Raw genomic sequence first — 60,948 nt, 5'->3', positions numbered from 1 at the left:
GGGGTTCGCTGGTTCGGATCCCGGGTGCGGACATGGCACTGCTTGGCAGCCATGCTGTGGGGGGCGTCCCACGTATAAACTAGAGGAAGATAGGCACGGATGTTAGCTCGGAGCCAGGCTTCCTCAGCAAAAAGAGGAGGACTGGCAGTAGTTAGCTGAGGGCTAACCTTCCTCCAAAAAAAAATAATAATAATAATATTCACCTTTCCATGGCTATTCAACGTAGCATTTCCACCATGCCCACTGAAGCATACTCTATTTTTGTAGTTCCTTTTTTGGCAGAAGGTGAGGGGAGAGTTGGTTTCCTGATACCAGTCTCTGCTTGTCTGGACAGCCCTCAGTAGCCCTGAACCAGACACTGTTTGAGCTCACTGTGGGTTATTCCAGATGCTTTCCCATTCTCCTGTTAAGTCATGACTCTCAGTTGGCACCGAGGCACTCAAGTCTACCGAGAGAAACAGAAATCAAACACAAAATTATCGCTCTGGATTTGCGTTCATGTAGACATAATAAATTAGAGCTAATTAGCAATTACGGTAAGTTCTTCTGTGGTTGTGAGGCTTAATGGAAGAATTCAAGAGAACAGAAAGGATTCTTGAGAGTGCTTATTAATTCAAACAAACATTAGGCTGAGAATTTCACATGAGAATAAAACTCAGGATGGAAATAACAAAAATACAATTAAAAACATTTTCAGAGAGTTGCAAGATAACTGAAAATGATAATGAACATTTACCTGTATATCAGAACTTTCCCTATATCATCCTCACTCATAGCCCTGTAAGGGACATTCTTTCGTGCCCGTTTTACAGATGAGGGAATTGAGCACAGAGTGGTTAAAAAATTTGCCAGAGGACACACAACCGTCAAGCAGGTAGAGCCACGTCCCTGGTATCTTCTCCAAAACGCTGTGAAGCTTTCCTTACATTACAAGTTTTGTTCTACAAAAACATATTGCTCGGGGCCAGCCCGGGGGTGTAGTGGTTAAGTTCATGCACTCTGCTTTTGTGGCCCGGGGTTCACAGGTTCAGATGCGAGGCATGGACCTAGGCACCGCTCGTCAAGCCACGCTGTGGCAGCATCCTACGTACAAAATAGAGGAAGACTGGCACAGATGTTAGCTCAGGTCCAATCTTCCTCAAGCAAAAAGAGGAAGATTGGCAACAGATGTTAGCTCAGAGCCAATCTTCTTCACCAAAAAACAAAACAAAAAACTTGACCTTTCCAGGTGAAACTAGCAATAAAAACAGTCATCTTGTACATTTAAAACAAAATATCTCTAATAAAAGAATGTGTTATCACTAGATTAAAAAAGCAAGTACCTGATTCTTTTTTTTTTTTTTGGTGGTAAAAAATACAAAACGTGAGGTTTACCCTCTTAAATTTACTGACTCCTCATGTTATGCTACGTGGTCTTCCCATAGTTTTCTAGGGCAGCATTGTCCAATGGAAACATAATGGGACTCACATACATGATTCTAAATTTTCTGCTAACCACTTGAAAAAATAAAAAGTAAAATTAATTTTAAGAGCAGATTTTATTTAATCCAATTTCCAACATATCATTTCAACATGCAGTCAGTATAAAATTTATTACTGAGATATTTTACACTGTTTGTTTCTGTAAAAGTCTTTGAGATCCAGTGTGTATTTTATATTTACTGCACATTTTCATTTGGATGTTTGATTTTCATTGGAAATATTTAATGTGTGTTTAGAGTTCATAAAACTTATAGTTAAAAAATTATTCTATACTTATTTAAAGGTTTCTCATAACTGAATATAATGTTGGTTTTTAAATTTAATGAATTTAAATTAGAGGAAATTAGAATTTCAGTTCCTTGCCCTTATCAACCGCCCCAGAAGATGTTCTAGCTAGTCAACATGTATCTGTGGATTGAGTGAGTGGAAATCAGGTGGTTTGGGAATGAATCGTCAGATTCAACAAACAGGAAAATTCACACCCAAGGAATTATAGATTAAAAAGCAAATCTATAGGGGCTGGCCCCATGGTCTAGTGGTTAAGTTCAGTGCATTCCTCTTTGGCGGCCTGGGTTGTTGGGTTCGGATCTTGGGCGTGGACCTACACTGCTCATCAGTCATGCTGTGGTGGCAACCCACATATAAAGTGGGGGAAGATTGGCACAGATGTTAGCTCAGGGCTAATCTTCCTCAGCAAAAGAAACAAAAAAGAAAAGGAAAAAGAGAAATCTATAGATAATAAAAGATATGATAGTTTATTATAGAAAATTTAGGAAATACTGATAAATGGAAAAGGACAATTAAAATTAGTGTACCCTGAGCTAACTCTGTTAATATTTTTCTGCATATGCCTTTAAAATCTCTTTTTCTTCTGCGTAGATGTATATGGATGTGGGTTTTTAATGCTAGTTCCTTTTTTTTTCTCACTATAGTTACATTTCTCATGTAACTCATATAATCTCATAATTATTTTCTTAGGACAAATTCACAGAAGAAGACTTACTGAGCCAAAGGGTTTGCAATTTCCCAGGGCTTTTGATATCTGCTACCAAATTGCCTTTCAGAAAGCTTGTACCAATTTGCTCCATAGGGATTCAGTGTCATAAATGTGGTGAAATCGGAGGTGCTCAATCCCCACCAATAATTTAGTCCCAGGAGAAATTTTGGGGGGGTAGAGGTGGGGTCGGTAAAACTTTTGTTTTCCTTCCTCCCTGCTCTATGCTGGACCCTCAGCCCACAGGGGTGGAGAGAAAATGGTTTGGAGAAATACTAAATAAAGAGATGAACTAATCTGTCTGTGGTGATTTCAGTCTAATTAGGAGGTGACAATGTACAGAAAACAGGGGAAGAAGGGGCAGCCTTCACAGATGTGCACTTACACACCTGGGAGGCACACCTCTTCTCTCTTAGGTGCCAAAGTGTAGCAAGGACCTTTCCAGGACCCTTCCAAGGCCCTTTATATCAGAGCAAGTTGGGGGTGGGAGGTCAGACAAGGGAGGGTGGGGCATGTTGGGGGGGGTCCCCATTGATGAGGGGTGGGCAGAGCATGGGAGGCTGGGGGCTGCATGCCCACCCAGGCCTTGGCTCCAGCCTGTCGTGCATCCCAGGGGCTGTTCTTTAAAGCTCTTGGCTGCATCTGAATAAATACGCTTGGGGTGGGGGGGGGGGTCCATTCACAAACTGGAACAACCACCATCCTTCCTACAAAGAACAGCAAACACATTCTCTGGGTGGCGACATAAGCCGAGTTTTTAAAAGTGAGAGAGAGACACAGAGGCAGTAGTAATGGGGCCCCTCACCTGGGCGGCACAGCTCTTCAGTCTGCAAACGGGCAGGTCACCCATCACCCGGCACCCTCCAAGCAGCGGCACATCCCGAGAATCTGGTCTTATATTCACTGTGAAGTGAGATTGTTCATTTAAACTAAGAAGAAAACAAAGCAATTTCATCTGTCAGAATCCTGCATTCGAATGCAACTCACCCCTGAGCCCCACACACAAAGTATCTCTTATTTGAGAACCAAGTTACGAAAAAGTGTGTTTCTACCATACCTTATGCACAAAATTAAATTACAGAGGAATTAAATCTAAATGATCTTTAAAGAGTGCCAGATGAAAATATAGGAGAATCATTTTATCGTCTTTGTCTGGGGAAGGATTTCCTAAATAAGGCTCAAATCCTGAAGCTATAAAGGAAATTATTAACAGAAAAGACTTCATAAAAATGAGAAAGTTCTGCATAGGGGAAGACATCAAAAACAAAGTTAAAATACAAGAGTGAGACAGGAAGAAAATGCTTAGAGCATCGTAAATCCTTCATCATCTCGGCCCCATCCTCACTCCCAGCTCATGACCTTGCTTCCTACCCACTGAGAAAACTGAAGCATCAGAGATAATCCACAGATTTCTACGAGGAGGTTCCCCTCCCCCAACACGTGCTCATACTCTCTTCCCTCTTGTTACTACAGATGAGCCGGCCAGCTCCTCCGAATCTTCCACTTGGAAGCTAGACCCCATGCCTTTTCCTCCCTCGTGACACGGCTCCAGCATCTCCCTTTGCGTATCTCCAGACAGAACTCTCTCTCAACTGAAACACCCAGCTGCCCACTTGACATTTCCATTTGGATGTTTTGGGGGCATCTCAAGTTCAGCATGTCCCAAACTGAACTCCTGATCTTCCCCCCAAAACCTATTTCCCTTATAATCCTTTCCATCTCAGTTGATGGCAACTCCATCCTTCTCATTGCTCAGGTCCCCAGTTGGAGTCTACTAAGGTCTTTCTTTTACACTGCACTCCCTATTGGTAAGGAAATCCTTTTGAGTCCTCATTTAAAATAAATGCAGGATTTGACCACTTCCTGTCACCTCCACAGCTACCACGCTGGTCTGAGCCACCACCCCTCAGTTGGATTATGGTATTAGCCTCAGAGCTGCTCTCTTGCTTTTGCTTGGGCTCTTCAGCACAGCATCCAAAGCGATCCTTTCAAAACATAAATGTCACCTTTCTAAAAATCCTTCAAAGTCACCCCTTTCACCCAGAGTAAGAACCAAAGTCCTTCAGTGGCCTATCCCCTTCCTGACTTCTCTCTCCCTTGCTTACTCTACTCCTGGCTGCACTGGCCCCGCTGCTGCTCCTTATTTGTGCCAGACACTCTCCACTCTAGGGCCTTTGCACTGGCTGTTCCCTACAGCTGGAAAACCCTTACCCCAGATATCCACGTGGCCAACTTCCTTACCTCCTTCAGGTCTTTGCTCAAGTGTCGTCTTTTCAATAAGGGCCATCCTAACTGCACTATTTAAAATTGCAACCCATTCCATTAACGGCTCTCCGGATCCTCCCTGATCTACATTTAAAGCATCTATGACATTCTAAAATACTGTATAATTCACTTATTTTTTATATTTATTATTTTTTACTGTCTTCTCCCATTAGAATTTAAATAAAATAGGTCATTATTTCTAATGGTCAAAGTCCCTGAGTCTTGAAAGTCATAAATTCGTGCTCTTAACGGTTGCATTATCCAGATATGGCTTCTTGGGACAGACTTGCCACCTTCTTTCTCTCTTCTTCAGCTTTTTTGGTGTGTCCCCGACTCCCTAACTGCGCTCACATCTCTTACTGCAGCTCCCAGCGCCCCTTGCTCCAGTCGCCAGAGTTCAAACACATTCCCATTGGTCACCCCTCTTTCCCAGGCCCTGGGGACCTCCCCATCCTTCTCCACTTGCAGAGCCCTGCTTAGGTAGGACACTGGTCAGAGGCATGGAGGGTAAGGAGAGGGCCAGCTGTTCTGCCCCAAGCTGGCATTTGATTTGGCTTTTCCATTTTGATTTTTACCTTCCAGTTGCTCATGAATATCATGGGCAAAAACATCTTCCCAAGACAAGAAGACACAGGAGTCTGAGTTCTCAACCATGGCATCCAGAGGAGAGAAATATGCCCACAGTTGGTGGGAACTAGGCAGGGTCAGAATAGGGACACTCTTTAAAGGGAGAGAAAAGCGTGGCACGTACAGCCACCTGGGATTTGTGGGCAGTCTTCTGCTTCCTCCAAACCTCTTCCCTCCCATCAGTGAAGCCCACTCTAGGGGGAGCCCACTCTCCAAGGAAGCAACCAGAGACCCCGGCATACCTGGGTTTTCTCAGAGCCCACATCAAGCGGCACTTGCTTCCAACCAGCCAAGTGGATGATGCCAGCCCAGCCCTCCGAGGACAGAAATTGTTCAACTCCAAGGCTTTCCAAGTTAAGCGCCTCTCTCTTCACAGAGCTGGGCCTTTCTTCCAGACATTCCGAGTCTTTTATCAGTTGGCTGAAACTTGCAGAGGGAAAATGGAGAAGTGATCAGTGAATGTCTCAATGGCGTGCTGCGGCCTCAGCTACTGCCAGGGTGGGGATGTGTGTGCCCTGGGGTTGGCGGTATCACTCAGGCATTGGTTTGTATTCTGGGCTCGCTCTTTGGCAAGAATAGGATGCTTGGAAAATTGCTTCAGTTCTTGAGAGCCCGGGATCCTCCAGCGCAGAAGGGAGGAAACGGCATGAAGATTTAATTGTTGAAAGCCTCTGTGTCTGAGCTTATTCACGGGTTATTCATCTACTCTCTGGCCAAATGTTACCAAGAACTCACTGTGTTGGAGAGATTCACTAGCTGCTTGAGTCTCTAAAGGTGCCTGGGAAGAGATGCAGTTCTGGACTTGAGGACAGTGTGACACTGAAGCAGGAGACTCCAGCCTGCAGAGTCTCTACTCTGCCCTGCAGGGCAACGAGCAGACTGGGCCCTGCTCTTCAGGTTCATAGAGGTCTAACAGGAGACTTGGGGGACCAGAGTTGAGCCTGGAGGGAGATCTCGGGAGAGCAGGTAGGCCCCTGTAGAGGCCCCCACATGGTCTCAAGAGAACGCTGGTCTGCTCTGCAGGAGGAACCACGTCCCATGAGACTTCTGGATGTCAGCCTTCCAGCAGGCTGTCCCCACTGCAGCGAGTCCACCTGTGTCCCCTGTCCCAGAGATGCTCTGCCCTTGGGAGAAGGTGGTCTTTATGAGCCAGCTCTGTTTGAGGGAAAACTAGCAAAGCCAGGCAGAGATTCTGAGAAGGAAGGGGATTTTGGTTAGCACGAGTCTCCGAAAGTTCAAGGAACGAACATTCAGAACTCGTTATTTTATCATACTGGGCAGCAGTTCCTACACATTTCACACTCAAAAGCAGGCTTGCTGGATTTAACTTTAGTTATCAGTAAAAGCCATAAAAGGCAGATGCAGTCACCCATTTTAAAAATTAAGGTCTACTTTATACCCAGTAAAACTCAGCCTTTTTCATGTGAGTGTAACCACCACCACAGTCAACGCATTAAATGATGCCCATCACTTCCCCAAATCCCCCAGTGCTGCTCCTTTGTAGCCAGGGCTAGCTCTAGAATTTTCAGGGTCCTATTCAAAATGTGGGGAAAAAGGCCAGTAAAGATAGTAAGGTACAATCTTTTTTATTTCTTCTGCAGTTTCTTTTGACTTGTCATGGTGATTTTTACTGGCTATTTAATGTTCTCACTAAAGAAAAGTTAAAATTTTACATTAGCATAAATTTTGTCATTCATTTTCATGCTGTATAATGCCTGTTTTAAATGCAAATAAATGTAAGAGCACACTGATATGTGGCATCAGTGAAATTATACAATTCGTATTTCGTAGCTCGTGCTGGCAGACGTATTTCGTTCTTACTATAATGATGGAAAACTGCACGAAACTAACTCGATAGTTTTTATTTTGCTTCTTGATACACACACTTTCTGCCAACACCCTACGGAGCCGGCAAGTCCTGTGACAGGCTTTCCTTGTACTTGCCTTGATTCTCACTGTGCTCTCATCACGTCGTGGATCTGAAGTTCTGTGCTCATGAGTCATCGTGAGCATTCTACATGGCTGCGGCAGCAAGGGCCGGTGTGGGGTAAGAATATTGTATGCATCCTCTCTGCACAGGGGCATACTCCATTGATCCACCAGTTCAGAGATAAAATGTTTAAAAGTTTCAAACAGCAACAACACAGGGTGAACCCGAGCTCAGGGATTCTCTGGGCATACAGCCCTCAGGCTCCTCGATCCTGAAGCTGGCCCTGTTTGCAGTCAGACCTCCCTCTGCCTCTAGCCTCTGGCCATCACTGATCTGTTTTCTGTCCCTACAGTTTTGCCATTTCAAGAATGCAACGTAAATGAATCACACAGTATATAACTTTCTAACTTTCGAGTCTGGCTCCTTTCATGTAGCATTTGCCTCTGAGGTTCATCTTTGTTGCAGCATATCAGCACTCCATTGTGTGGGTGTACACAGTTTATTTCTCCTCCCCGGTGGACGGACAGCCTTAATCTTAGCACTGAGGGGTGTGCCTGTTCTTTGAATTTTCAGGTTAATCAGAATTTTTTTTTTTTGAGGCAGATCTTGGTTGCAGCAGCCCGATCCAGTTCCTTTGACCATAAGCCCTCTCTCCTTTATGGCAATGGTAGGTGAGGAGGAAAATAACATGCAAGTGAAGCAAACAGTGAACTCCCAGCCCAGGAAGGTCTGGGAAGGAGTGGGGAAGGGTATACTACAGGAAAGATCATAAAACAAACAGGAAGAATGCGCGTTATGTATGAAAGGGTTACCTTGCTCATCATGCTCGAAGGAATGCCGACTTCTTACTTTTCCAGTTGAATTTGTTCTTAGAATAAATCCATAGATCTGAATCTACATTGGAGAGATTGGTCTACTCTAGCCCTATGCTTTAAAGAAAATTCTGGAAATCAGGAATGCAGACCCATCACTGCCCTGGCACCCTGAGCAGGCAGCGTTCAGAGCACTCCAGTTAGTTCTTGCTGGGCTGGCTCTCTGGGTCGTGTCTTACCTGGAGGGTTGGACCCACCCAGAACAGGAAGTAGCACAGAGAGTCATGCACCACGTCTAGAGCATTAAACAGGACTCAGTTGGCTGATGCATTAAGCTAAACCTGTTTAGGTGGCCTCGAGGGTTTAAAGATGTTGCTGAGGCTGTCAGCGGCTGTCGGCAGCCCCTCAGCTCTCGCGTTACTTTGCTCCACGGGCTTCCTCTTGCAAACCCCGTGGCTCTGCCTACTAGAGCATGCTTGGCATGTGTGCAGGGCTGGTCACACGTGGTGGCGGTTAGTCCTCAGTGAAATGATGGACAACTGTGGTGTGGTTTGTGCAGTCTCTCGGAGGCCCCCAGCGGGGCTGAGCTCCAGTTGCCCACAGCGGACATCTTCACACTCCCTGTGCTGCCTCTTTTCCCTGCTTTGTCTCACTTCCCCACTCCCTGGGATGACCTCCTAAAAGAACTATTTGCACTGGAATCTTTGTCTCCCGGACAGCTGAAGAGGTTAAGCTCCTACATAGGAGGCCAGTGTATTGTGACATCAGAGCCTTCTTTGTCTACCAGCCAGGTCTCTGCTCAGATGGCATCGTGGACACTCTTTATGAGAACCTACCTTGCAGTGCTGTAGCTGCCGTCTGCTTGTGCTTTGGCTCCTAAGCGCATGGTTAAGGAAATACTCAGCTTTCAGGGTTTTTGTTTGTTTTATCACGAGTGAAATTCCTGGCACAGAGCAGGGATCCAATGTCATTGCTGTTACTGTTGATGAAGATGAAATGGTGATCAAGACTAAAGAAGGTGAAGAAGACTAACGGTGATGAAGATAAAGATGACACTGGGAATGTATGATCCTAACCAGAGCTGGCGGAAGAAGCCACACTGAGCTCTTAGTCATCTCAGCATGTGCCTTGGAAGTTTTGTTTATTGGTATTTTCCCCCCTCGTGGGTTTTTTCTGAGCTGGCTGGGGAAGGGGTAGAGTTGTCAGCGTGGGTGTCCGCCTAAACACTCTTTAGGTCGTTTAGTCTATTTGTCTTTTGTCTCAGTTTACCAAAAGTCATCTCGCGGAAAGGAGGGGCTAGGGTCTGGTAAGTCGAAGGCTCCAGTGTGGGGGTTCCAGTCACGTGACATCTCCTGCTGCCCTCCCTGGGGGCCACTCCTGGCTAATGTATTACCCGCTTCGCGGTGAGCTATCACATGTCTACCTGCAGTCCCCTCCCGCCCGTCGGCTGGCTCCCTGCACTGCCTGAATTCCTCGTGGGGTCCTCCTCATCCTTTCAGGCACACTTCACTTGGTGGCAGCTTCACTTGGGCCAAGTCAGTGCTGTTTCCTGGGTTCGTGGATTGAAACTTATTTCTTCAGAGAGCAAGCCATCAACAATGAGCAGGCTGGTGACCAAAGGAGGCCTTCTTTACTGTGGGGTGTCTTCTGATGCAGCAGTGAGGGAGGGCAGGTAATTCTCTTCCTTCTCTCCCAGCCACAGCCCTCCCCCAGAACACCATACACCAAGGGGCAGCATGAGGCCTGGGTAAGAGCCTGGGGTCCAGCATCACACCTTCTGGGGGTACCATTTTCAGCTATGTGACCATAAGCAAGCTCCAAGTCTTGGTCTTCTCATTTATAAAAAGGGTAAAAACAATAGCCTCTGTTACACTGGAGTTTTTGTTTTAATTCTTTTGAAGAATAACATGCATAAGCATATACACTATAAGCATACTATTGTAAGCATGGGCCCTCTAGGACCAGTTTAACTGACCCCATCTTATCAACTGAGTAGTTAAGAGTGGTTTTTCGTGAACTGAGAAATGAGCCCTTGTCCAATTCAGGTCGGTTGAGATCACCAACCCATCAACCGGCCCTGTGCAAATGCCCAATAAGTGACCCTTTTGATGTCAAGGGGCTGAAACTTCCACCCTCAGATCGTACCAACACCACCATTTGTGAACATGCGTCCTATGAGGAGCCATGAAGCTTGACGATGCTTGTGCAGATCATTGATTACCTCACTTCTCCTCTCCAGTCATCTGTCTCCACACTTCAGACCGCCCTGCCCTTCATCCTATACATTTTACCCCAAGCCCTGGATCGGGGAGACAGATCCGAGAGCTTATACCTCCTGTCTCCTTGCAGATCGATCTCGCAATAAATCTGTATTCTTTTCTCAAAAGCTGATGCTGTAATAATTGGCTTTTTTATGTGCACCAGGTAGGAGCACTGCATGTTTGTGTGGTAACACAGTTGACATATTTTTACAAACTGAGCACACCCAGGTAACCAGCAATCAGATCAAGAACCAGAACATTCCTAAGACTTCTCATTCCCTCCCCCCCCGCTGTATAGGGTTGTTTTGAGGATAAATTAGCTAATGTTTGTAAAGTCCCTAGAACAGTATCTGGCATACAGTAATCACATTATCACTATTTGTTAAAAAATAAATTAATTAGAAGGGAACTTTGGCTTCCTGAAGCTTCAGCCACTTATTTCATTTTAGTGCAAGCACAGCTATCATGCAAATTTCGGCCCCTCTCTCTCTTCATATACTGCAGAGACAGGATGAGTTAAGAGTCTTCAAAATAATCAATTATTTCCTTATCACAGAGGACCAGATGGTGCATTATACAGCAAACAGCTCCTGTGGAATGCCAACAATTTTGCTTCGATGAGAAAAGAAATATGCAATTAGGCTTCTGTCAGCCTTAACAAAGAGCCAGATGCAAGGCAGCCAGGCCTTAGGAGCCAGCGCAGCCTGGGCCCAGGTTAGGGGTCTAGAGGGGAGGTGAAGGGGTCTGGAATGCAGCTTCCTTTGTCAGCACATCCCATGAGACACACAAGGAAAACTAGCATGAGGAACATTCCTGTAGAAGTGGCCGAAGTGAACTGAAGCAGGGTTGAAGAGTTAGTATACACACAGCTAACTTCACGCAGTGTTTTAACACTTACAAACAGAGGAAATGGTTAGACCATTTATGGTGGCTTATTGATTATACTTTTATTTAACTTCGGAATACATCTATGTTCCTTGTCTTGTCTTTGTGACACAAAGACCAAAAGAAAGGACAAAAACATCAAGCAACCAAAGCAAACCATTTAGAAGGTGAAAAATGAGATGGTTAACAACACATTTTCTGGAAATAGCAGGTATTCTGTTCTACCATTGCTTGGGGCCACCTGTGGAGATAGAAGGACACGGGGAAGAAGGTAGAAAAGGATCTGAAGACCTTTCCTGATGGGGTGGACGGGGGCAGGGGCAGCTCCTGGAGTTGCGGGTGCGTCACTTTTTGTGGAAGGCACTCTCGTAGTTTGGAGGGAGAAAGCCTGCACAGTAACAGCACTAAGGAAAAGAGCCAAGCAACAGTTTCAGAAAACTTGCAGCATTCTCTGGGTTGCAAAGACACCTTTTTAATTTCTAGGTCTTACTGATTTCTCTAGACAAGGGTAGATATGATTTTAAAAAATTAATAACTAATTTTGCTTCTGGAGTTGTAGGTCGGCATTCCATCCTCTGAATATCAAGACAATTTTTATCCGACTTAGAATCTTCTTTGGTCATGTCTCAGAGGCCAGAGCTGCTTCCATGGTGCGGACTGCCACCGCCATCCCTGGATAGGGCCTCTGTGTGTCTCTGTTGGAGGAACTCAGTGTACGGAAAGGCCCAAATGGGGAACCAATTGGGAGGGTCATGGCTGCTCCAGCTCTAAGAACTTGAATGCAGTTCCCTTTATCTCACTTTGGGGGTTTTTAATCAAGAGAAATGTATGGTGCATTTGGAGTGTGTGTGTGTGTGTGTGTGCATGTATGTGTGTAAGGGAGAGAAGGAGCTGCAGAGAGAATGCTTCATTAAATCTCTGTGCATGTGTAAATTTTAATAACTTAGGATTGCAGCTTCCACAGAAACAATCCATATTTAATGTCCCAAAATAATTCTGTTAAAATTAGTGCATTACGCTGCACGTGAGGCATTCTGATTTCAGATCCTATGCAAATGGACAGTGGCTGCTGTGGGCAGGAGGGAAGTTTATGTGATATAGCTAGTGGAACTGAAGTCCTTATTGGCTGAATGGATACAATTCCCAGACTATTTCTATTGTAGCTACAGTCCAAGAAAAAATATTAAACCATCAGGTTATTAAACTTGTAAAATTCTGCAAAGATTTTATGAACTCTTTGCATGAGTCCAGTGATTTGTCCAAGTTTCTGACATGATATATATTCAGTTTAGTACAGAGTGCTTCTTTTACCTCTTAGGCAATAGATCCCTAAAAGGTAAGTAGGTGAAGGCCTTGTTTATAAGAATTTGTAAGGGTATGAGGATAGTGGATAGACGCAGCTCAAATGAGGAATTGGTGAACACGGGTTTCAAAGTCTATCTACGTTCATATCATCATCTAGTGTTCTCTCCTAACAGAGTGAGCATGGTGTTCTATTGAGGAAGCACAAGAACACACAACTTAAACGCACCTGGAGGCTTCCCCTAGGATGAGCTATCCAGCCAGATGCAGCTCACCACCAGTGGCAGATTAGAGATGGCAGTAAATTCTCTGACACTCCTCCCATTGGGAGGTGGCTGCTAATTGCCCTCCTCTTGATTCTGAGCTGGACCTAATGGCCAGCTTGTACAAAAGAATGTGGTGAATTGATGTTCTGGGACTCCTGAGCCTAGGTAATGGAAAGCTTTTGGCTTCTGCCCAGGCTTCCTGGAACACTCACTCTTAGACCCAGTTGCCATGTTGTGAGGAAGCTCAAGAAGTCTTGCAGAGAAGCCAACGTGGAAAGGCACTGAAGCCCCAGGATGCTAACTCTGGCCAAGCTCCTACTGACAGCTAGTGCTAACTTGCCAGCCTAGTGAGTGAGCCATCTTGAAAGTGGATACTCAGGCCCAGTGAGTTGCTCTAGCTGATACCACATTAAGCAGAGATGAGCTCCACCCTCCAAGCCAAATTGCAGATTCCTGAGCAAAATGATTGCTGTTGCTTTAAATTATATATATATATATATAAAACACTAGATAAGTGGAACACTGCCTAATAAGTTCTGGTCTACAGTGTGTTGGAATTTGTTCGCCAGATTGGTCTTTGGGGGCAAAGAGGTGATTGGGATTTAGGCTTCATCTCCTTGGGACTCACCAGCTTCTTAGTTTGCTTAACTCCACAGAAAGCTGGTCCAACCTTGTCAAGCAGCTGGGACATGATGGAGGTGAATGAGCTAAGAATCATCTTCATCTTTTGGATCAGGAGGTAGATGTTGAGATTTCTCTCTGGGGCAACCAAGCTCCTCCCACAGTCTTGCTTCTGTGGCTTACTCGGCCTTCTTGGGGAGTAAATGGCTGTTGAGCAGTCCCTCCGCAGGAATCGGGGGTGTCTTCTTCTCTGTGATCTTGTGTGAGATGCCACTCAGGGGCTTCTCGTGGGAGCCATTGTTGAAGAGCTCCTCCTCTGTTGTTCTCCATTCTCTGGGTAGGACGAGCTGCTCGTACAGACCTCCATGCCTTCTGCGTCCTTCAGAATCAGACATCTGTTTCCACACTGGGTAAAGTATCTGGCTGGCCATCACTGCTGTCTGCTAGAGTCCGTGAAGAAATGGAACACATAGTCTAAAAGGTATATCTTGGAAATTCTGGCATCACTGAATTGTTAGGGCAGAATCTGTATCCTATGTATCTACCTTCACAGGATTATTTTTTAGGATTTCATCACCATCAGTGAATTGAGTTGTGACTTATTCTGTTCCACCTGGGCCTGAGTTCTGTTCTCTGCAGAGTGGGACCTTACTGAATTTGGGCCATGTGTACAGGGAGGTGCAGGTCTGGGGGTGATATCCTCCTGTGCAGGGCCCTGGCTAGGGCGGCCTGGGGAGTTACTGGGGCTGGAAGGTGCCACATTTCCCCCTTATCTGTGTGTCCACTCACTGTACTTCTGCATGATGTGATAGGACTTTGGAAGTCATTTCTGCAGAAAATCACAGGAACTCCTGACATGATGGGGACAACCCCTCTGTCTCCCACTCAGTGGTGGTGGTGGGGTAAACCACTATAGTTAACATTAAAAATATTCACCCTAGAAATTCCACTCCTAGGATATTTTTACAGGCTATCTACTTTAACTATTTTAGTGGAAAAATACTTGAAACATCATGAATCCACAATAATAGGTGATTGATTTAATAAATTGTAATTCATTCTTTCTAGGGAGTGTTATGTTGCCTTTAAACATATGTATTAGAAATGTATCAGTTGATAGAACAAATGTAAATGCTTAGAAGAGTGCCTGGCACATAGTATGTGTACAATGGTCAATGTTTTTTTTGCTAGAGAGTGATAAAAATAAAGACAAAGGTATATAGCGATATAATACACATATTATAAATGTATACATATGTATCGATACATGTATATATATGTATATGCTACGTCTGTAAAATACAAAAAACCTTTATATATGCAAACACATACATGTGTATGATTTTTTTTCTTTTGAGGAAGATTAGCCCTGAGCTAGTATCTGCTGCCAATCCTCCTCTTTTTGCTGAGGAAGACCCTGAGCTAACATCCGTGCCCATCTTACTCTACTTTATATGTGGGATGCCTGCCACAGCATGGCTTGCCAAGTGGTGCCATGTCCACACCTGGGATCCAAACCAGTGAATCATGGGCCGCCGAAGCAGAACGTGTGAACCTAACCTCTGCGCCACCGGGCCAGCCACACATGTGTATGATTTGATGAGCATAGTGAAAATTGTGGAAGGTTGAAAAAGAGGGAGCAGGCACAAAGGGGAAAAAAGACTAAAAACAAAGAAAAGTTTCTGTGATGAAATAGCTTGTATAATATAATCCCACCTTTGAAAGTTTACATGTGTGTATATGCTGAGAGATGAAAAGCTAGTTATCAAAATATAAATGCGATCACCTTCAGATAGTGAGAGTCTCAGAATTTTTCTTTTTGTAAATTCTTCTTTACTCTTTTCTCCACATTTTGAATTTTTAAAACAGTAAACATGTTATTTATATAACTGGCAAATAAAGGCTATTTTTAATTTTGAGAAAACAAACAATATGACTGGTAAAACTCTCTTTTTATTCTTCAGCGATTAAGAAGGAACATATGAAAATGATGATGATGATGATGAATGGCTAACATTTATTGGACCCTTACCATACATCTGACACTGTTTTTAATCTGGATATATGAACTCGTTCAGTTCTGACAATCCCGTACGAGGAAAATGCTATTTTGTCCCTATTTTACAGATGAAGAATCCGAGACACAGAGTAGTTTCGTAAGTTTCCCAAGATTGCACAGCAAGTGGTGCCAAACCTAAGATTTCATCTGTGAGACCTCATTCCATGTACTCTTGTTCTCAAACGTAAGAAATACTGTTGGGCTTTTAGAAGTGGTACCCTTTTTTTATTCCTGTAAGTGTTTATAAATGCTTCAGATTCTAAAGTTGGAAAAATCATCTCTCAGAGAAAAATGAGCTTTTTGACCCCAAATGCTCATTTCACATGAGAGTCCTAAGCTAGGAGAAATGAGCTAGGAGATTTCTTTACTGATGTTTCTATTCAGAAGAGCCAGACTTCTGACTAGTTAGATGCACGTTCTGCTACTTGCAAATGGTAACTCTTCTCTATTGGACCCTTTGAAAACGACAATTTCATCCCCGGGAGGTGGGAGCTCTTTACTGTGGTCGTTATTTTTATGGACCTATTTCTTTCTTTCTTTTCCAGCTTTATTGAGATATAATTGACATGTCACATTGTGTAAGTTTAAGGTGTACAACGTCATAATTTGTTACACATATATATTGTAAAATGATTACCACAATAAGGTTAGTGAACACATCTATTACCTCACATAATTATCATCTTTTTTGATGTGGTGAGAACATTTATGATCTACTCTTTTAGCAACTTTCAAGTATTTAGTCATCACACTGAATATTAGATCCTCAGAATTTATTCATCTTATAACTGGAAGTTTCAACCCTTTGACCAACATCTCCCCATTTTCCCCAACCCCTACTCCCTGGCAACCACCATTCTACTCTCTGTTTCTATGAGTTTGGCTTTTTTTAGATTCACATATAAGTGAGATAATACAATATTTGTCTTTCTCTGTCTGACTTATTTCAGTTACCATAATACCTTCAGGTCCATCCCTGTTGTTGCAAATGGCAGGATTTCCTAGACACACACACACACACACACACGGCTATTGTGAACGATACTGCAATGAACATGAGGATGCAGATATCTCTTCAAGATAGTGATTTCATTTCCTTCTGCTAGATACCCCAAAATAGGATTGCTGGATCGTATGCTAATTCTATTTTAAATTTTTTGAGGAACCTCCACACTGTTTTCCATATAGTGGCTGCACCAATTTACATTTGTACCAACTGTGCACAAAGGTTCCCTTTTCTCCACATCCTCGCCAACACCTATCTCTTGTCTTTTTGATAACAGCCATTCTAAAGGCGTGAGGTGATAGCTCATTGTGGTTTCGGTTTGCATTTCCCTCATGATTACCGATGTGGAGCATCTTTCGTGTACCTGTTGGTGAACTGTATGTCTTCTTCGGGAAAAATGCCTATTCAGGTCTTCCATCCATTTTTTAAAGGAATTATTATTATTTTTTCCTTTGAGTTGGTGGACCTATTTCTTTCTAATGCCAAACCACAAAGAGAAAGTGCTGGACTCTTAAAAGAGAAACAATTGACTGGAAAGGGCAGAAGGATGCTTTCTGAGATGATAGAAATGTTCTAAGTCTTGATCTGGGTGGTAGTTATACAGGTGCAAGTTGTAGGTACAACTTCACCGAGCTGTATGCTTAAGATGTATACACTTTACTGTATATTAATTATACCCCAATAAAATACAGTTAACAACAGGTAAATGAGATACAGTAGTTGGGGAGACTGTTATGTAGACAAACATTTTCAAAACAAGATATGAACAGAATCATGGAGGTAGTATCTAGAGTCAGACTCGTGAGGGGTCCAGCTTGTTCCGGTGAGATTGTGACCATCAGGGGCATTTCTCAGCCAAGCATCCCAATAACCTCAAACCATTTTGCTTCATCTTAGCTGGTTGGTGGGTAGACGGACCTTCCTTTGCCAAGTCCTCCAGCCCCAAGAGCAGTGATACTTTGTAGATAAAAGCACATAAACAAAAGGCTTTGGAATAGTGCCTGGATGCTGGGAGGAAACAAAAGAAACAGAAGTACGCCCTGCTGGGTAACGCACGCTTGGAACAAATACAGAACCGGTTAAGTCATATTATGTATAATCAGAGCCTAGAATGAGTAGGTTAGGTTAATACATAGCAATTTGGATTTGGCTTTGAGGGTTTAACATTCTGAACAGGTGTCAAGCCATCAAGACTGCATCACCTGGGAAGACTCTAATATTTTTAAATAGTGATTAATATTATTAATAACTCCCTTCTCGTGGCCACGCGGCCGCTCAGTGCCTTGGCTCTGGGAGCCGTTCCTCACCATAACTAGCCTTGTTTTAGAGCGGCCGCAGCACATGACTTCTTGGTTTGAAAGCATTGTTAGCCTTCTGACACTAGCTTGTTGGACTTTCCAATTTGGTACTTTGTACGTGGCGTTAATCCTCCTCTGTTTACATGAAAGTGGGGTAATTTTCTCCCCATGTCATCAATCTCCAATATTTTTTATTTTGGGAAGTTATTTTCACTGTCAGTCTTCACTAAGTGCCAATAACATAACAAAAGCAGCAAGGTTGAGAAAAAAATCTAATAGTAAGAAATCAGTCAGACTCTTTTCACTGAACTGTGGGCTTTTCATGTGTAGATATAGCTTTAGTTTATTCTTTTTAAAGCTTATTATAGCAGTAAAGAATAAGCATTAGGATTTGGCCCTCCATGATGGCTGCTCTTTGCCCTGCGTGATGGAGGGGAGGAAGGCTTTGAGCCACTCTCACTCAGGGAGTGGGAGACGGAAAGCAGTGGAACCACACCTGCAGGTTGGTCATTTTTTGTGGCTTTGGCAAAACAACTTTGAAGTTTACCCAACATTCTTCCTTATTTCTCTTTTTAGAGCATTTTGTAATTTACTGGTTTTAGCCCAGTTAGTTGAGTGGTTAACTACGGATGCTGGTGAGGTCAAGTCGTATGGTTATTATCCAATATTGACCAATACTGACCCACTGAGAGACAGATTTATGTATTGGCAGAAACATGGGTTCTGGAACCAGACAGATCTAGGTTTGATTGGTTCATTAACCTCTCTGAGCCAGTTATGAAAGACAAAATATGAATAACATTATGTAGTTTCCAGGGTTGTTGAGGGGGATTAAATGATATGATGTATATACATGCTTGTCATAGGTTAGTTACTCACTAAACAGATATGCTTTTATTAGCTTTGCTCAAAAAAAAAAATTGTTTCCAAAACTGCAAACAGCATCTCACGTCTTTCTGGCCAATTGTCTTAACAGAGACTGAATCGCTAGCACCTAGGCAGTGCTTGGCACGCAGTATGACTTCAATACACATTTAAATAAGTGAAATGTGCCCACTGCCTTTAAGGGCATTTCCATTGGTGGCATCTTCTGAGTGCAGCTGGGTGCCCCCTCACCCACCTCCTCTTCTCTGAGCAGTGGCACATGTGAGTAAGCACAGCGTTGGGCTCTGGAGCGGAGAAGGGAGGGCTGTGCTCTCATGAGAGGAGAAGGTGGGGACTAGGCCCACCGGGAGACCCCAGTCACCCAAACATGTCAAGACTTTCTGTCCTGTCTGCCCCGGGCCTCTGGAAAGGGCATGGCACTCTCCCGGGCTGCCTGGCCTCCCTACCTTCAGTCTCCAGACACGGGATGTGAGCCTTTCCTCCTCTCCCCAGATGTACTGCGGGGCTCTTCCCAGCTTGATGCTTGCCTTGCCCCAATTTTCACTTCTCTGCAAGACTGATCCTTAGGATTAGATGCTTTCTTCAGACTGTCTCTGTCAGGAATAGTCTGTGCTGAGAAGAAATATTGGACATAAAATCCAAATTGAACAGGATAGGGATAATAGGGGCAAAGGAAAGAGAAGATCTAGATAAAAGTGGGGGAGGGGAGAGGCAGAGGCACCCCTCAGGGAGACCACTTCTGTGATCACTTCCCAAAACAATCGAGGAGGGAGCTTGAGAGTTATGAAGCCATAAAAGCCATCCTGGCCCATCTTTCCTCTTAAGAGTAGAGAAAACTTAATCACTCTTGAAAATGAGCCACCGAAAAGTTTGACTCCTCTGCAAAATTACTATAAAGGAAGAAGAGAATATGGAGCAGAATAACCCTTTTTCAAGCAACAAAGGCATGCAAGAAAGACGTGCTCACGAAGAAGATAAAGACTGTAAATTCATACTTTAAAACAAGATAAAAGAAATTAATGAAATGATAAAAGCAATAAAAACATAAATAAAAGTTAGAAAAACTCAGAAAATGTGACATAACAAAAGAAAGTTTTGAAAAGAATGGGAAAAAAACAGTACAAATTAGAAATAGAAAAAATTATTTCAGAAACCTGAAGACTAAACTAGAAGAAAATCAAGAGTAAAAATTACCATAGATAATGGTTTAAGAGAAAATTTGCAAAGGAGCAAAATCTTTAAAATAAATAAATACAAAAAAAGGTAAAAAGGATTCAAGAGAAAGTGATAGATATAAAAGACAAACAAAAATGATCTGACATATGTACACTAGGAAGCCCCAACGTAGAAAGCCAACACAATGGAGTAAATACTAAAACTATAACTCAAGAAAATTTTTATGAAATAAAACAGATATGAAACTGTATGTTGAGTGGGTACTTCGTGTATGTAGGCAAATCAACCCAGAATGGCCAGAACTGAGAAACAAAATCTTTTGGGTATCCAGGGAAAAAAAAAGATCAAGTCATTTATCAGGGAAAGAAAACCAGACTGTCATCAGATTTTTGATGTAATGCTTTATGCCTGAAACAATGAAATAATATAGTTAAGACATTCAAGGAAAGAAAATATGAGTGAAAATTTTATATTCAGCCAAATGTACCTTTCAGTTCAAAGGCCACAAACAACTTTTATGAACATGTATGAACTCCGTACATATAATTCCTTTTAGCCCTTTCTGAGGAATCTATTATAGAATGGGCTTATACAACCAAAACGATTAAAGGGACAAGGACATAAGGACCAGTGATGAGCATTAAGCATATATTCACCTGTGGAAGTAAGATTAAGCAACGGTTACAAGGGAGATAGAGTAGTATGAAATGGCTATATTCTCTAACAGTTCAACTATAAAAATAAGGTGTCTAGGGAGAATATATAGAGTGGAATAAACATACTGATTGCCTTATAGGTATTAACCGGGAGTAAAAAAAAATTTCAAATCAAATACTAGGAGGGAGAAAGCAGATGGAAAGGTGACATTATTTAAAAATTTTAGTATTGCTCATAATAGAAAACCAATAGTCAAAAGGGGGAGATTACGAGAATTATATAAAGATAATAGTATAAAGGTAAACATTAGAACAGTAATACAAACTTTTCTAAATCGTAAAATTTATACCTCCCCAAAGAGACAGCAGATAAAATAAACCATGTATTAAAGACTATATATAAAGACACAAATATTTAAACATCTACAATAAAACAATATGTAAGAATGGAGATAAAATATATTGATTATATCAATAAATGTAATCAAAAAAGTTTTTCAGATGGAGTAGCAAAGCAAATTAACAATATGTTGTGTACGAGATAAACCAAAAAAAAAAAAAGATTGAAAAGATTGAAAATAAAAGGATGGATAAAGATATATCAGGCACACACAAATTGAAAGAAGGCAGAGGTCTCGATCTTGATATCTGACAAGGTAGAATTATGACCAAAAGGCATTAAAAAAAGACAGGAAAAGACACTCTATATGGCAAAAGTCTTTACTTTACAGACATAACTGTTATTAATATTTATGTACCCAATAACACTTTAACAACTTTCATAAAGGAAAAATTAGAAGAAATGAAAGGAGAAAGAAAAAATACACTAATAGTAGAAAATTCTAATACGGCTTGCTCAATTCCAAACAGATCATATGGAAGAAAATAAGGAAGACTACAGAGGACTTATGCAACACAACATTCAAGTAGATCTTATAAATATCTGACTCTTAACCCCAATAATGAAGAATACATCTTTTCCACTGTACACAGAACATTCATAAAGATCAACCATGTCTTAGGCCACAAAGAAAACTTCAATAAACTCTAAAGAATTGGCTTCTGATCAAAATGCATTAAATTAATTACAAAATCCTAAAATTTATGTGGAACAACCGAAAATCCCGAATAGCAACCAAAGCAATCCTGAGAAAAACGAATAAAGCTGAAGGTATCACACGCCTTGATTTCAAAATATACTACAAAGCTGTAGTAATCAAAACCGCATGGTACTGGCAGAAACACAGACACATGGGTCAATGGAACAGAATTGAGAGCCCAGAAATAAATGCACACGTCTATGGACAGCTAATTTTCCACAAAGGAGCCAAGAACATACAATGGAGAAAGAAAAGTCTCTTCAAGAAAGGGTGTTGGGAAAACTGGACAGCAACATGCAAAGAAAAGAAAGTAGACCATTATCTTACACCATACACAAAAATTAACTCAAAATGAATTGAAGACTTGAATGTAAGACCTGAAACCATAAAACTCCTAGAAGAAAACATAGGCAGTACACTCTTTGACATCAGTCTTAGGAGTATCTTTTTGAAGGTCATATCTTCTCAGGCAAGGGAAACAAAAGAAAAAATAAATAAATGGGACTATATCAAACTAAAAAGCTTCTGCACAGCAAAGGAAACCATCAACAAAGTGAAAGACAACCTAACAACTGGGAGAAGATATTTGCAAATCAAATATCTGCTAAGGGGTTAATATCCAAAATATATAAAGAACTCATGCAACTCGACAACAAAAAAACCAAGCAATCCAATTAAAAAATGGGCAGAGGATCTGAACAGACATTTCTCCAAAGAAGATATACAGATGGCCAACAGGCATACAAAAAAATGTTCAACATCACTAATTATTAGGGAAATGCAAATCAAAACCACAATGAGACATCACCTCATGCCCATAGGAATGTCTATTATTAACAAGACAAGAAATAACAAGTGCTCAACTAGAAGGACCTACAAGTGGAATATACAACTATGTAATGGAGGACTTTGGGGAGAAGAAGAAGAAGAAAAAAAGAAAAGATTGGCAACAAATGTTAGCTCAGGTGCCAATCTTAAAAAAGAAAAGAAATAACAAGTGTTGGAAAGGATGTGGAGAAAAGGGAACCCTCATACCCTGCTGGTGGGAATGTAAACTGGTGCAGCCCTATGGAAAACAGTACGGAGATTTCTCAAAAAATTAACAATAGAACTACCGTATGATCCAGCTATTCTACCTCTGGATATTTATCCAAAGAACACAAAAATACTACTTCAAAAAGATATGTGCACCTCTATGTTCATTGCACCATTATTCACAATAGCCAAGACTTGGAAACAACCTAAGTGGCTGTCAGTGGATGAAGGGATAAAGAAGACATGGTATATATATATATATATATACAGTGGAATACTACTCAGTTGTAAAAAAGATAAAATCTTGCTATTTGCGACAACATGCGTGGACTTTGAGGGTATTATGCTAAACGAAATAAGTCAGAGAGAGAAAGCCAAATACTGTATGATTTTCATTCATATGTGGAAAATAAAAACAACAACAACGAACAAACACATAGACACAGAGAATAGATTGATGGTTACCAGAGGAGAAGGTGGGAGGGGGGATGGCAAAAGTGGTAAGAGGGTGCATGTGTACCATGATGGACGACAATCAGACTTTTGGTGGTGGACACCATGTAGTCTACACAGAAGTCAAAATATAATGATGGGCGCCGGCCCTCTGGCCGAGTGGTTCCGTTTGTGCACTCTACTTTGGTGGCCCAGGGTTTCACCAGTTCAGATGCAGGGCACAGACATGGCACTGCTCATCAAGCCATGCTGAGGTGGCGTCCCACATAGCACAACAAGAAGGACCTACAACTACAATATACAGCTACGTACTGGGGGGCTTCGGGGAGAAGAAGGAAAAAAAATAGCAACAGATGTTAGCTCAGATGCCAATCTTTAAAAAAAAAAAGAAATATAATGATGTATATAACATTATATAACATGTATATACATATACAGTACATAACATGTATACAACGTAATTTATATAATGTTATAAACCAATGTTACTTCAACAAAAAATTAAATAAAAAAAACCTAATTTCGTTTTCAAATGCTATAAATTAATTACAAAATCAGATCACCTACTTGGAAATTGAAAAACCCACTATTAAACAAACTTTTGGATCAAAGAAGGAATACTAAATGAAATTGTAGAATTTCTTGAAAAGAATGATAAACAGTAAACAGAATTAAAAACTACATCAAAAATGAAAAATAAAATGTATTAAATAACCAAGTTTAAAAACCAGAAAAAAAACAAAAAACAAGCCAGAAAAAGGAGAAGGAAGAAATTAATATGGATAAAAGCAAAAATTAATAAGAAAAATTGGTTCTTTAAAAAAAATCAACAAAACAAACTGTTAACCTAATTAGTAAAAAACAAAGGGAGCAAATATAAACATACAAAATTGGAAATGTCAAGGAGAAAAATCTTCAAAACTGAGGAAATTTTTAAAAAATCATGAGACTACTTTGCACGACTCTATGCAAGTATATTTGAAAATCTTGATGAAACTAATACATTTCTAGAAAAATACAATTCACCAAATTGACCCAATGGAGAGGCATAAAAAAACCTATCATCCAATCTTCTATTACAGAGAGCTACATAGAGAAAGTGATGGAAGTAAATTGCAGTGATGTCCCTGGACACCCTGAGAAAATGCTTCCCCTAAAACGTTATCCATCAGAACTATTATAGCAAATTAATAAAGAAAAGCTGATGGTGTTGCATTTATAATTCAAGAAACAACTTTGTTTTGGTGGATGAACTCAGCCTGGAATGAGCATGAGCCAGAACAAGAACAAATCCACACTCTGAAAAGCAGCAAAGCCCACAATGACCTCAGAAGGTGAAAAACAGCTCAGATGTCAACTGGCCTCTGCTTTCTTAAACACTCCCTATAAACTCCCAGCACAAGCCTGAATGCTTTAAGAGGCTCCGCCCAGGGCCCCCACCGAGGGGCCCCTTGCTTCCTCTGAGTGTGTCCTCCTTTGCTGCTGCAAGCTCGACAAACCTAACTTCGTCTTTGACTACAGGAGTGTGCTTGGCTGTCTTTGACTGGTGGGCATTGACAGATGCCATTGGACAAACGCCTTAAACCTTGGCACTCTTGTAGTCAAATCTCTGCGTATTGTCTCATTCCAGGAATGAGTCTAGTAACAAAAAAGTAATTTAAAAAAGAAATCCAATCTGTGTGAAAGAGATCTAAATATTCCACACCTCCAGCAGTCTTTCTTCTACCCACTTTCTTTACGTGTCCCTTGTTCTGGAGCATGGCCTTATTATCCCAGTCTCAAGACCATTGCACCAACCCCTCTAGTTTCCTCTCTTTCCATTCCTTTATTATGTAGATCAGTTTAGTTCTCTCCCAGCATGAGGGTGCTTCCCTGGGAGGAGGAGGGGGAGTGAGGTTTTGGTTTTAAGTTTCTTTTTCTTGGGCTGGGGAAGGGGGTGACAAAACTGCCATATTAGTAGCCTTTGTCCTCCCAATATTATGGAGTTTTACAGTTTATGGGCAGGTTCCTTTTCAACGACTGATGCCAACAGCCTCTCAACAATTGAGAAGAGGTGTTGGCAATTGGGATTCTTCCCCCTGTATTGTTGAGTGAGAAAAGCTCAGAAAAGCTAAGGCTCCCCCTAGTCAGTAATTGGCAAGCTCATCAGCGTCTCTCCTTCAAAGGAGACCCTCCATCTAATGCACCAGTGAGCTCATGGCCTGTATTTACATTAATAATATTGACAACTTCCCCGCCACCACCTTTCCCTGATGAGCTCCTACTGTGTTCCAGGTGAATGCTAGGTGCTTTATGCCAGCGTACTTCTCAAACTGTGTTTATGTACCCCGACCACCTGGGCATCTTAAATGCAGACTCTGATCCAGCGTGTCTGGATGGGGCCAGAGAGTCTCCATTTTTAACAAGTCCTCTGTCCATGCCAAGCTCTAAGTCCACAGATCACATTTTAAGGAGTAAGGCTTTATATGCACCACCTTGGCTCAGCCTCACAATAAATCCACATGACAGTGCTTCTCAACCCCATTTTAAGCTTTCTAACCCTCAGATGCAGCCCATGCTAATCACATCTATAGCCCTGGGAGTGGGATCCCGGGGGCTCTAATACAAGCTAAAGTTGAGAAATGTACGGACTGGGGAATAGTACCCTCATTTTACAGCTGAAGAAACTAAAGCTTAGAGAGATTACTTTATCTGAAATCCTAAACATAGGGATGGAGGCAGGATTTGAATCCAGGGCTGTTTGGTTTCAGAGTCCATTCTCTTAATCACTGCTCTCTATGGCCTCCCACAGAGATGACACGAGCTTGCAATCTATTACTGTTGTTAACTGAGCAAAGACGATCCACACACATTGAACCACTAGAAAACAGCTTGAGCCCAGAGATGCCCCAGACTCTCAGGATGATTTATGGCCCTTTGGCACTAGGAGGGTGGAAAGCTCTCCCTGAGGCTGAAGGTGGCTGCTGCTCCCTCCACCCAGCAGTTGCCCTGGAACTGACTATGCACCATTGGTACCTGGCTTTCCAATAAATGCTGATCAGTCAGAGTATTTTCTCTCCCTTTGAGGTTTTAAGTGTAAGAGAAAGCCAGGTGCATTAAGTCAGCATAATTAGTCCTGAAATGCTTGTGGTTGAGAAAGTGGATTCCCAGAGAGAGAGGGAGACTCTCCAAGGCTTTATCAAACTGGAATTGTGAAGCCCTGGGCTGGACAGCAGCCAAACGTCAGCCCCTTTCTGATGGGAAGCAAAGGATTCCCTGAGGGCTGGATGTGCTGGCAATGACTAGGCTTGTTCTCCCATCTGGGAATTCATTAACGAGGGCTTAGCTTCAAAGGCAGATAACAAGCTAATCAAAAGGGGAAGGGAAGCCCTGCAAATCATGCTGCCTAACGAGTAAAGCTGTGGGGAGCAGGTGAGAAGGCAGAACAGGTGGAGTGATGGCGTGGGGGTGGGGTCGTCCTCGTCATGGTGCTGGCTGACCACCAGCTTTGAACCAAAGAATCAACAGGAAAATCCCAGGATAAGAGTATTATTTAAAAGCAGTAATGGCACAATCCTCTTATGCCAACCATCTCCCTCATCTTCTTTGCCCCATCACCATCTTGTCATTCCAGTCACTGAGACCACAAAGTCCCTGCCCACCGAGAATGCCACCTGGACCCAAGGCCAAACCAGCTGGCTGAGCAGGGCAGGGGGAAGAACGGACTATATGAGAGGCTTCCTCTGGCCCACATGCTATCCCAGTGAGTACACAAAAATGTGTTGTTTACACTCAAGAATTAAACTTTTCCTTTATGCTTGAAAATAGGTATTTGGAGTATTAGAAAACTAAATTTTGTTCTGTGTTTGAGCTCAAAAGCTACGTAGGTTGGGAAAGAAACAGTAAATGTAATGAAGGTAGTTACATTTGTCAGATTTTCTTCCTCCTATTGGGAAGTTCTTGCTGCTTTCTGACGTCTAAGTACCGACTTAAACATTTTTTGATACTCAGTGTATCTCCAGAGCTTTCCTTTTGCTCAAAGATGGAGGCCTGAAGTCTTGTCCCAAACATCACCTCTGTGGGTCTTCTCTGGTTGTAACTCTCCTGTGAGTAACAGAGTTTGTAACCTATTTGAATATTGATATGGCACCAAATTGATCACCCACATGCCTCTCTCTTCCCATGTGTCTTTTTTTTCTTCTTCTTCTCCCCAAAGCCCCCCAGTAGATAGCTGTATATTCTAGTTGTAGGTCCTTCTAGTTGTGCTATGTGGGATGCTGCCTCAGCATGGCCTGATGAGTGGCGCTAGGTCTGTGCCCAGGATCCGAACTGGCAAACCCCAGGCCACCTAAGCAGAGCACGGGAACTTAACCACTTGGCCATGGGGCCAGCCTGTCCCAGGTGTCTTTGTTCTGCCCATCTTACTGTCTTCTACCCTTCCCTCTCTTTTCATCCTTTCCAGAGGTTCAAAGTCTTTTCTCTCCCTTCCAGCACGAAGAACCATTAAGTGCCCACCCCTCTTGAGTCTTACCAATTCTGCAGCTTCTGGTGGCCTCTGATGTGAATTGGAGGTACCTGATCTCTGCCAGTTACAGGAACTCAAAATCTCTAGGTGGGAAGGAGAGGTTGTGGGGGGTGTGGTGCCTCCATTCCAGGTAGAAACCTTTTCCTCTTTCCCCAGAGCCTGAAACTCAGATGTAGCTCACATCGTGAGAGGTAGTTTCTTATCGGAAATTCTCAGCAGAGCTACATAGTAGATTTATCTACCCCACCTCCCCAATTACATTACAAAGTCCTCTCTCAATAGCTTGATAAGGAAAAGCTCTATGCCAAACTATTCCTTCCTAATGTATAGACATTTTCCCCTGGATGGGGAGAGGTGAAGAATAGGATGGACAAGAAGGTGGTCTCACCACGTGTAGAGTGCCTTTCATTTTATACAGCCACTGCAGTGCCTCTCATCTCTAAGCTAGTGGTTCCCTGCCTGGCTACACCCCTGGAATCACCTGGGAAGCTTTTAGGACTCCTGGTGTCAGTGCTGTACCCCAGATCTTTTGCATCTGAATGTTTGTGATGGGACCCAGACATCAATAGTTTTTTTGATGACAGCAGTTTTCCAATTTGGCTGCACATTTAGAATCTCTTGGGAGGCTTTGAAAAATACCCATGGTTGGGGCCTGCCTGGTGGCATAGTGGTTAAGTTAGTGCATCCTGCTTCAGTGTCCCAGGGTTCATGGGTTCAGATCCCTGGCATGGACCTACACACCACTCACCAAGCCCTGCTGTCGCGGCATCCCACATACAAAATAGAGGAAGATGGGCACAGATGTTAGCTCAGGGACAATCTTCTTCAAGCAAAAAGAGGAGGATTGGCAACAGATGTTAGCTCAGGGCCAATCTTCCTCACACACACAAACAAAAGTACCCATGCTTGGTCCCACCCCCAGCGATTCTGATTAATGGGTCTGGGATGCAGCCTCAGCACTGGGGATTTACAAATCTCTCAAAGTGAATCTAAGGCGCAGCCGAGGTTAAAAACCAACGCTCTAAACATTTTCTTCTTCCAAATTTTCCAGCCTAGGTGATGTGGATTAAGGCTGCCCCAGCTAGAGAAGCCCAAGGTGACCTGGCCTACATGCCAAACTATATGACCCAGTGGACTTTTTTTATGGTATGAATTAGGACTGCCCCAGGGAGAGAAGCCCAGGGCATCCTCACCTACATGCCGATCTATATGGTCAGATTCGTATCTAAAGTTATATGACCGCACAATAACCAGACCCCATCTGCACTGAAATCATTTAATGACTTTTTACATCATCTTTTCTTTTTCCAGTAAAAATAAGTCACGTACCCATGCCTTATAAAATTAGCCCTAACCCTCAACTCAGGGCAGCAGCAGGAGCTCTGACCGCCCGTGGGTCCTGTCCCCATGCTATTCCATACTATTCTCTAAATAAAAGAGCACTACTGCCAGATCTTAAGAGTCTAAGAAATCTTTCTTTTGACTCCTCGGCTCACCGACCCCTCATCATAGGGACTGGCTAAGAGAAAACTTTTTGTGGGTAAAACAAGAAAAATACCAGTGATCTGCTGGTTTATCTATTCACATTAGTCTTTTCCACAATGATTTACTGCCCTTAGTCTATAGGCAGTATAGAGTGGTTTGGGCAGAAAGCCTGCAGTCTGTAACTTTATTCTACCAGCACCCCATCTCCTTGAGCTGCAACCCCCTGCTCTGGGCCATAGTAAAACCGTGAACAACAAATAAGAACCACCAGGATAAGCAAGCCACTTCTACTGGACTTTTTTTTTTTTGCTTGAGGAAGATTGTCCCTGAGCTAACATCTGTGCCAATCTTCCTCTATTTTATATGTGGGATGCTGCCACAGCATGTCTTGATCAGCAGTGTAGGTCCATACCCAGGTTCCAAACCTGCAAACACAGGACCATCGGAGCAGAGTGTGCAAACTTAACCACTATGCCACTGGGCCGGCCCCTGGACTTTTATTTTTAACTGAGTTCTAATAACTAAATTGTTAGAGGAACTCAGATAATGCAACCTGTCTGGACTTCCACAGAGGAACCTTGCAACCCTTGAAAATGCTTATGAAAAAAACCGTCTTGTGTATGAGATCACATGAGTTGGTGATGGAATAGCAACCTGATGACAAGAAATTAGAGGTACTGTGAGCATTGACTCATTTTGCTGTCTCCGCATCCAGGGAAAGATGAAGGTATGTTAAAAATCATAGGAGAAATTTTTTAAAAATCACCTCAGAATGTTTAAGTAGGTAACTTACTGGAAATAAAAGGTGAACTAGAGATTCCTTCAAATGCTAAGATTCTCTGTTTCTACATAAAAATTTGTTATAGTCACATCCATGGCAGGAGAAAATATCTTTAAGGAAAACATTAGGCCTAGGAAGGTTAAAGATTCAATCTAGTGAGATACTTATGTAAATCATACAATATATTCAAAGATGTATGTGTATGTAGAAAAATAAACTGAGAAATGGGAGTGTGGCTTTATCTCAACAAATGTTATAAAGGCAGAGTCAATGAGAATGGATCTTTTAAATCTGAAGTGGTGGACTAGATCTCAGATTGCTGATTCCTAAATTCTGTAGTTTTCTCAGATAATTCCGACTATGTGTCCTCATTGCTTTTTCATCATTATTAACAAGATATTTATTTACTAATGAAACAAAATATTGATTCTGGGGTAAGAAAAAAGCATAAGGAGTGATTTCTGCCTTAATATCTTCCACAAATAAGAATCGTTTCAATAAATCCCATAGCTAACAGCTCTGCCTGTTCATCATGGTTGGAAGGATTTGGTGGTGGAGCTGTTAAAACTTGTGCTGAAATGGATCACATGGCTTGCTTTCCTTCACTATCCTTGACTACTCTTGAGTGATCGTGCTAATTAAATGGCTGAAAAAGCAAGCAGTGGAAAATAGGGCTGAGTGACAAAAGCGTGGAGAATCCTGAGGGATCAGTTACATCCCCTACATAATCACCAATTGACTGTAGACTTGAAAGAAGGGAATCCCATATGTCCAGCTTTCTTTAAACATGATATCAGTTCACTTGGGGAACAGATCTAGTTAGATGTCTACATGGTGGGTCAAGACAATTAGAGGGCAGAGTTCAAGATCTTCCCTGAGGAGGGCTCTCCAAATTGGCTTATTGCAAAGAGCCAAGCAGAAAAGAGGTGAGCATCAGCTTGTGTGACTGCCCTGCATCCCAGCGCTCCCGCTGTGTAGGACATATATGTCAGCCTTTGTGAGAGCCTATGACTGTATGGATCAACAGTTAGGACAGAGGTCCAAACCAAACTCTATGAAGCCAGGACCATGGCTCCCTCATTCACAGTTGAATCCCAGCATCTCCTACCACAGTAGGCACTTGATATGACCTATTAGGGTTTAGTTGACACAATATCTCACTCTCTTGATCAGTTGTCACTCTCTAGGTAGGCTCAGGGTTGCTTGCGAAGTTTGGAGTCAATTGTACCTCAGTGGGGAAAAGAAGACTCAGATGATGGTATTGACCTTGTCCCTAAATAACCTCAGGGCCTTAGTCAAATCATCAGAACTCTCTGTGCTCAGCTTTCTCTTCTTCACACTTGCACATATCTTCTTTTTGTCTACCTTACAAAAGTATTTTAGTAATCAAATGAATTAAAGAAATATGAAAGTACTTAATGACGTTCATCCTTGTGTCCATGGGGTCTTGTTCATAGTAGGTCCTTATAATGTCTTTAACAATGAATAAAGTGATTTCAAAGCCCCTGTCTTCAGCTCTTACAGTATTAGTCTTCTTCTTTTGTCTTGGAATCAGATTAGGGTGAGAGGAGCCAAAGGTCATGGACAGCCTCAAATTTTGATTCCTATAGTTAGCACATCTACTCAGTGATCAAATTGTAGCTGCCTACTCGTTGACACTCCCCACCTTCCCGTGCCACCAGCACATGGGACATCCCTAGTTCCATGCCTGTGCCTAGGCCCTTCCCCTCACCTGGAGCACCCTTCCTTCTCTTCCCAGCATAACTGAATTCTACATGTCCTACAAGCCTAACTTTTCAAGCCATCCCAAACAGTGGTCTCTCCCTCCTCAGAATGCCAATATTACTTTATATAATTAATTACCATTTCAATGTGTGAATGTCTTGTCCATCCAATTAGATCGTAATGTCCATAAACACATCCTACCCTTCTTTGGAGCCTGCCCAGTGAGAATCACACACTCATATATGTGGAAATTGTAAAACTCCAAATTTATGATGGAGCTTAGTTTGCATATCTGGGTAATCATAGGACATCCAAGATAACTTTGCATAGATAATTTTGCAGATAAAAAGGAGTGATGAGCTGTATGTATAATCCCCACAATGGATCCCAAGGTAGGAGAGCCAGTTAACTTGTGCCAGCAAAAAGAAGTCAAGGAGTCAGTGTGGTTGAACAGTCATACCTCTTAATGTACTTCAAAGGTTTGGATATGGTCCTCCAAATAGTTCAGCATCTTGACTGTCATGGGTGAGAACCCTAACTGGAGCTGTCTTCAGTTGTGGTGCTGAAAGTTTAATTTTGAACTTGCGCTAACTAGAGATTCTGGAAACACTGGAGAGCTTCAACAATGAGTAAGAGCAGTTTTGGGGGAAGGTACTTCTTGGAGTGTCCTTCAGGGCCCTGAAACCTTACAGTCCAAAACAAAATTCATTTTCTTCTAGACACCCTGTTCTCCCTCTTATATTTCCTAAGTCCCGGCAGCTCTGCTTTTTATCTATTCCCATTGCCATTGCAATAATTTTCTTACTGGTTTCTCTCAAATATCTTGCTTCTCAATGGCTGCTATTAACAACTCCCATCCCCAACGCCTGTAGAATTTAATTCAAGGTCATTAGAGTGGGAGCAGGTGCAGCAAGGCACTCCAGAAACTGTGGCAATTAAAGTATAAAAATCAACCCATAATAGATAAGAATGATATATTTGAAAACCTCCTTAGAGATAAAATAGTTCCAGGACCAGAAACAGCAAGAATAAACAAAGCCTATCTATGCGAGCCAGACTAAGCCCAGACAGAGTGAAGGTCATTTCGATGTTTAAAAAGAGTCATGATGAAAATATGTTGCTCACAAGGGGTCGGGGTACCATCTGCAGAAAGTAGGAAGGTGAGTTTGCAACAAGGAAGAACCAGCAATGTCCATTAGGGCTTTGCTCGGGGGGCCTGTCTGCTCCTTGTCACAGATGCATCTCTGCAAGGTAAATAGGATGTGCTGGTTGTTCTCAGTTGGCTCTCTACTCTGCTCTGGCCTTGGGAAGCTGGCCTGAATGGACTGCATCCATGGGTTCCCTTGCTTTCTCGATTTGCATTGGGTTTAGTTAATGGAGAACATAGTCAGGAGATCAGAGGGAGAGAGAAGAATGAGGTTGAGTTATTGATTCCCTCAGCTCCATCCCAGGCTGGCTGTCCTGACTTAAGGCCACAGGCTCTGCACTGTGGCTTCTCCTACACCTCTCTCCCTCTGACTTCTGATTGCCACTCCCTTTTCTCGTTCCTTCTGGCTTACAGGTAGTAATGGTCCCTCAAGTTATAATTTGACTGTGCCATCTGTTTCCTGCTGGGTCCCTGATCAGGGCCTGATGTCATTAAGCATTCAAATCGCAAGTCCCTTGCCCCAGTGTCAACCTCACCAAGCATCATTCTGTTCATAAATTGGCTTTTCAAGTAAATTCATCTACAAGAAGGGAATGCGCTGGTCATGTCGACACAAGCATTCTATTCTGCCCAGCATTTATACTTTCCATTGTTAATTAAGAAATTGGCATTCTGATTTTATACCTCTTATTAAATTAGCTTTGTTAGTGCAACTCAGCCTACCTAGGATTAACGAGTCTGAGGTGCTGCCAAAGCTGAAGGTCTAGTCTGAATTCAGCTGGATGATATTAACCTTGGAGGCCTCTGGAGACCATCCATCCTCCACACCCCCAAGCTACTTGGCACTAAGGATTCCTCAACCATGTCTGCTTTCGTGCCTCTGGCCTTTTATCTAGGCTGTTCTTTCTCTCTCTGGACTCCATCCTTTCATCTCCTAGGTCACTCCTTTACAATCTCCAAAGCACTGTTTAGGCATTACTTCGTTGGTGGAGTTTTCTTTATCTTTTCTAGAAAGAATCTGTTTAGCAGCTATTTATTGAGCACCTTTGTACCAGGAAATCTGAGATGTCCTGGGGACATGGGAGTGACTCAGACAGGTCATACCTTGCAATTTCATAGATGACGTGAAGTGACCTAAAAAATCCTGTCTAAATGAGAAGGTAAGACATCTGACAGCAACATGAATAGGATGTTATGGAGACATGAGGGTGGGGGCAATAGGTGGGCAGGCATCAGGGGAGAAGGCAACCTATAAGATATGGCATTTTATAGTGTTTACGAATGAACGGAACAGGCAAAGATAATAACGATTAAAGGGCCTTCTGGGCTTTTGGGGCAAAGAGTCAGCCTGGAATCTGTCAAGCTTGTAACCATCCTCTGAGTGGCTGCTTAAGCATGGATGCCATATCCAGGATATCAGCCCTCCCACTTTAGTCTCAGCTGATTGGAGCAAGACTAGGCACCAGATGAAATGGCAGCCAAGCTACAGGCTGGTCAGAGACATAGGAATGGGCTGACATGAAAGCAGCCAAGTTACATAAACAAGCCAAAGATGGCCTCTGTGTATTGGCCCCTAGGACTTCACAATAGGCTGAAACTCATTAGCTCAAAAGCCCATAGGCACCAAACTCAAAATTTTACACATCCAATTATTTAAAAAATAGTCCAAACCAGCAGATTTTTAGCCAGTTAGGGCCTGCCTGCTTTGCATACCCTGTGAAACCAGATCTGCTGGCCATTGATAAGACAGAGCCTTGTGGTGATGAGACCCCAAACTGCTCTTGCCCCTCAGAACTCTCTGAGCAGAGATTCCCTACCGTGCTGCTGAGCAACGCCACCTGGACAGGTAAGCCGGCTCTCCAATCCCCTCCCCCTTGAGAGTTGCCTTGCCCTCCTGTCTTTCTAGATGGTGGTCCTCATGCCATAAGCCTCTGGACAGTCCCATGCTGTGAGGGACTTCTCTTCTCAGGTAACCATGTCCAAGTGCTGCCCAATAAAGCTTTTGTGTGTTACTGCCCCTTGTGGGCGTATCTTTTTCCTTGATCAACCTCCAAATTCCTCAAACCCCCGCAAGCCCACACTGGATGCTGACTGGCTCAACCCATCAGAGACCTTCTTGGGGGAAAGTTTTAACCTGAGGGGGAGAGATAATGAAGAGCTGACAACAGGGAGCAGAAGCAGGAAGGTGTGCAGAGAAGAGGAGGCAGTAAGCAGGAGCCATGAGGCAGGAGGAGCCGTAAATCAGAGGGAAGGGGCAGAGCATTTAACCAGTGGCAGCAAAAGACAAAGCACAGACAAATCAGGCTGGAGTGATCATAATGGTGGAACACTGGAGTAGGGTATGCACAGCCCACTAGGGAGGAGCAAAATAGTGCAGGAGTACCCAAATGACATTTCAGTTCCTACACAACATTCTGGTCTCCACAAGGCCAGACAGTGTCCTGGTTCCAGTCCTGCCACAAGGACATGCCACTCAGTGTAAATTCCATTCTGATAGACAATAATACCTTTCCCAAGGCAACCCTAGTATGCCTTTATTCTTCACATCCAAAAGAGCCAGCTCCCATACAGGCTATAGGAAGAACATAGGCAAGGTCTGGAGTGGGGAACTGTGGAGTTTGGGGAAACCCCAAACAATTTGATATTTCTAGATAAGAAAGTGCAAGTTGGAGAGTTGGTGGAAATGAGATGGGAGAGGCGAGTGGGGTCAGGTCATGGAGTCCTTGCGTGTGCTCTGGCGAGAGTCCCTGGCATCATCCATAGGGAGCCAGTGGACTTTCAAAGGCAGTAGTAATGGGTCAGATTCATGTTTTCATCAGGTCACTCTGACAACAGTGTAGGAGGAGTTTGAGATGGTCAAGCCAGGAGGCAGCTAGCAATCTGGACAGGAAATGATGAGGAAATAGCAGGAATGGAGAGGAGGGGACATATTCAATAAATCTTCAAGAGGTGAAAGCAACAAGAGTTGGTGACATTACGTGTGAGGATGACAGAAAAAGATAAATCTGTGATGGATAATTCCCATTTTTCATATTTTGACTTGATGAATGGGATGCCATCGACTGAGATGGAAGAGCAAATTGAGATGGGGAAGGGAGGAGGAAGAGGAAGAGGATGTGTTTGAAGAGTACTTAGGACATCCAGGTGGAGAAACCCAGTGGACAGCAGGCTCCATGTATCTGGGCTTCAGGGTGAGTCCCAAGTCACATCTCAGCAGCAGCCACCATCACTCAGACTCATCCTTGTACTGTTGAGTCCATCCCCTAATATGGACCAATCCTCCAAACCTCTCCTCCATCCCAAAGCCTTCCTCCATGTCTTCTGGCATGCCAGCCAGCAAAGTTTCCTGTCATCAACACCTTTTCAAGTCATTCCTTCTTCCTTCTGGACTTAAATGAGCTCTCCCTCAAGGACCCTCTTTTCCTCATGGCGCTCTAAGTGGAGGCTGATTTTTATTTATTTATTTTCCCCTCACACAGCACAAGTTCTCCAGTGACAGGAGTAGAGCTGGGGTTCTTCTCGATTCCCTTCTCCATCTCCACACACCAACCGTTTCTTCTGGAAAGCCCCTGCTCCTTTGGGGATCACTCCATTTGTCTTTTCTCTCCTTTTCCTCATTGTTATAATTCACCAGCATCCTCATCGCTTTCTCTCATTTGCTAAAGGTGGGTTCTGTTTTCATGGTCTTCTCCCTTCATCATTTGCTTCATTCTGGATGATTTCTGCTTCCATATGGATGAATCATCCACCACCCTGGATCCTCAGTTCCTTGACTTAATCATCTCCAAAGGCTTTTCCATTTCAACTAGGACATCCATTCCTAGGGTCAAACCCTACATCGTGACTTCTGAAATGGCAGCTTCAAACATCCCATTCTCTAACCACCACCTCCTATCGAAGACTCCACTGAAACTATCTTTTGACTTTACTGAAACCTTTCAACTTTTGGGCTTCATCTTTTATCATGATCTAGAGCTATTGCAGTTATTAAGATCATAGATTTGGAACTAGAATGCCAGGTTAATTTGTGGGAAAGGCAAAGAAGATAAGGATATATCAATTTAAAAAACGAATCCAGATTCCAGAGTTCCTCTTGGTGATTGGGAAAGGGGACAGTGGGCATGGGCACTGCAGGGAGATGGATATCATGCATGGGTGCTTTCCACCACAGCCATGACAGGAAAGCAGGAGAAATGCTAGAATCCACCTCTCGCATAACTCTCTCACCACTTATTGTCTGCCTGCAATGTTTTTTGGCTCAATCACTTGGCAGTTAATTACACACTCTTGAATTTTTCACATCTGTCTGTCTGGAGCCTGGAGTGTAGTCATGGAAAGCCCCCTGGGCCTGTATTCAAAACAATGGATTCCAGATACAACTTCTTCCTGCAAGGTTTTGAGCAAATCATTTAACTGCGCCTGAAAGTATAAATAACAGTCCTGACCTCGTCAAGTTGTTGTGAAGATTAATGAGATAATAGATATAAAAACATTTCCTAAGCTTTAAAATGTTTTAAGAACATAAAGTCTACTATCTCCCAGTTACATTTGAGAATAGGAATTGTGTGTTCTTTGTGTCATTCATCAAGCATGGTGCTCAAATAATATTTGTTGAGCGAATGACTGGATGAATTAATGAATGGATGAGTGAGTCAATAAATGCCTAAGTGCAAGCTGAACCTCAAGCCTTTTGATCCCAGTCCCAGGAGAAGAATTGGCTGTCTTATCAAGTTAACACTGTTAATACTATTCATTCATTCACTTATGTGACAAACATTCACTGCCTGCCACGTCTGGTAGTCCGTGTTTCTAGTTGCGATCACATTCAAAACTCAGTGTCAGTATGAGGAAGTCCTTCTGAACTCCATCCTACAGAAGAGGAATCTGAAGCACAGAGAAGTTCAGTAACTTGTCCAACGTCATACAGGTTGGGAATTATAGAGCTTTAAACACAGATAGGGCTCCTCGATATATGCAGAAGCCAATATTGAGGGGTGCCCCCCACGAGCATACGGAAGGAAGGAAAAACAGCTTCTAGCTGTTAGTTTAACTATGAAATAAATGCACATGTGCTGGCCAAGAGCAGACATAGAAGTCAGTTTAGAGTCCATCGGGCTTGGTGTCAGAGCGACAGTTGTCTTAGGTCATGTTTTCCAGGAAACAGACTTTGTGACAAGAATTGTGTGTTGGAGGATTGACCCCTATGAGGGAGTGAAGAGGGCAGGGTGGAGAAGTTGATAGTGACACAGCTGTGACAAAAGCCTCAGCCAAGCTCTGGGGCAGCTGCGGAGTTGGTGTGGCCCTTCGGTGTGAGTTGGGACGAGGGAATGGGTTTTTATACCTCTGCGTGGACCAGTCGTTGGATGCCAGACGTCCCTAGGGAGGAAGTATGACCTTGGGCAAGGCAGCTTCCCAGGGAGGGACTCAGCTGTGAGCCCTCAGCAAGCAACACATCAGCAGCTGGGGGATTGAGCGCCTCGCTTCTGAGGGTGGATCTGGGCAGCGAATCACAGCATCCAGCGCGATGCTAGTAACACTTCTAAAGAAGGAGTGTGTTAACCAGCCTGGGTTGATGGATTCGGACAGAGATGGGAGCGTGGAAAAAGCAGGGCTCCAGAGACAAGGGCTGGCAATATCCACAGAAGGCATGTGCTGCCCATCACCAGGACTCTCTTCCAGGATGGCTGCAGCGGCCGTCCCAGCCTGGTGCCAGGCAGCTTGTCTGTTATCCAGACCAAACTCCCTGCCATAGGCCCAAGCTCCTCCGGAGGCATTTGGGTTTCCCATGTAGCTAGGCTGCAGAGACCAAACGAATGCAGTGACATTCTGTCCTGAGAGGTCAGCCCCTCTGGCCTTGTAGGCATGAGTTCCATTCCTTTAGTCCTATCACCTCTGGGACAATGAGAAGACCAAATTTTTGAGCTGGCAGCCGGAGCTGTCTAAGAGGCCAGCACACTTTTCCCAGGCCTTTATCTCAGATATGGTCATTCTTAGTGACTCTGGACCCTGCAGAGCCAAGCAGGCAGGTAACAGGAATTACAGGGAACTCATGGGAAAGAGAGCTCCAGACAAAGAGAGACTCAGCCAAGCAATGACCATGGCAATCCACATGGGCTGGGATGTCCCTGAGTGGGCAAGTATCCAGTGGTTGAGGTCGGCATGGAAACCATCCAGCATGTCAGTGTGGGACTGAGCATTATACAGATGAAGGAGCTTGACTTTTTAATGGGACAGGACCAAATTATTTATATTGGAGGGATTAACTTATCTCACTCTTTGTCATGGGGATAGTTCGGTGCAAGAAACCCAAATCCAGCTGAGCTAATTTAAGTCAAGGGATGTCATTGTTAGAGCATCTCACAAAGTTCGGCAGTGAGAAGTCAGCCCATGAGGACAGAGAGAAGGGATCTGAAACGCCGCTGAGGTGGCACTGCAGGAGGAAGAAGGTTTCATAACCACACCAAAGCCATTTCTTTATAGGTGATTTGAGCTCAGTGCTTTTTGCTAATACTTGTGGGAGCATGATGAAGCAAAAGCAGGATTAATTCCCCAACAGTCAATGACTCTTTTCTAAAGCTAAATTTTATACACATTTGTGAAAGAATCACGAACATTTTTTTACAGACCTCTGGAGAGCAGATTAGGATGCCAAAATGTAACAGACAGCAGAAAAAAGTTTAACTGAAAGATGAAAAACTTTAGATGTGTTAGTGCTATGGCAACCAGCCAGATCACTCCAATTATGTCCCTAATTGGGTCCATAAATAATTTATAACCCACCATTTGTGTCTGGGGCAAAGGATTTCTAACAGCAAATGCTGAAGTAGCTGTTAGGGCACTTAATGATTTCCGATTCTGAATTCATCAGAACTCCTGTAGCCTGTGATTCCGCAGCCCTTCTTGAAGTAATTTGGTGGCGATTACTCGAGTGGAGAGGAACTGTCTTCAGTGTCTCGTTGGAACAGATTGTCAGAGAAGTGATGAGCTCACCTCTCTTTGCTGTTAACTTGGCCACTGGCTTTCAATTAAGGTCAAAAACCAAATCCATGAAAATCAGAAATAAAAGTGAAAGCAAAGCTTCCAGAGGCTCTGCAATGAGCACTCAGATGTCTCGTTTCTTCAACAGAAGCAGAAGGTAATTTCCCGTCTCTGATAGTCTGCAGTCGTTGCTCCAGGTGTTTGTATGCTGCCTGTTGCTTTCCACAGCTTCTCTGGGTCTTCTTATTTTTCTTTAAATTTTTTAGTTGAAGTATAGTTTTTTAGTTGAAGTATAATTACAGATGTATAGCATAGTGGATGAAGTGTACACATCTTAAGTACAGAGCTCAATGAATGTTTTTGCAAATGGATTCACTCACGTGACCACTACCCAGGTTGAGACAGAACATTCCAGCTCTCCAAAAGGCTCCCTGACTGCTGCCCATGGTGGTTTGCCTCTCAGTGGAGACAGCTGGAGAATGAAGCAGAAGCCCTATGGCTTGGTTCCTACAGGATTCGTGTACTAACCACTGCAAGGAGACACTGAGGACACTGCCTCCGTGAGACCAACATCTCAGCAACTCTGAGCAGACCATTTATAAACTCAGATGCCCCAGGGGGTGTTTGATAGTGAGATGGGTGGAGGCCCAGCCACCGGGGAAAGGTTCACTTCCTGCCAAAAACCATGAGGTTACAAAGCCTCTTCTCCTGAGGCCCCGTCCAGGGAAGCCACAGCTCCTCCATCCAGGAGCTCATTCAACGTTCTGTAACCCCTGGAAGGCACTTGCATGATCACCCAGGACAAGTGGCAGCCTAGATGTTTGGTATGGCCAAAGAGACCTGAAGGCCATCTGCCATTGGCCACTTCCGGAGAAGAATGAAGCTTAGGCTCCCCAGGGGTCCTACTTTGTCAAGACTTGTGCCTTAAGATGTCAGTCCCAGGAATGAGTATCCATCCAGGATTGTTCTTGGCGGGGGGGGGGGGGGGGGGGGGGCCGTTGTCAAACACCAGTTTTCTCTTTTACACATGGCTTTTGACCCCTAGGGAGGAGTAGCTAATAGCTCATACCTACTGTGCATTTGTCAAGTGCTGGGTGCTGTGATGAACACTTCATGTCAATAATCTCATTAATCTGTAACTGCGTGGACCAATATCTCCATTTTAGAATTAACGAAATAGAGGAGAAGACAGCTACTAAAAGGTGGCCTCAGACTCCTGACCCTGCCATCCTGCTCCTGGGCCTTAGTGCTTCCCAGACAGCCCCACTGCTTCCCGGACAGAGTTCCCAGGGAGACCTATTCGTGCACAGCACCCCCACCCCAGCAGGGGGATTGGCTCTGGGCCAGGAGAGGAAGGACAATTCACCTGACTTATGAGTTAATTAAATTTCTGAGCCACGGCTGCAAATCAACACTTCATAAATCAAATCCTTATTTCCTAAAGGCACAAAATTATAAACTGGAGTTCTATTTCTGGAAATCCATTTATTTCACAAAAATATAAAAATAGATGAAAATAAAACAAAATGCACAAAACACACTCAAGTCACACACACATATATGTACAACAAAGATTTATTAAGTAGAAAAAAGCAAATAATATAAAACCAATGTTATAAATGTTAAATTGGGTGGGCTTTTCTGCAAAGCCTGGATTGGCCAGGATATCTTCAAATGTGAGTTAAGTGAGGTTTAGATTGGAGGTGCCTTCCACCTTTTGGAGTAAAATTTCCTTGGAGCAAAAATTGGCATTCTTCACTATACCAAGGAGTTTTGAATTGAACTCAAAATCCGGGGCATCTTTCTTAAAACTTTTCAAGGCATGAAGGCATTTGAATCTTTGAAGAGTCTTGCTGCTGCTTTGATCATCTCTTCTGCTTTTCAGAAGCTGGCAGATGATTATAATGTGTGGTTTAGTTGTTACAGTGAGGGTCTTATGTTGAGAAGGAATGCGGTGATGGGGTGACAATTCTCATGATAAAGAGTCATGGCTGACTCATCAGCCAGAACCTCACAAAGCCGCCAGGGCAGCCCCTTTGGCCCTTGCCCTAGAACACCTCTGCCTGGCTGCCCAGAGGGCCCAGGATCTCTGGCAGTAGGGTTAGAAGTGGGGTAGAGACATATACAGGGCTAGGGGCAAAATAGTGAGGGAACGCCAAGGGAGTGGTTTCAGGCCAATGGCTATCTTATTTTTATAGTCTGCTCAAAGCTGTCAGAGCTGAAAAAGGAGCATCTCAGAGGATTGTCAGCAGCCCTGCTCATATTTTAACATGCATGGGAATCACTGTGGGTCTTGTTAGAGAGCAGATTCTGGTTTGGCATGTCTCGAGGAGGAAGGGGCACCTGCAACTCTGCGTGTCTAAGAAGCTCTCAGGTGACGCTGATGCTGCTGATCTGAGGCTCACACCTTGAGTAGCAAGAGTTCACAGATGGATGGCCATGGACAGTTGTCTATGTCTTGGCTTTACTTTATGCAAAGTGTGCCTCTCCCTAGACAATGGATTCCTGTCCATTCCTTTGGATTCCTGTCCAGAAACATCTAGTCTTGAGTCATCAGCACTTTCACTCTTGGTAGTTTTCTATTTGGTCATATGAATAAGTCATTGCAATATTTTAAGCATCCTATGAGTCAAAATAGAACAAAGCTTTTTAAAGGGGCTCTAGTGAAATTCTCAGGCTTCTCCTGCAATATGCCCTTCTCCAGATTCCACCCCTTCATCCCCTAATCCCCAGAAATCTTGTTCTGATCATTTTCATTCTTTGCTGTTTGACTATACGGCTTCTCGTGACTGATAAATCCTTGCTTCAATTTGCCTCTTCTCCCATTGTTAATTAAAAAAAAGTGATCCATGGGGGTGATTTTGTGTCATTTTGAATGCACAGGAAATTTGAAATAAATGAATGAGGTACACAATGTAGTTCAGATGAAATTCTGGGGTTGGAAAACCATGCTTATGAAAAATAAATGAATGAATATGATTCAGACTGAATAAGGCATTGAAGATTAATCATAGGCTGGCAGCTGGCTGAAATGGGACCCCACAGTAAACAAGCTGAGCCTGAAATGCTTTGGGAGATGCCCTTTGTGATTTCTCATCACAGACACTTGAGGGACAGCCAAATGGGTACTGACCTGACCCTTCCATGTCCCTAGACCACAGGCCCATGTCAGACATTTGTGGGGCTTGGGGAAAGAATACAAATGGAGATCCTCAAACCATTTGTCTAAGTATTTAAAGTTATAAGTCAAGCTAACAAACTACAAATAAACTGTTCTATCTTCTGCCACAACATATCTATCTCTATAATCACCTAGAAGGCCAGGTTCAATGTCAGAATTCTTGTATTCCTTGGATTTTGGAGCCAGACCATGATGGTGCCAAGAAAACTGGCCCCTTGCTTGTGGCTCACACCTACTCCCCTTCTCTTCCACCCTCAGCTACATCCCGCACCAACAGCGACCTGGCTCCCAAGTGTCTGCGGTCCAGCCTGTGGTCCAAGCTCCTTCCACACTTCTCTTAGCAGCAGCCCTTGGCTAGTCCTCAAGCCCATGGGAGCGCACTCGGGTGTGGTCTGCCCCTGGAAGGATGGTCCCAGGAAGGATGCCCCCAGGGTCCACTCAGCTTCCTGGGGAATCAGGTACTGTTGGAAGGTGAAAGAGGAAGGAAATGTCCCAGTCTTGAGGATGGATCGTTATGAAGTGAGACATCGCCAAGGATTCTGGCTGTGACATTGACTCTCCTGTGACATCCCACAGGCCCCACTCCACGTGTTGAGGTCTGCTCTGTGAGCCATGCCCGGTCTGTTGGGCAAAATCCACACATGGATTTTCAAGTTTACTCTGTTAAAATTGGCAATTAGCTCTTTAGAGAAATCACTGCCACATTTCCGTGGCATGAATAAGAGTGCCAGGGGGGCAGGAGCCTTCCCTGTAATTTGATTCATTTTCTGTTGGAGAGAAGCACAAACCGAGTGCAGGCTTCTGCGGTGGCTGATGGCTTAATTGCCACATGCATCTCGTGGGGAGCACTTACTTGGCATCCCTATGCTTGACTCCCTGGCACTGGGAAGCAGCTGACACCTGGAGGCGGCCAAAAGGGTTGGTGGCTGCCACCCAACAGCGAAGAAAGAGTTGAAAACATCCCTCCCTTGCTCCCATTTAAATCACCTCTTTATTTTTAAGGACTATGTAATTTGTGACATTTTAGCTACCAGGGACTGCACCTTAATTGTTCATATATTGTGTCCCCAGTACCCAGTGCAGAGCCTGGCGCAGGCCAGGGGCTCAGCAACGTCTGTTTGGTAAGGGCGCAGTGGCTCCAGGCAGGCTCTTTGCGAACGGCTGCGTGACACTCCTGTTCCACCTGCTCCTCACCTTCCCCTGTTGTTCAATGGGATTATCAGTGAGCAAATATCCCTTCTCCCCTCCCTCGTCTGAGGTGGAGTGCACTTCACCACCCTACTGATGTTTGGCTTGGACTTGTGACTTTGGCCGACGGCACGTGAACTAACGTGATGCAAGCTGAGGTTTCAAATGTGTTTATGTGGTCTCCCTTGCCTGCTTCAGTCCTGTCCTTTGCCATGACAAGAGCATGTCTCAGGTAGCCGCTGGCCCCAGAATGAGGAGACTTATGGAGCAGACCTGAATCCAGCCCACAGCCTGGAGCCAAGCCCAGCTGAATCCAGCTGAGCTCCGTCAGATTCAGTCTAGTCATAGGTAACCTTCAGATCTGTGAGAGAGAATTAAACACGTACAGTAGTCCCTCTGTGTCTGTGGGGGATACATTCCAAGACCCCCAGTGGATGCCTGGAACTGTTTCAGTACCGACAGTACTGAAACCTAGAGATACTGTATTTTTCCCTATACATACATATTTGAGGTGTGACAGCAAAACGAATACAAATTTCTTCTTCCTTCTTCACAATATCACAGATAAAAGATTTGTTCTTACCATAGATCTTAGCAAGCTCAGCATAGGATTTTTTTTTCTTTCTTTATTAAGTTGAGAACGTTCACCTTTTCACGTAAAGGAAGCACTTTACGGCTACTCTTTGGTGTATCCAAATTGCCAGCATCACGACTCTTGTGCTTTGGGGCCATTAAGTAAAATAAGGGTTACCTGAACGCAAGCACTGCGCTACCATGACAGTCAGTCTGGTAAATGAGCCAGTTACTAAGGGTGGTGGGGTGCCTACACAGCGCGGACGCACTGGACGAAGGGATGATTCACAGCTGGGGTAGGACCAAGCAAGTTAGGGCGAGACTTTATCATGGCTGCTCACAACAGTGAGCAATTTAAAATTTATGAATTATTTATTTCTGGAATTTTTCATTTAATATTCTCGGACTGCTGTTGACCACAGGTAACTGAAACCGCCAAAAGCAAAACCACAGTTAAGGGGGGACTACTGCATTGTAGGCCACTGAGCTTTTAGAGTTATTTATTATGCAGCACTAATAAAGCAATAGCTGATTAATACCCTCCCATAAGGGACACCAACACCTGGTTCAGAGCAGCAGCAAAAATAGCTTTGATAATTACAGAGATCAGAAAGGGAGAAGAACTGAGCAGAACTCATTATATCTCATTTTCCAGCATCACCATATTCTGGTGGTCTTATAGCTGCTAAATATCAGGATCCTTTTATACTAACATCCAGTCAGTGAACACATCCCCATTCTATCCCCACTAGTTTTTTTCCCCCAACTCTTTCAATAAGGCTTCTTAAAATCTAGCTGTCCTTCAAATTCCAGCTCAGCCCCTGTCTTCTCTCATCACCCTTCATGGTGACTCCATCCTTCCTTTTCTCCAATTTCCCACGACATGGTTTGAACCACAAAATTTAGCCCAGGACGTACCGTATATAATGCTGCACATTCCTCATGCTGGAATTCCTCCTCTTGTCCCTCTCTCCTCCCTTGGCTTCTGTATTTCTGTTCTCTTTTGGCTTTCCTCCCAAGACATTTTCCCTAAACAAACTGAAGCAGATGTCTGTTAGGAGCTTCTGGGTAACTTTTTGCTTTTCTGATGGTCACCTGTCCTGCCTTCTTTCTGCCTTGAAAGATAAGATGAAGCTTGAAGCTGTGGCAGCCATCTCGTGACCATGAAGCAACAAGCCTAAGGACCAAAAGGCCCAAGTCTCTGACCAATCCTGGGCTTCTGACTTCCAGCCCTCTTGATATGCAAGTTACTTAAACCACTGTTAACTGAGCATTCTACTTGCAGCTGAAAACATTCCTAACACAGTCCATACAGTAAGAGAAAACTAAGTGCTCATGAAAGCTTAACTACTCCTGAGGTGGCACCTTATGCATCAGCTTCTGATTCGTAACTGCAGCGTATGACTCACAGATCAAGCTCATCAAGTCCAGGTCATCTGCTTCTATAACACATTTCTCAGTCCCCATAGCCAGCCACGGCCTCTGTCTCAAAACCTCTTCAACTATAGCACAGGGCTTTGTGGCAATCACATGGAAAAAGAGATTATAAAATTTATGACCCCCTGGCTGATTCCTAAGTAGCACAAAGAGGGAACACAGCTCATTGGAGCCATAAGATCATGGCAGAACTAGGGGGCTGACTTACCAGTTGGTGTGAAATTGGAAAACTCGGTGTCTAACTCTTGCTCTAGCCCTCACTTTTCCCTATTAGCTTAGTGTTTTCACATGGGCTATCTCAGATCAGCCTAACAACCTTGTAAGCTCAGTCACCATTTATAAAGCAACCATTTTCTTAAACTTTTGATATTAAAAAAAATTGCTTGGTGACCTGAAGAATCATTAAGCATGTGTATCTATGTGGGGGAAAAATTGAGCCAAAGGCATTAGTTGGAATCATCCTGGAGTCTTTGCCATCTGAGACTGAGCTAGATGCTCATGCTCTTTCCTTCCCACTTGCACCAGGCCAAAGCAGCAGGGACAACTCAACTTCCAATGCCCATCTGCAGCAGATAAGGAAAGGGAGGAGAAGTTTGCTTGCTCTTGGTTTTGTTTTGAAAGAGAAAACATCCTGTATCAATATGAGCCCTGCCAACTTAAATTTATCCTACCAAACACCAGGTCAGAGGCTTGCGGGTCCTAGTACAGCAGCAAAGTCAAGTCATCCTCTCCCTGCATCTTTTCCTCCCTCGTGAGCATCTGCGTGCAGGTCATGAAAGACTCTGCAGGATTTAAAGCATTTGTACTCCAGCTTTGAGAGCCAAGTGTGCTCTTTGCTCTGGCTCTGGCTCAAATTCTTGACAAGACCAACCCCGACTTAACCATTGCTTGGCTTCTCTGGCTGTTCCAGCCACTGGGAGGACACAATGACTCCTCAACCCTCTAGGATCCTTGGTTTAGAAAATCAAAGCAGTGCAACCTCTAACACCGACTAAACTAGAACTTGAAAGCCCAGACAGATGCCTCTTCTGTTCTTACAGAATCTCCCCTACTCCAACCCCACCACCCTAAGACAGAACTACCTTAGATGATAGGCCATTCTCCAAATTAAACACATGTAACTCCCTAACTTGCCTCGTAAATATTATTCCCAAATGTTTTGATCAGAATCACTGCTCAGCATGACAGGGATAATCAGTGTCAATTATGAATTTTGTTGGCCCCAGGCACTTTTGCCTTCATGGATCCCTTTCTCAATGGAAAAAAAAATGTTAAAAAGTAGATTTTATGACTATGTTGGTATAAAGACAAATATGCTCCAGACTGGATTCTTTATTATTCATTATTTCTTCTGATTTTAAAAGAAATTAAAGCATTTTTGTGGTCCTTAAAAGTATTGTGGGGGCCGGCCCGTTGGCATAGTGGTTAAGTTCATGCCTTCCACTTCGGTGGCCCCAGGTTTTCGGGCTCGGATCTTGGGCATAGACCTACTCATTGCTCATCAAGCCATGCTGTGGCAGCATTTCATATATAAAGTAGAGGAAGATTGGCACAGATGTTAGCTCAGGGACAATCTTCCTCAGCAAAAAGAGGAAGATTGGCAACAGATGTTAGTTCAGGGCCAATCTTCCTCACCACACACACACAAAAGTATTGTGGGCCATAGGTACCTGAAATGGTATTTATGGTAAATATCTTAAATGGTAAGTTGACTCTGGTGGCAATTAAATCTCTAAATAGTGGAAGAGGTTAGCAAGGCAGAAATCGGACTTTCATAGACAAGATTGGTGTTAGCTGAATATCAGAAAGCCCTGAGGAGTAGAAGGTGTTAAAGTACATGTTCCGAGGCCCCTCACAGACCCACTGAATTAGAGTGTTTGCAAGTTGTTGTAGATTGTGTCCTAATTCTTCCTTGCCCTGTAGTGAAATTGTATATTCACACCCTTGCTGGCCTCATGTGGATTAGCCATTTGATTTCCTTTGCCAATACGATGTTAGCAAATACGACTTGGGCAGAAGCTTGTAACAGGCTTATAGGGTTGGGCTTGCCCTTTAGTGCACCTGCTGTCCCCATGAGAAAACTCTGTTCCTCCAGCCTGGGCCCCAGAAAAAAGGTGACCTGCAGCCATGCCTAGCTGAACCCAGCCTCGATCAACAAACCCCAACAGGCACACGGACTTGTAAGGAAAAGAAATATTTTTTGTTGGAAGCCGCCACGGGGAGAAAACATCTAGGAAAACAGATACCTTTTTGTTCTTTTTTTTTCACCCAGATCTTTTTGAAAAATCAGTCAGTATAGGAAGTCTTCCCTGGGTTCAGTGACTAGTGATGGGGCCTCTTCTACTTTCCTTGAAGTTCATTTTGGCTGATTTCACGCATCAGAACTCTATCATTCTCTGAATCTTCCAATGACACTTAAGAAATAAAATGAGCTCCTTTTGGGATACTTGTGACTTTTCCAACCAAAATATTTGTGCTTGGTGGGTAAAGTGGGGCCTTTCAAAAATACAAATAATAATCCCCTTGCCATGACGGTGCTTGGGTCTGATCAGTTTTTCCTGGGGTTAACGGGCTCACGCTGTCCCCTATCTGAAACGCTGGCATGTGTTAGGGTCATCGACTGCTCTGGCAGTTCTGGGTGCTGGTCTTGGTTCTGCCCTAACCAGCTGGGATGAGCAGTTGTTCTGTGGCTGACCTGCGTCCGTATCCCATCTTCTTTTGGTAATAGTGATGGAGTGTGGTGAGACTAGTAATCAAGGGACGCTATTCCTCTGTGGTCCAGGGACATTCTCTCGGCCTAAATTAGTACCTCAGAAGCCCCCTCCCTGAAATGGTAATCTTTAAAAGAAGAAAATAATTGGGATATATTTATCCATTTTATCAATGCCCTGATAAGACTGTTGATAGTTCTTATTACATAAATTCCCCAGAGCTTGTTTCACCTTCTTATCAGTTTTGCATCCTCCTAATAAATTTCTTGGGATTAAATTAGCCAGAGTCAGTTTCTGTTGCTTGCAACCAAAGACTTGTAACTGGTTCACTAGCTATTTGAGAACCTGAACAACTTTACGGTCAACTTGGTCAAACGTCCATTTTACACCTTGGGAAGCCAAAGTGCAGAACAGTGGAGTCACCCAATCAAGGTCATACAGTGGGTTAGCGGCAGTGAAGTAGAGAAACCCAGATATTTTATTGGAGCAGAGTTCTCAAAGAGAATCAGTCCCACAAAGCCATACTCCAGACTCTGGCACGCATCCACGCCACCTCCCACAGCACCCTCCAGAATAACTACTGATGAGGAACAAAACCCCTGGTAACCAATTAGTGAGAACCAAGAACTTTGAAAATAGAAAGTGAGAAATAAACACTGAATATGATAATGAGGCTAACGAGGTCATGCAGTCTGGGGTCGTGGCCAGTGCCATCCATAACTCCCAGTCTGGGTAAAATGCAGCAACTCTTATCTAGCCACAAAGAGAAGTTGCTTTACAATTAGGAAATATGATCTCATTGGGTATCTAGGATTCAGTTCTCCCAAGTAAGTAAAGAAGATGAAATTTTTGAGGACAAACAACTTTGCCACAGATTAGGGAACTTAAAGTCAGTGGTTGGTGATATAGATTCTCAAACAAATAATACTATTCATTCAGTCATCCTCAAAGCTGGAAATATATCACCTGAGAGACAAGCCCTTGAGGAAGCCCCTGGGGTTATAGAGTAAGTAATTTGGTCTCCCCTAAAGAGAGCTCTGGCCTTTGTCCTGGCTCCCAGGAGGCTACCTCTAAACCCATGGTGTTTCCCAAGAGACAGGAGAGTCTTCGTTATTCAGGGTGGACTCCGGGACAACACTTGAGTTTATGCGATGATTTAGGACGGAGGCTGGCCAGCCAGAAAGAGCAATCAGGTGATTAGAGATGGGGGCTTCGGCCCATGTGAAGTCAGTTGGATCTCTGCTGAGGTCGGGGGCTGGAGATTGAATTCAACCCACATGAACAATAGCTCAGGCGAGCTTCCTGGGCTGGCAATACTCCATGTGTGTATCCACTAAACTTTCCATCTTTTCCACATTCCGTGGGAGTCTCCTAGCACCTCCAACAAACTGAGTTTCCAGCCAATTTGTTTTTATCTCCAGGTATAGAGTCACTGTCTCAGGACCTGGGCCTGCCCCATGTTCCTGCCTTCTTGGTCTCGCTGTGATTCCACCTCATCCCAAGAGGTAAGATACAGAGGTAGGGATTTCAGGCCATACTCACAGTCTCCTAAATGGAAGAACAAAGATGGCCAGTCTACTCACCACCGCCAAGTGATTGCAGAGGCTCCCCCAGATTCCAGTGTACAGCAGAGCTTGCTTGGAGTGATATAGGGACGAAGCATGGAATGGGCCATCCTATCTTCCTGAGTGAAGGAAGGGGAGATTTAGTGCTGCTAATGCTCACCAGGTGCCAGGCAGCTTAGAGGAGCCTGGACACCAGAACTGTGCCAACAGCATAGTTTTGTGCCAGGGTCCACCCTGAATAACGAAGACTCTCCTGTCACTTGGGAAACACCATGGGTTTAGAGGTAGCCTCCTGGGAGCCAGGACAAAGGCCAGAGCTCTCTTTAGGGGAGACCAAATTACTTACTCTATAACCCCAGGGGCTTCCTCAAGGGCTTGTCTCTCCCGGTGATATATTTCCACCTTTGAGGATCACTGACTGAATAGTATTATTTGTTTGAGAATCTATATCACCAACCACTAACTTTAAGTTCTCTAATCTGTGGCGAAGTTATTTGTCCTCAAAAATTTCATCTTCTTCACTTACTTGGGAGAATTGAAGATTTGTCTTCTTAGATGTTTTTCTACCATACCAACCCCATTACAGAAACGTGCTACCCTTGTACAGCTAGTTTAACCTACCAAATTTGGGGAAGGAGGACTGGGAATGGAGGATGGCAGGCCAATGTCCCAGTAGTCAAGAAACCTAAATATGGTGGTTGCTGAAATGCCCTAGACTTGTGCTTTGGAGACACTCAACATAAGAAGATGCACAAAGCAAACTTCATGGAAACCCTTAGAAAGTCACCATGTTCTGTAATCAGAATTGCCCAGATCTGCCAGCAAATAATAAAATGGCTGGAACAGAATCAGTCATCAAATATTTGCTGAGCACCTTCTCGGTGCCACTAAATTTTGGGAATAGAGCAGTGAACCGACATCATTCCTGCCTCATGGAGCTGACAACACCACGGGTCCTCCCTCCTGTCTTTGAACAGCTCCTGCAGGGAAATGCTCAAATGATGCTGTATTCCGGCAGCTGTAAGTAGGTTGTGTCTCCTAGACATTCCCGGACTCTGTGTTCTGGGGAGTCAGGGTGGCTCGCCAGCATCAATCAGCCCCCAGCCTCTTTACCACGATTTATTAACCAGAACCCGAAGTCTCATCAGCTCAGTGAACTGAAGGCTGGTCACCTTTTCTAATAACCTCCTTTTTTTAAATGAAAGATAACTACACAAAGTATTGCTACTTGGTAAGGAAAACATGATCATCAGCTGGAACAAACATTTGAAACAAATATTAAAATCTACATTTAACGTAAAAAAATGCTGGCTTCCTAAACACTATATACTCCATCATTTTAAGGCTACAGTTTACAAGAAAACCTGAAGAAAACCAAGATATCTTGATGTCCTGCAAGAATTAATGGCGCTTTCATGGTGGCGTTTTACCTATGTAGAAAGAGGACCTCATGGGAGATCTCTGGCTCAATAAGAGAAGGCACCACAAATTATTCATTCTCTGGCTATTAGAAAATGATTCAAACTGGTTTCCATAAATATTCCATTCTGCCCAGATGGACTTGTTTTAGTGTTGGCCAAAATAGAACAATTTTACAAAATTTTCGCAGTCAAAGCTAAAAGCCGTTTCCAAGAAACAAGGATAGGATGCACCTAAGATTCTGTCCCCATCTCTATCTGGTGATGTTTCTGCTTAGCAAACTATGCCTTTTCCCAACACGCACTTCTCATTTATTTAAAATGTCACAGTCATGATGAATTGGAGTTTTAGCTGATAGCTGCCTCGCTTGAAGGTGATTTTTGAATTAAAGATTTAAGCAGATGGCCAAACTAAAGAACGGCAGGATGAGGAACTGACGTAAAAAAACAACAGAGGAAATTGAGAAATTAGCTTAATAGTTTGAGAAAGAATTCAACTGCTGGCCTAAAAGAGCATAGCAGTGTGCTCAAAGCAGGATTTATATGGCACAATTTTGGTGAAGGTGACAGTCTGGGTCCAGGACACACGTCTTATCTCGTTTCTTCTCTAATCTTCACTTTAGAGGGACAGACAGACAGACACTCTGAAAGCTCCTGTACCCTCGTGATTTAAACGTATTCTCTGTGTAGTAGCCCCATCTCATGTCCTCCATGTAAGTCCTTTCTAATGAAAAGGAAAATGCACTGTCTAGAAATTTCAAGAAAGCACACCTCATTAACTCCCATTAACAACCTCATTTTGTTGATTTTTGCTGATTCTCTTCGGGAACGTTTTAAAATCTGGTGGCGCAATTACATTTGCAGTGGGAGATATTTGTAACTAATAATCTCAAAAACTGTTTTCCACTCTGGTTTTCCATTTCTCATAAGGACACAAGCACAAAACCAGTTTCAGAAGCATGTAATTTCCTATTTAAAGTTAGAAGTTTACCTTACCAGAATAAACACCTTCTATCATTAAAGATGCATTAACTGTTGGAGATTTGTAGTTCCATTTTCTTAACTTATTCCTAGCAATTTTCCTAGCCAAATTTTATTTCATGTAAAGTGCAGTGATAAAAAAGACAATGTCATGGTCTGTAAGTTTCCTTTCTTCATGGCTAAATAATTTTAAAGAGATAGTGGAAATAGTGTGTGTTTATCTGCCATAGTGCCAAAGTGGAAAATGTTATAAGAGCAATGCTTTGGAAGTTGCTAGATTGAGCCACTTGGCCTTGATGCTGTTATGCTGTTAAGGAGACAGGACAACGTGTGGTGAGATTTACTGTTCCCAGAGGCGGAGGGAGGCACTGTGATGGACTTCATGAGCACTTAGAGGTTGGGAAATAGACCTTTTATCTGTACAAAGTGCTCCATTTCAGTCTACCCAAGTATGGAAGAAGAAACTCATCTTTCCAAATCTGGCCCGTTTTTCACAACCCTGTTGAGTTCCTGCTAAATTCCTTCAGCCACATTTATCTCTGTCATCTTTGAATTCCTCCAACTCTTTGGCTCTTTGGTCATGGATTCTTCAAGCTGGAAAGATTTGCCAAAACACCACTCTTGCTAGACTGAGGGCTCTTGAAGGAACAAATTTAACATTATTCCTCTTTGTTTCTCCAGCATCCATATGGTTCAGTCTAAAAGAACAAGTCAAAACAAACAAAAGTAATATCCAAATATTCAAGTTCTTCCCTGGTATATCTCAGACACCATAACAAAGATCCAAGTCTCCAGTAGTACTTCTTCCAAACTGCTTTCCCTCTACCACTGGCTGCTCTCAGTACCCCATGGGTGCCAATGCCTCCTCTATTCAACAGCCCTCTCCCAAACAGCTCCTCCAGCTTTCACCCCCATAGTCTTCCTTTTTCCTCTTCTCCTTGCCTATTCCTCCCCCAAATCATCTGGCAAACCCTCAAAGGGTGAGGGGAAAGAGATCTACCTAGTGGACCAAGCCAGAATTCCACTGAGCAACGACAAAAGCAAGGAGAAGCTGGGCCATTCTCACACCATCATCTAAATCTACCCAAGTTAGACCACCATCAAAAACATAGTAGGAAGTCAATAGCTATTTGTCGAATGAATGAATGATCCAATGAATCAGTGAAGGCCCTGGTTCCAACCTCTCAATTTCAGATGAGGACCAGAAATCTGAAAGGACTTGTCCAAAATCTTCCAAAGTTAGTGGCTGAGTTAGAACATGAACCCAGTCCCTGGTACAGGTTCTTTCCACCTGGGGCCACTCTGAGCTGTTATTAACTGTTTCTTATAGATGCAGAACAAAGATGTACAATTTATCGTCCAAGCCTGTGTGCTTTTAAAGGCAAAAGGAGTGTTATTAATAATTGTGCAACAATCATAGGTGAAAACTAGGGCAGTCCTGGGCAAAACGGGATACGTGCTCACCCCATCTGTAGGTCTTTACTCCTTGGACAGCAATGACTTTGAAGACAGAACTCCCATCTTGCACTTCTTCCTGCTCCCCACAGCAGGGAGGGCCGTTGTTGAGCTCCACATTGCCCTGGGAAGACTCCTGCACACAGGACGATTGGGAATCTGCTGTGGCTCTTGGGACATTGCAGGACTCAGAAGTGCCACATCTTTGCAATCAGAACATGTATATTAACTCAGTTAATAAAACTGAGTTTTTGTTAACAATAACACATCGCAAACATGGGGAAACAGGAGTTAACTGCCTTTTGAAACTCTTTAACTCTTTGGCATTAGGCAGTACAGTGTCTGAGGAAAAGAGGGAGAAGCAAGAAGAAACTGGAGGTGGGAGGAAGAGCTGGAGGGGAAAGGCAGAAGGAGAGAGGTGGGACTAGAGAAAGGTAATGTGGAAAACAAAGAGGGGAGACAGCAGAAGGAAAAGAAGAAAAAGAGGAAGGATGGGTAGAGAGGGAGAGCAGGAGATCTTGAGTAAGAGGGAGGGGGAAGGGTGAAGAACAGGCAGGCCACGCGGAGGCAGCAGGACGGAGTAACTTTATCAGTCTTCTAGCAATGCTGGTGAGGGGCCAATGGGTTTATCAGTGGTCTCTACACTCTCTGAAACCTAACTTCAAGTGAATCTGATAAATAAATCTGAACTTACACTGCTGTAGTCCCATTTGTTTATTTTTTCCTTTGTTTCCCTTGCCTGAGTAGACATGGTATTTGAAAAGATACTAAGACTGATGTCAAAGAGTGTACTGCTTATATTTTCTTCTAGGAGTTTTATGGTTTCAGGTCTTACATTCAAGTCTTTAATCCATTTTGAGTTAATTTTTGTGTATGGTGTAAGACAACAGTTTACGTTCATTCTTTTGCACGTGGCTGTCCAGTTTCTGCAAGGCAAAGGAAAGTATCAACAAAACAAAAAGCCTCCAAACTGGGAGAAAATATTTGCAAATCATATATCCAACAATGGGTTAATTTCAAAAATATACGGAGAACTCATACATCTCAACAAACAAAAAGCAAGCAACCCAATCAAAAAGTGGGCAGAGGGTATAAACAGACATTTTTCCAAAGAAGATATACAGAAGGCCAACAGGCACATGAAAAGATGTTCAACATTGCTAATTATTAGGAAAATGCAAAACTACAACTAGATATCACTTTACACGCGTCAGAATGGCTATCATTAACAAAAAGCAAACATTGCAGAGGAAAAAAGGGAACCCTCATACACTGCTGGTGGGAATGCAAACTGGTGCAGCCACTATGGAAAACAGTATGGAGATTTCTCAAAAAACTAAAATCAGAAATACCATATGACCCAGCTATCCCACTATTGGGTATTTATCCAAAGAACATGAAATCAGCAATTCAAACAGATTTATGCACCCTTATGTTCATTGCAGCATTATTCACAATAGCCAAGACATGGAAGCAACCCAAGTGCCCATTAACAGATGAATGGATAAAGAAGATGTGGTATATATATACAATGGAATACTACTCAGCCATAAAAAAGACAAAATCATATCATTTGCAACAACTTCGATGGACCTGGAGGGTACTATGTTAAGTGAAATAAGCCAGATAGAGAAAGACAAACACCGTATGATTGCACTCATATATGGAAGATAAACAAGCACATGGACAAGGAGAACAGATTAGTGGTTACCAGAGGGGAAGGGGGTGGAGGAGAGTGTCAAAGGGGTAAAGGGGTACAAATGTATGGTGATGGATAAAAACGACTATTGGTGGTGAGCACAATGCAGTCTATACAGAAAATAATATATAATAACGTACACCTGAAATTACTACAACGTTATAAGCCAAGATGATCTCAATAAAATAATTAAATTTAAAAAAATCTGAACTTACAAACGAATTGGTTTTACCACCCAATTTTACAAAAGGATGAGAGTAGTTGGCATCCCCTGTTTTTACTTGCCCATCATCTATCCCCCTCCTCTGGTGAGACCACCTTGATTTTCCATGGGTCAAGCCTGGCCAGTTGGAGCATTCTGGTTGCTGGTCTTTGTGAAGGAGGCAGGGCAGGACAGTTTCTCATTCTGTCCTTCCTTCTTCCTTGCCTTTGTTTGACCCTTGTGGATTCTAGGCTGATGGTGGTTCAGGGAGTTTCCAGATCACAGAGAGCCGGTTAGTGGTGGGGCTGAGACTTCCAGTCCGAGATTCGGTTTCTCTCTAAGGTCTCCCAGTTTCTCATTTCTACCACCAAGAGACTCATATGCCAGCCAACTTCCCTTTACTCCCCTCACCGCCCCCACTACTTTGCTACTTCACTGAAGAGAGTTTGCCAGCCCAGGAAATATTTTGTCAGCTCTTTCTCCCAACACAGACAGGATCCATGGGGGATCTGCATCATGTCAACTTGGCTTAGCTGGAACTAGGTTTCCCAGAATTCCCTTTGCTATGTGGTCCTGAGCATGTGTCACAGGAGACATCTGAGAGAAGTTTGGAAGATGGAGGTGAAGCAGCAGCCATAGTCCCTGTACTCTTAGAAGGTTGTGCAGGGCACAGGGTGCTGTTGCTGTTCACCATGGTGTCACTCACTTGCTGGCTCACCCATCAACAGATGCCACAACCTGGACACAGCTCCTGCAGCTCCTGTTGGTCCTCTGACTCTCGGGCTCGTCATATGTGCAGTTGTGACAGCAGACACCAGCTTCTCAGGCAGGCCATTCCATCACTGAAGGTGGAGGCTTGGGCAGTGGAGAGCAGTGCAGCTTCCAGTTCATCCTGGAAGAGTTCAGTTTGTCCTTGCTTTCCCCACTTCATGTCCATTTGTCCTTCCTGACTGCCTCCTGTGGCCGGCACAGAAGCAGCGGCTTCACAAAGATTATTTAACCAGCCCCATAACTACCTTCCCTATAATGAACTCCTTATTATGTGTCTCTCCTTGTGGTTCTGCTTCTTTGACCGAATCCTGACTAAGACAAGATAAGACACAGCAGATTCCATAAATAAAGTCTATCCTCTGTATCATTCGCCCTAGGCAGGTGCTAATTTACAAAGCTGCTCTAGTCCAAAAAATCTGTAGGCAGAAGGAGGAAGTGAATATTTCACCTGCAACAGAACAGAACTTTCTAAGTTTAGGCAAGCCCTATAAATGTAACTCACCCTTTCATATCCTGTATCACACATGTCTGTGTTCTGTGCCTGAGTGTGTCCTGAAATCTCATTTTGAAACTGTGCTTTATCCCTGAACCAGCTCTTTGCTCTGGACACCTCCTGCAGGAGAGCCGGACTGGTCCAGCCGTCATTCACAGCTCCCCTCTCTCATTCCAAAAGTTACGCTGTTCATTCAGTCAGTCTCTGATGCTCCCTGGCGACCCAACTGAAGTGTTGTGATGGGTTCTTTCAATAACTTGACAAGGCTCATCATGACGGTCATGATTTCTCCTTGAAGATGCATGTAGTCTGAGACCCCTAAGGCAGCACTGGCCTCACCAGCTAAGGTGGATGCTGGATTCCCAAATCATCCCTCTGCTGCAATGTGCATGCCTCTGTCTTCTAGGATGGGTCAGGGAGTAGCAGTCTGGATGCTTTTTATCACTTTAATTCTAAAGGCAGGCAGGACGGCACTGTGGTAAAGTCCATTGACTCGGCACTTCCTAGCCGTATGAGCATCAGTTAACTAAACACTGATAGATTCTCCATCTATCAAATGAGGATTAAGGGAGGATTAAGTGGAAGTAAACACGTGTAAAATGCTTAGCAGAATGAATGTCTGGCACTTGAGAAGAATTCACTGAATGGGAGCTTGTAATTTCAAGTCTCCACTGAAATGACTTTCAGGTCAAATGAACTGCAGAGCTGGACAATCATGCTGGCATCACCTTCAGTTCTTCCTTCTCTTGTGCCCCACATTAGGGCAATCGCCCATCAGAAAAAGTCTTCCAGTGTATCATTCCTCCTTCCAAACCTCCCTTTCATCCCATTCGCTCCTCTTGAATTCAGACCAGAGTGGAAACCATAACCACCCCTATGCCCCGCAGTGGTCTCCCAGCTTCCTGGCTGACCCCCTCACTGTCCCATGAGCCATCAGAGATCCAGCTCCCCACCCCATCAGCGCTCATGCAAAGGAACATGTCCCACAGGAGACATAGTGTTCTGTCTCCCTGCACTCTGATAAGGTCCAGACTCCTGGGCACCCATCCTCCTGTTGCATCTTGTCTCATGCTGCTCCCCTCACAGACACTGTGTTCCGGCCGGGCTGGCCTCATCTCCATGTCTCCAGCTGCAACTGTCCTCTGCTTATCTCTATCCCTAGTTCAGAGCAAGGAAGTCACTCTTTATTAAGAAGCTACCAGGGCAGGCGCCAGTGGAGTAATTAGGTGTGTTATTTCCATTAATCCTCCTAAGAACTCAGTGGGATCGTGTCATTATCATCCCTGTCAAAGAGAAATTGAACTAGACACTTGTTAAAAATGGCAAAACGGATTTTATTAGAGATACTGCAGTGGGAGAGAGAGATTTCAGGACAGAACTTAGCTCAGCCCTGAATACAGCAAGGGCTGCTGGGGATTTATAGCCAACAGGCAGGGTAGCAGAGTCAGTGGATGGAAAATTATTAAGGGGAACTTGATTACATATTAAGGGTGGGGGTCTTCTCACTAAGCTGGCTAAACTTGGCTCAACAAGATTCTTTCCTACAACCGGGCTCAGCAGGCCAGAGACGAGGCTTAGTCGAGAAGCGGGCTCAGTGGATCCTGACCAAAGTTTGGTCAAGGAGGGAGTCCTTGTCATCCCCATTTTATAAAAGCTCAGAGAAGAGAGGTAACTTGTCCACAGTCACACAGGGGACAAGCAGCAGAACCATGATTGTATTAGTTTCCTGTTGCTGCTATAACAAATCACCACAAACCTGTGGCTTAAACAACACAAACTTATTTTCTTACAGTTCAGGAGGTCAGAAGTCAAAAGTCAAGGTGTTGGCAAGGCTGCATTCCTCCTGGAGTTTCTAGGAGAGGAGCTATTTTCTTGCCTTTCCCACCTTCTAGATGCTGCTTATGTTTCTTGACATGTGGCTCCATTTTCTTTTTTTTTAAAGATTGGCACCTGAGCTAACAACTCTTGCCAATCTTCTTTTTTTCCCTTCGTCTTCTCCCCAAAGTTATAGTTTCTCCCCAGTACATAGTTGTAGATTCTAGTTGTGAGTGCCTCTGGTTGTGCTATGTAGGATGCCACCTCAGCATGGCCTGAGGAGCAGTCCCATGTCTGTGCCCAGGATTGGAACTGGTGAAACCCTGTGCCACTGAAACAGAGGGCGTGAACTTAACTACTCGGCCATGGGCCGGCCCCCCTCCATTTTCAGTCTCTGACTCTGTCATCACCTCTCCTCTGACTCTCCTGTCTCCCTCTTTTCCTTATAAGAATCCTGGAGATTACATTGGACCCACTCAGATAATCCAGGATTATCTCCAGAGCCTTAATTTAGTCACGTCTGCAAAGTCCCTTTTGTCACGTAAGGTAACATATTTGCAGGTTCCAGAGATTAGGGCACGGACATCTTTGGGGGATGTATTATTCAGGATTCTCCCAAGAAAGAGAATCAGTAGGATTTATTTGTTTGTTTGTTATAGGAATCAGCTCACACAATTACAGAGGCCGAGAAGCCCCACAATCTGCTGTCTGCAAGCTGGAGACCAGGAAAGCTGGTGGTGTCCTTCAGTCCCAGTCTGATGGCGAGTCAGGGGTATAAGTACCAGTCTAAGGCCAAAGGCCTGAGAATCGAGCATCCGGTGGTCTAAGCCCCGGTCCAAGTCTGAAGCAACAGCACTAAGGTCAGCCCTTGGTGAGGTGGCCCGGCGCCCTGTGTGTGTCCTTGGGAGTTGAGGGTTTTCTCTCTGGAGAAGGCGTCTGTTTCAGCTGGGTGCCTTCAGTCATCCCACTCAAAGGGACGACTGCAACCACTTTACTGAAGAGAGGAAGTGCTTTCCCAAGACACTAAGGACTTTGCCACAATTTTAAAAGTCACGATAACGTAAAAGGTGACTAGTAATTTAAAATCAAATATTAACATAACCTACTTGAGAAGCAGGGGTTGGGGAATTTATAAAGGTAACTCCTCATCTAGCATAACAGGACTTGGATGGTGTAAAAAACCGATAGATCATAAAATGATGGCCTAAGTGCATTACTTAGAAAAATGGAGGAAGCAACCAGAAAAAAGGTGAAAAGAGTTAAATGCTTAGAGGTTCCTGGGGAGCAGAAATGAGGGGCAGGAGACTGTGTTTTTTTTTATTATAAGCCTTTTGGGATATTTTCATTTTAAAGCCACATCTTAAAAAAATAAAAATAAAATCCAGATCTATTCTTAGTGTATAATTGGGGAAACATGAGGATTGGAAACTTGACAGATAATTTAAGAGCTTCCCTAGTACAGTTCCAATTTGTTTGCAAAAAAGAGGGAAGAAAAGAAGAAAAGTCTTTTGCTGTAAAAGGTAGTGACTCAAATCATACGTAGGTAAATATCCAAATCTTTATTTCCCCTGGAATCCAAACTCAGCACAAATAGGAAATTGGCCAAATTTTAAAGGCAGACAAAATCATACCACTCAAGCTTCTGCCAGCCTTTGAAGCACTTTCATATAGACATAATTAATTAGAAAAAAAAACCAAGTTAATCTGTCAAAGAGTCTACAAATAC

The 60,948-nt window shown here is 43.5% G+C and overlaps 2 long non-coding RNA genes across 2 annotated transcripts; one reads left to right on the top strand and one right to left on the bottom strand.

Annotated features, from left to right (window-relative positions):
• Positions 1-203: 203 nt before the first annotated feature.
• On the bottom strand, positions 204-8,813 carry LOC138919985 (uncharacterized). Its single transcript, XR_011430568.1, has 4 exons — positions 8,111-8,813; positions 5,611-5,794; positions 3,282-3,405; positions 204-445 (listed from the first exon to the last, which is right to left on the bottom strand). It is a non-coding gene; the product is annotated as an uncharacterized lncRNA (long non-coding RNA).
• Positions 8,814-8,860: 47 nt separating this feature from the next.
• LOC106782431 (uncharacterized) lies at positions 8,861-10,496 on the top strand. The gene is made up of 3 exons (XR_001379496.3): positions 8,861-9,257; positions 9,610-9,782; positions 10,156-10,496. It is a non-coding gene; the product is annotated as an uncharacterized lncRNA (long non-coding RNA).
• Positions 10,497-60,948: the final 50,452 nt, after the last annotated feature.

This window comes from Equus caballus, chromosome 22 (assembly GCF_041296265.1).
Source record: "Equus caballus isolate H_3958 breed thoroughbred chromosome 22, TB-T2T, whole genome shotgun sequence".
Lineage (NCBI taxonomy): Eukaryota > Metazoa > Chordata > Mammalia > Perissodactyla > Equidae > Equus > Equus caballus.
Note: the sequence above shows the minus strand (reverse complement) of the source record. Positions and strands in the feature narration are given on the sequence as shown.